Source organism: Labrus bergylta, chromosome 6, assembly GCF_963930695.1.
Source record: "Labrus bergylta chromosome 6, fLabBer1.1, whole genome shotgun sequence".
Lineage (NCBI taxonomy): Eukaryota > Metazoa > Chordata > Actinopteri > Labriformes > Labridae > Labrus > Labrus bergylta.
This window is the reverse complement of record NC_089200.1, coordinates 27270731-27342819: the sequence shown is the minus strand read 5'-3', so window position 1 is coordinate 27342819 and position 72089 is coordinate 27270731. Positions and strand designations below refer to the sequence as shown.

The window sequence follows — 72089 nt, the reverse complement described above, 5'->3', positions numbered from 1 at the left end:
ACAGGACAGACTGATATGGTGTTGCTGCGGATGTAGCCACAGGCCCTTAGGCTAACATTTAGCCAACAGGGCTGTCAGGCTGTTTTCCTTTTTTATGGTCAGATGTTTTATTGAATTGCATTTAGAACTTCAAATTAAAACGACCTTAATACTGAGAAATTGAATATGAGAAAACAAATGTAATTTAAAGGAAAACTTCACCCGTACATAAAGTGGCAGTATGAATATCCAAATACAATAAAATATATTTAAGGCAGACAAAGTTTGAAACTTGACTGTTGTCAAGCGACTCAAACATGCTCCTCACAGAGTCACCGTGATTGGCTTGTCACGTGCAAACTATCCCTAAGTGGTTGTTTTATTCTGAATAATTTAACATGCTATACCTTTTAGGCTTTTTTCCAGGATGACAATAATTTCCTTCTAAGAGCCATCACGCTAGAAAGCCTGTTAGATAGGATGCGGAGTGCGCTGCGCTCGCCATGGTAGGACGCAGAGCAGCAGGATAAATAAAGCAATGTCGCACGTTGCTAGGTGACCGAAACAATAGTCAGGAAAATATGGCAAGGGTGACCTTGCGTTGCACTCAGTTAGGCGAGTCAGATATGCTAGTGCTGCGCAACACATACAGTAATAGGTTTTGAGAGCGGCGCATCATATCTGATTGGCCCTTAAGTATTTTGTTCAAATCATGCCATGATAAACACTCACTGACACTTTGTGAGAGTGTTATGAGAGTCCAATAAATCAATATGGTTCTGGACATTGTAGAAACTTCAGCAAAAAAGAAAAATAACTAACCATTACAACAAAATCGGGATTTGAGAAAATGTATTTGAAATGAACTTTAAACTCATGTTCCTTTTGTTATCACTTAGGGGCGGGGTTTATTGTATTTTTATTATTATATTATTATTTATTATACCACATCCAGTCAGCAGGGGGAGCTCTAAATATTTTGGCTCCACTCCCAGGCGGCTGTTGCTCTGTCCATCTTACTACACAGTCTGTGGTGTAGAGCGTTTCATGAACAACCTTTTCTAGTAAACCTGAAGCTGTCATTAAATTTAGCTTTCTGTTTTTGTTTAATTATAAACTGTTAAAGTTTCAAACAAAGCTACTGTTCAATCATGCCTTCAGCGTTAACATACAGTAATAACTCCAGTCCTCTCGTTCGTCTGACTACAAGAAGAAATATGTGTCATCTTTAACATTAGTGTGTGTATAAGTGTGTGTTTGAATGTGTGGAGTGGAGTTGATTTGCACAGCCTAAACTTGAGGCCTGAGCTTTATTTAGACACGTGTGTGCTTACAAAAATACCAATTTATTCTTCTACAGCAAAGTCTGTTTCACACCATCGTCATCTTAGACCCGAAATGAATGTCAGAATGGAGGAAAAAAAGAGAGGTGCTAATCTCAATGAAGAGAAGGGTAAAAAAGGAGATTGATATTAATATCAAATCAGGGCATGTGTGGGAGAGGCAGCGTAGCGCGAAATGCTCAATCTAAACCTCGGGGACGTCCGTCGAGGAAGCACTAAATGTGGACTGACCTCCTTAACCCATCCACTGGGATCCTTTTTGCTGTAATAAATAATAGAGGATTGGTTGGGTCAAGCAAAGCACCAGTGGGTGCCCTCTCCTCCCACACGAAAGGGTCCGTTTGCTGATCACCCCTGAAGACACAATGCACAATGTGTCCCAGAAGCCTCAATCAATTATTGATGCTTGATGAGAGAGCAGCCAAGACAATCTTTTAACTTCTAACTTCTTGGTGATATGAGAGTGAGATTGAATGGTCCTGGAGTACACGGCACACCCTCCAGGTTAATTGTGGTTAAGCATCATTTGTGTGCACGCAGCGTGATTGCTGCCCAGCACAGCTGAGATGAGACTGACCCCGAAATGGGCGCTTTGAAATTGGTTCTGAGCACAGATTTTGTCAAGAGTCCTATTAAATTGTGAATTTATTTGAGTGTGTGCATGCTGGTGCTAAAATACTTCAGCCTTCTTGAAAGTTTCTCCCTTCCACCTCCTTTTTTTCTTTCTTTTTTTAAACGTCCCCTCCTGCTCTCTCCAGCCGCCATGTTCACTACTTCATCCCCCGAAACCAGCCGCTGCCTGATACAGATGCTGAACAAACACACACGGATCAAAAACAACTCCTGTGTAGTCTCACATTTCAGCCTAAATGCATGTAGTGTCCTAAACAGAGATTATCTGGGCAGCTGATCTTGATTATCTTCCCCTTTTCGCTCCCAGGTGGCGGAGCGAGGTCCACATGTTTGCACAGGCTCAGCAGCGGTCCCTCGGGGGCAATGCTACTGCTGCTAAACTCTCTGATGCTCCTGATTGCACATCACTCTGTGTGTGTGTGTGTTTATCTATGCATACAACACAAGGACACACACACACACACGCACTGAGGGCACAGTTGATAGACTACAGTATATCACACCTTATTATGCCACAAAAAGATTGAGATAGCACCTGGTTCGTACGATGCTAATCTCCTTCGTGGAAACTCAGTTTTACCTGAAACTCAGCAGATAATCAAACATGAGGTTCCTTAATCGGACTCATAGACATAATAGTAGTAATAATAACACTAATAGATATAATAATATGATAAAGTAATGAACAATAAAATTGCATTAGAGGCTTTGTGCTGTGAAAGCTGACTGATTTGCCATCACTTGGATCCATGACAGTTGTTTATTGATGCCTTGGGGCCAGGCGACAAAATGATGAATAGAGAGGAAGTAATCAGAAGCACTCTTGAGATGCACTGCAGATACGCTCTCTCCACAGGGTCTACTACAGTGCAATACAACAATTAGACTGCCGGCTGACTTTATTATTAGTATTATTCCCTTTAAAATGTGAAAATAATTAAAATTGACCTGATTTTGTCTGCTTTGTTCCTCTGATTGAATTTTAAATGAAAAATGTAAAAAAAAAAAAAAAAAAAAAAGAAACGCCATGTGCAGAACACTGAAAACTATTCTAAAAAAAATCCAAATATTTCCATCTAGTTCATTGCTGTTTGTGCTGTTTCCTATTTTACCATCTTTTATCTGGAGGTCTCACACAGTGGTGGTGAATGTGGGGATATTGGTGCCCAAGGTTAAACACATTACGTCTGTGTTCAGCCGGCAGTTTTCTCAGCTTTACACAATTAAAGAGAATTAAAGTCTGTTTTTTCCCCCAAACATAATTACTGGGTATGAAATGAGTCATAGCCGAGTGTTAGAGACTCAACAATGGTGGAAGGAAAAACTTGTTCATCCGATTGTGACTGCCAGAACATTGCCCCGTGGAGACAGGAAGGGAAACAAACACACACACACACATGCAGAAAAATTTTCATTCTTGCATTCTTTTATTTAGATACAGATGTATTCACTCCTGTGTCAGTCACTCTTTAAAATGCTCATCTTTACTTCCTTTTTCTTTTCTTTTTTTTACAGGAAAGCTGTATTTACGGTTTGGGGGGTTGTGAATGCCAAAGATTCTGTCTTATTGTGACAAAGTGGCAGTCTAACCCCCCCTCCAAACAACTCCTTCTTTTCTCGGGTAAATAGAAACACAAGGACACAAAAAGTGTTTGTGTATGTGTGTGTGTGTGTGTGTGTGAGGGGGGTTGCAGTGAGAGGTTGCCTGCCCTGTGGGGGGATTTGAAAATATTTTGCAATCAGGAATGAATCAAACAGATAATAAGTGTTTAAGAATCTGTGAACCCTATGGAGCGTGTTCCCTTCCCTTTTATCTGATGCAACTATCGGTTGTCTTGTCTTTATCAGCTTACAGTATGGGATGCCACACAGCAGCAGCAGCAGCAGCAGCAGAAAGAGTAGAAAGAGATCACGGTGGAGGGGGAAAATGCTTGGCTGCAGTGCCCTCTTGTGGCGGACGGTGGTGCTTGTGGTGTACAAACTTGGGAGAAGTCCACAAAGAAGACAGGCTGAGCAAAAAGCCTCCTGAGCAAAGGTTTGAATCCTTGCAATAGTGCTTTAAAACACGCCATTATTCCTGCTTTTGTGCAGAAAGATACATTTTAGTTTACTCTTCACTGACCCTTCAACAGAGATCCTCAGTGATGCTTACATGTCAAAAAGTGGCAAAACTCCCAAGAGACGATTGTTCTGGTCAAGTTTAAAAGTGTCAAACTCTTCCAGCCAAAGCCCTGTGCCTTGTTTGCACTCTTTTGTCCGCTGGCGGCCCAAATGAGCCTTTCTCCCTGCCATGGGGATGAGAAGACAGGAGATAGGATTATGCGATGACTTGTATTCGCCGATGATGAACAAGCCCTCGTTAGCGAGCACTTTAATGTGTGGACAGATAGCGCGCTCATTAGCTCTAGTAATGACCACTTCACAGTGTACTGCTGCTCTAATTGCATGTTTTGTTCTCGCTGAGGCTCCGGCGCTGCAGACTGGAAGACATCTCTCTCCTTCCCTCTTCCAAGAAAACTGGGCGATATCTCTCCAAAACTTCCTCTTGTCTTTTCTCTTCCTTTAGCCTCAGCCATCTATCACGGTTTGAGGACGCAGCATATTTGTGGTCACCGTGCTGTCTGAATGACGCATGGCGGATTGGAAGCTCTGACAATCATGTCGACTAAATGGAACAGATGAGACTGGATGAGAAGCCGGGTATTGTCCCTGTAGCTAGGGCAACAGAGGTTCCAACTCAATTGTACTTCTGTCGATTAATTCAGTTATGCAGCAGTAATAATTTTTGAAGATATTGAACGATACCACGCAGAGAAATATGGAAAACTTAAGATCTCACCTTTTGATGCAGGAAAAAAATACGAGTAGCTTCCAGCATCAAAAGCCCTAATCACATCATATTTTCAGAACATAAAAGACTCCCTCCTTTCCCATTTTATTCCCCCTGCTGTAGTGATATGTCATGTCAATCGTTATATTATGCACAAGTGCTGTCTTTTTTATTGTGGATTCCAGATCGGGTGGGACATTTGATATGGAAGCTCAGAGGGTTCTGATGCCCTTCTATTTTCCTTGATTTCGTTACCAGTGGGACATTTTTGCCTGCACATTCTTTCATGTCCTTCCCTCCTCTGAAAGTAAGTTGTTTATTCTCCGTGATGACTATCTCCGGCTCAAAAAATATCTTCTGAAAAGACTTCTGAACAAATCTGTCCAGGCTTGGTCCCTTTTTAAATCTAAAGCTTGGGTAGAAGCCTACAATGGCTTAGAGTCCTTGGAGGAGGCAGCTTTCTTTTACTCTCTTTCTCCGTTCCCCAGTCATCTTTGTGATACTTGTGAACACACAGCTTTATGACAAGGAGCTAACTTAAATCAATTTAAAACAGCTTTTGAAATGCCTTTCGATATGCCATTGTGTTTACTTGAAAAAGAATGAAAAGAAAATCTGAATTGTAACATCTGTCATACTGGGTGCCCCCCCTTCCGCGCAGCTTTCGTCACACGCACAATGAGGTATTGATCGATTCAAGTCCATTTAGGTTTTGAAATAAATATAAGGAAGAGAAAAAAAACGAAAGAAAAAAAAAACGTATAATCTATCCGGGCTAGAAAGCAGAGAAAGCAAGGAGAAAGAATCGGAGGGCCTGCAGGCAAACAAACGCATTAAAGACATCCAGAGCACTGAGGCAGCCAAGCTATGCTAAGCCAGCAGGATGATTCATTTAAGCACATCTCCCGTCTCTGTAAGCGCCACAGTCATTGTTGCTCGCCTGTGTACACTGCAGTGAACAGCAGCTTTAAGTGGAAGGAGAACTGCGGTGGTCATTCTTTGGAACAACAGTAAAAACTATCAAAGTTTTGAGTATAAAGAGCCTCTCGCTCGGTCAGTTCATCTGGTTGCTGTATTTCAGACCTAGGCTCGAGTGCTTTCTGCTCCCTGAGAGGATCAAGTGCTACTCAAAATCATAGGAGGTACTGACCATCGAAAAAGACCTCAGCTTCATGTTCCACATTATATCTCGTAGACCATCAGCCTGGCGCACAATGCCACTCAAGACCCCTTCAAGTGACATCTTAGTACGAACAGAGCTGGAGAATTGTGCTGAAATACCTCTTTGCAGAAGCCAACCTGAGCTACAAGCAAATCCTTTTAATCCAGTACAGTATACTTAAGGACTGACCATTGGTAAACCCTCGAGAAGAGAGAAGTATTAATAAGCTGTCACAAGGCTTACTCATTCTGTGATTTCCACAGACACTTAACTGCCATGGTGAGAGGCAGGGGAGGGCCCGGGGATGAGTGCTCACCCCTGATCTTTACCCCTCTTAAAGCAGTAGGGAAAATGGAGGCAGGCAGGGGATTATGGAGTGCAGTAATTGTGGAGAGGTGTTGGAGTCAGGATGCAGCGTTTCTGCTGGATTAAGACAAGAAGACAGGCTAATCTTGGATTGGGAGAGGAGACACAAGGGTCGGAGTTGTTCTGGAGCCCTGAGGCCGTTTGGAAAGCTTAAATGGCAAAAAAAAAAAAAGGACTGCTTATCCATACCTCTCTTGTGCTGCGAGACGGCCCTCTTCAAAATCATCTCTTAGCGTTTGAAACGCTCCCATATGTTGTCATTTAGTGTGATAGAAGCAGACTTGCACTGAAGTCTAATTTTCTTGCTTCTAATGCAGAAGGAAAGGATGAGATTTGGGAGAATGGTCACTTTCTTTTCCTGCGTGTTGCGCTTCTGCTGACATTCAGCAGCCCTTGATGCTTATTAGCAATAATAATAATGATGGAAAACGCTGGCAAATTGCATTTTTCCCACTTTATTTCCCCCCTTTTGCCTTCCTCTCGACGCCTTTGTGCCGGCACGGTCCCCGGTGCTTCCTCACTCCAGTTTGTTGTTGTGCTTCCATTGTCTCCCTGAGGGGAGGTGACCCCGTGTCTGTTGGTTGTATCAGCAGCCCTGCATTGTACTCAGGGGGGGATTTAGACTCTCAAAGCATCTTCCCGCTGCAGCTTTCCCAGCAAACACCCAAAGTGGTATCTTGCCTTTTCTCTCGCTCAGACATTAATCTTGCTCTACCCTTCTACATCAAAAATGCTTGTATTGTCAGGGAGCGCTAATGTTTGCCTCCTATTCACTATATATACACATATATGTATTTTTGTGTCTGAGGGAATCAGTCGAATGCATTGTTCCCAAATCATTGTAATATCTATTTAGAGTGGCAACAGCACTGGCTGCCGATGCTCAGTATTCATGGAGCATAAACCAGCCTTAAGACTTAGAAAAGCTGAAAGGGCTTATCCCTATATTCTTAAACTCCCCTCTTTTATGTTGGTCTTAGGCATTAAGGATAGGATTGTGAATAGCAATTGTTCAACTGCTGCACTGAGAGTGAGTGTGTATACGTGGGTGGGGGTGTTTTATTCGCTGGCAAAATCCGTTCCCTTTCTCCCATTTTTTTTCAACTGTAAATATTAACTGTGTTCTTAACTCTTAACGGTGTATGGGACACAGTAATGTGCTTTTAAGGATATATTATGTGAAAGATTTTCCACTGCATACACTGCTGCTTGAAATAAGAAAAGGCTATTTTATGGAGCCTGAAAACAAATTTGCTACGGCAGAAGAAAAAGACGCAGAAGAAGAAAAAAATAGATAGAAGTTTGCGGTATCAAGTCGTCAGCAAACAATGAGAGCGAGATCTCCAGGGGGCTGGGCGAATCTTTTTAAAAAATGATTGCATCCTGCTTTTATTTCTTTTCTTCTTCCACTTTTTTGTTCCCTCGCTATGTTTCAAATCCGTGCTCGCTCTTTCTTCACAAAGTGTGTAGTGCTAATGCATTTCAAAAGCCCTTTTTCAAAGCACAATAGAATATCACCATAGAAGTTTAGTGGTTCCGCTGAAGAAAGTGGCTCAGTCATTGAGAGCTGTTCTCCATTGTGCCGGAGCCTAAGACATTCTCGCTGAAAAGTCACCATCATTTTTCAGTTTTCATAGCTCTGCGGCTGGAGTTAAAAGGTTGTCGAAAAAGCTTACATATTGCTGTGTTGCCTTATAGTCGGTTATAATAATTGCTGTAGTGAATCTTATTCTTTGGGGCATTACTACGCAGCAGAGTTAGATCTGCTAGAAGAGGCGACCAAGCACAGATTTCAAGTTAAGTTTTACACAAGCCTGAATCAGTGTCCAGGAGGCCGAGTTAAAAGATAGCTTGATTTGATCTATTTTAGCCTAGCCTGGCTAAATATACATTTAAATGTAAGAGAGACACCATGGGAGCCATTACTTGTAATGTAATGTGCAGCCAAGTGTGTATAATCAAAATAGAGAGTAGCACTTAGGGGATTGTGACAGCTGCAGCCGCTTCTGTTGATATCAAACAAGACCTTCTGAAACCTTAAGGATGACTTAGCATGGAGCAAATTGCTCCTAATTGTCAGGAGGATAAATTGTGACTGAGAGCGTTTGTAATTCTGTCAGCTACCATTCACCCCCTCATCTCCATTCATCTTGGCCCCGGCGCTTTAATTGAGAGGGTCTGGACTGTGTGAGTGAATCGGTAATAGAAAGAAGGACCCTGTGTGGATATTTTAATCAGCGTTGACTTCTGTACCGGGGCAGAAATGAGACAGTGCAGCGTGGAGCGGTGGGGCCATTCATCTCCAGAGCCTCAGGTGGAGATGGAGGAGTGGCTCCTCCACCAGATGTGACAGTCGCTCAGGGGGGGTTCATGGATCAGCACGCACTATACTGATGGTTATTGGGATTTATGCTTCCCATCAGAAACAATAAAGTGACCACTCTAATTCAGCAGATTCAGCACTGAGAGCAGTGTCGGGTCCTCATGGTGAGAACCAAAAGGTTACTGTTCAATGATACTTCAGCTGCTCAAGCAGTGGAAACATTTAACCCCCTTTAGTCTCACCTGAGCATTTACATTTTATATTCTTATACTTATGGACCCCTAGTATTCAAAGGGAATATTGTTTTATTTACTTCACTTGTTTATTTTCCAGAGTTTAGTTCCTTTGTTCAAGATTTCAAGCTCAAGTCAAATGGTCAGTGTTTGCTAAAATAAGAAGTTATAATCCAGCTATAAGATATATATTATTACAACATTTAAAACATCTTCTATGACAGAGTACTTTAAGAGCTTTTTAACACACTAAACACTGAAAATGTCTGGTTAGCACCAGGTACTGTAGGTTTTACCACTTTGTAACATCACTTATAAGAGATGATGGATCTGCTGATAGTTCAAATATCTTGATATATTAGCTAGACTGTAATCTGTCAGCGTTAGTGGGTAATGATATGTTAATAAACATTACATTACCAAGACCTTTCATCAATTCATCTACTTTAGCAAACAATATAACTTTAGCACACACTAGCACAAGAGGAGCTGAATATAGGTGAGGCCCTTGGGAGCTTAGAAATCAGATGAGGGCATCCTCAGAGGTGGGGAAGGTCTAATTCATTTGACTCAGTCACAATCCATTCACGATGTGTCTGTATACATGTAGTTATTTCATCTTAATTGGTGAAGTCAAGACCACACTAACTGAGACCAAGACATACAGGAGACCAGATTGCTCCGAGACCTAGACAAGACCAAGACCTTTAGGGACTGAGACCGAGTTAAGACCAAGACCAAGGCAGGGCGAGACCGAGATGAGACCAAGACCATAAATATCACAAAAAAAGAATAATCTTGTGTGCAGTGGATGTGTCACTCACTTAGACCATAACAGTGGGAAGGTTGCGTCCGTAACCGAGGGATACCAGTCTGAGACCGAGGCAAGACGGAGTAAAAATGCTTTTGATTCCTAGACGAGACCATGACCTTCAAAAAGTGGTCCTGAGATCGTGACCAATTTTCGACTACTACAACACTAATTGCGTCACTTGTAAAACTAAATAAAATGTAACAAAAAATGTTAAATCTAATTTTTAAGTTAATACAAAAAACTGTTTTTTTTTCCAAAATGTGAAATAACACTGCTGAGTTGATATCAAACCAAAAACCAAAAAGTCATTGTTCCAGCCAAACAGGGGACAAGCCTCCAACACACATCATGTGCTGTTTGAACATTTCATCAAATGGGAATTAAGTGTTAATCAGTGAACTTTAAAGTCGCATGTATGCAGGTTTTTTACTTTTGAACACACCAAGGCTAACCATTCACTGCTCCTTGTCTACAGGCTTAGCTCAGTATCTCTCTTTATTCATTTATGTCAAATGGACAGACATGAGAGTGAGTAGGAATTTGCACCACTGTATATGCTAAAGATATGCTAGAAATATAGTTTGCAGTGTTTCTTTGACTTTTTACTGCTCTGGCTGCTTCTAGCACCTGAGTACTTCTTCCATCACTGTCTCCAGCTCAGTACTGGTTAAGTGGTTCTGATAACTTGATGTGTAATGCTTATCACTCACTCCACGTCTGCAATATTATAACACATGACAGCTGAAGCTTTTGTCCATTATAAAAACACATATCCTAGCGGTTCATAAATAGGCCGACGGGACTGCTTTTAAAATTGGACAAGAGGGAACTGATCAGAATGGATGTCTATTTATTTAGCTGGGGGATATTTGGTGTGGCCCTCCCATGTTTTACTTCTACATATTCTAATTTGTCCTTGTCATGTTTATCATTAATCTTTGGCCCTGCTTTGCTTGCGACACGGTGATTTGTTGAGACGTCTCCGGGGAGAACTTAAAACATTCTCCAATATGATAATGGCATTATGGCGGCCTCAGTGAAAATGTGTCATATAAATTAAACATTATCAGTGACTACATGCGTCATATGTTGATATGACAGGCCTCATTTCACCATGAAACACTTGGATGTGTCGCGTTTAATGCATTTCTATGATCCCGAGGCTCCAGTTAGGTCACCTATCAAAGCGTGCTCTTTGATTACAAATCATAAAAGCAGCTCATATTTATTCAATGTAGAATGTAAAGGACTCTGTTTAAGCAAATGACAAAGCAAAAAAAAAAAGAATCATATACTGACAGGGTTTTTTTATCTAGCAGTATTCAGGTTGTCTCGTGCATAACAAGTGACACACAATCATTATTTTAGCATTATGGGGACATATTGACAAAAATGATGCATGAGGTTTTTGAGGTTGTTTGGAACATTAACACGATCCTGTTTGAGGTGATATTAGCTTCCTTTCATTAATTATCCATTTGATGGATGCATTCACTGTTTTAAAAAGACAGAACTCATGAATCAAGCGTTACAGTACAGCACTTTTGATATTATTAGGCATTATTCACTACTGTCCCTCTGTGCCTTACTCTTTGTGAACACATATCAATCACATGTATTGTTAGCTATTGATTATTTTAACCAGGCGGAATCACAAGATTAAGAATAAATTATTCATCATGAGAGGGTTTCAGGTGTTTGCTGGTAATGCAGATTTTTTTTTCTTTATACCTTTGCATTAGGAAGCATACTGGCTGATCAGTGGACTTCTAGGCCCTCATTTTGGTGCAGTCAGGAAGAAAAAGGAGAAGTAAAGACGTGCTGCTGGCAGAGATGAATTAGAGCTGTGGAAAAGCACTCTGATTCTTGCAGGTGACATTTTTCCGCCCTGCCTCTCTGTTCCCTCTCTCTTCCATTTTCTCTCCACCGAAAAAAAAGGGAACAGAGGGTAAAAAGGCTTTCTTTGTGCAAAATGGAACAAAGTATAAAACATTTTCAAAGAAAGTATGAAATCCTCCAACTTCAGAAAGCCATTTAAGTCATCCGTCCGAGTGACGTAAGGGAAAATAATATTCTTGACCCTTTTGTCTGCACACTTTGAGAAGTTTGTTATAATGGCAAGCCCTGTAATAATTCACTGTACCTCATGTATATTAAGTAGAAACTCACTGGCTTTTATGATAAATTGCCAGGGTAACGCCAGGACACCTCTTTTGCATTTCAATGCGAGAGAGTGTCAGATTCTTATTTCATTACCAGGCGACACATTAGCTGATGGATTTTAATTTTCTTTTTTTTTTTCCTCCTGCAAGCAAGAATCCACAGAGACCTGACCGAAACAGAAAGGGTGTGAATGTGAGGGTATGTGAAAAATGAAATAAATAAATACAAATCAGTGTCAAGGAACCTTTATTGCATTTTTGAGGCCATCACTAAAAAGAAAAAAAAAGAGCAAAGTCAGTTTATGTTCCTTTTAGGCACCTTTGTGGATTGCCTGTCCACAGTGTGAGACGATGTATCCCCAATATCAGCAGCGGAGCTCTCTTGCTGAGTGGACAGAAAATCAAGGTTTAATTCATATTGTGATAAAAATCTGGATGTGGTTGAATCTGAGACATGCTGAGCAGGGGCAATGTGGAGCAGACGTGAGAGCGTAGCCTTTTCAGAGCGTCACACAGCGGGGTGCAGAGCTGCTCCTCAGCCCTCTCCGCCTTCACTGTACAGCTAAAAAAAAAAAAAATAGTCTGTGGAGGGATTCTTTCTGCTCAGCTTCAGGGAGAGGAGCACAAAACACAGGTGCCAAAAGCAATTATCAAATAACCTAAGCCTTTCTTGCTGCTGTTTAATCTGTTTGTAGCGAATCCAGCTAATAATACATTAGGGTATTAATGTGGCCTCTACAGAGGTAATAATTACAGTAAGAGGAGTTTTCAATGAAAGAAAGAGAAAGAACAAAACTAGGTCAGTGGGAAAACTCTGCTGAAACATTACTGCTCCTTTATGTGTTGACCCCGCTGGTGTTTAGTCGAGTGTTACTGGCAGAGGAAAGTAAATGAGAACTGAATACAACTCTGTTCATGTAAACGTGTACGCTCAAGCACAGAGCCTCACCTTTAATAACTGAGTTTGTCACTACTGTGATGTATAGTGATCCTCACACTATTCATAACTTGAGCTCTAAGCACACACAAGCTGCAGCTACAGTATAACTTATACTTTGTATTAATGCATATGTATGGAGAAACGTGTGTGTGGAGTAATAGTCCTGCTCCTTACAATAAGGGGACAACAACAGGAATAAACGCTTATATTTTAAACAAATGGCCCCACAGGCCACCCAGCCTTTTAAATGAACAAATGTTGACTTGTACTTTAACAATGATCATGAACACCTACACCATTTAATGATGTTGATACAGATGATCACTATCGTGACTATGTTCTTGATGTTGATTAGAATATTCATGATGATGATATCAAGTGGCAGCTGTTGATGTTGATAAAATATAATTAAAATGAAATCTACTTATATAAACCCTGTGCAATGCCTCTGCGCACTGGCAGGTCTCTACCAGCACATGTAATGTTAGTCAAGTTAACTTTGACAGTACAAAGAAATGAAAGTCAATATTGAATCAATAATGAAATACATTGTTATAATAGTTTTTGGAAACATACCGTACTGTACAACCTTCTAAGATCTAAGATCTAAGATTCTAAACACTGTGTGATAAGTAAGTGTCTGACTGATTAACATCCTGTCACATCAGGTAAGAGATGTAAGGATCGGGTTAAGCTGTTGCGTGAACTAGTCAGGGACACAGAAAGGAAGAGGGAAAGATCACAAGGTTTGTTTTCCACATGTTCAATTATGGCTGTACATACTCAACTATTTCATTACTGGAGCAGTTCAATAACCAGACCATCTGCCTCTGTCATCAGTTAGATGTTTTAGGAATTTTTGCACCAAGAGTGGTACGACATCACTTAACATCACTGTGACAGACTGATGGAGAGCACGCCATGACGCATGACAGCTGTGATATAATCATGGTTATTCTACCTCTATTGATTTCTTTACTTCAGCAGCTCGAGTTCTGGCCCGAGCTGGACCCTCTTCATTGGCTTCCCGTCCAGGTTACAGCAGACTTTAAGGTGCTGCTGCTAACTTAACTGGCTGAGCACCAACATACCCGACAGTTCTGCTGAACCTGTACGTGTCTGCGCCTGCTCTGAGTTCCCAGGGGACGTGTCTTCTGGAGGTCCTAAAGGTCAAAAAGACCTTTAGGACCTCCATCCATGCTCCAACATCATGGAACCGTTTACCTCTGGACAATAGGCAGATAAGTTCTCTATTTAAAGCAAATCTTTAGACCCACTTGTTTACTGCTGCTTATGAGACATGAGATGTTTGAATATTTTCTGTTTAGAGTATTAGTGTGTCTTTAATTGTTTAAAAACATTATGAGCCAGGTAGAGCACTTTGATTGAAAGCACTATAAATCAATTTGTTATTATAATAATTATTATTATTTAACTCTCCCTGAGTTAAAACTTTAGTGTTGTTTAATTTAAAAATTAAACAACACTAGAAATGGATACACTAAAAATGGATACAGTATGAACATGTTTTCGTTGCTTTACCGTCAGTCTGAAATAAATTATCTTAACCCTTCGATGCTTTCTGCAAATATTAAACAATAGAATTGAATGTAATAAAAAAACACTTTATTGTCTACTTTAGTCGGGGGTTCAATCCCCAGCTCCTGAAGCAACATGTGTGATGTGTCTTTGGGCAAGATGCTCCCACTACTTCGTCTGCAGCGTGTGAATGTGTGTGAATGGATTAGTTAGTTCTGATGGACACTTTACATATAAACCTCTACCATCAGTGTGTGAATGTGTAGGTGTGACCTGTGGCGTGTAAGCGCTTTGAGTAGTCAGAAGACTAGAAAAGTGCTCTACAAGCTTATGTCCATTCATCATTTACTTTTGCATTCAAATGCAGAATGTGTCTTTCACTGATGTGTGCAAAGATATGCCATTAAAAATCAAAGGTAACACATTTAAAACAACACTTAAAACACAACATGTAGACACAATAGAGCAACATTACATTGAATTTAGGAATCGGGAGAAATGTTGTTTATAATAAAATTGTGTTAGTTTTCCTTAAACACAAACATGTAAATTGAAACAATGTTTGCAGTAATCTCTGAATTTGTTCCATAGTTTTATCCTTTAATCTCAACAGGCTGTTATTTAGCAAGCTAATGCTACTTTTGTCAGTAAGCTAATTTGGAAACTACACTTCCTGGGTTGGTATTCAGAAACTGTTTGATAGTATTCGCAGAAACTTGTTTCCATTTATTGATGTGTCGACTTGAACTGTTCATGTTATAACTCAGCTCAGTTTGAAACCTGCATATGGAGTGTAGCCTAAACCAGTTCTGTATGTTGAGCATGTCGTTGAACTCAGAGGAGCAGAGCTGCAGCCTTTCTGCCTCCCACATGTGACTGTACTCACACTCAATGACAACAGGAACCTCCCTCCTTTCACTCCCAGTCCTCCGTCTGTGGAGCGTGCTCTACCATCCATTGTCAGCGCATTAACCGTAGGCTAGCATAAAAGTAATTGGAAAGTGATGCAAGCCAAAGCTTCAATTAATGCACCACCAAAGTCCCCGTTCTGTGTAATCGGCAATAATGGTTTCATGTTTGGGAGGGCGTTTGGTCACTCGCATTCAGCACTCACCTCCTGACAGAGACTGTTAAACCCTGCTCAAAATCCCCACTCCACAGTAATCTTCATTTCAGTCATTTTCCTTCTTTTTCCATCTCTGATGACAGCTCCAGTGTCTTCGCATTGCTTGCAGTCAGATCGTGCGCCCGAGTGAACAGGAGGTGTAATTGACTACTGACAACTCAGCGACAGGATTCTTAATTATTACTCTAGGGTATGGTAGCTGGCTGGCCGGGGTTCAGCTCTCTTATTGAGTATGCTAACAGAGTCATTTTCCTCTTCTCTGTGAATATTGAAATGCAGTTTTGTTCGCTGCATTTCCATGTCAGAGCCCGAGACTTTGAATCTAGGGGATGATTGCAAATGAAATGCATGCGCTGTTTGTTTAATGCTGCACAGATTTTACACAAGTGGACTGCAGGCTTTAGAAACAACTATATCGATTACTGACCCTACCAGCGCTGTAACAAGCCAGTGTCATAATAAGATATTACAGATGTCCTTTGTGAGAACTTTTAATCAAATATGCCAGTTTGATTAGTCATTATTACAAAAAAACAAACAATTTAGGCTCCAAACTTGACACTACACAGTTCCTTTTGTTTCCTTTTCCTTTGTGTGTCAACACTTCATTCTGCCCTTACACTGATAAGACGCACACTGCTGCTACTAGTACTGCACTAGAGCGTAATTCCTCTGGTCTTTGCCTGTTAGTGCCTGCACTGGGCCTGCTCAGTGTGATAGAGCAGAGGGAAGCGGGTGAGCATCGCTTTGTGCTGCAGTCTGTATCTTTTGTGCGGGTGGATATGGAAGAGGGCGTGAAACAATTGGACAAAATGGCCCTAATGTGCTTAAAGAATCTTCTGTCTTTAATCAAAGCTCACACACATGCACCACAAAGGCAGACAGAGCAAACCCAATTCTCCGCTGCTTCTGCAGAGTGACTGTTCCTCTCCTGGCTTCTGCTCTGCTCCTCTTTGTGCTGGAAATCAGGATCAGGTTGGCTTTGTGGGTTTTTTTTTGCCCAACTGTCATTCTTTCAGATTCATTGCCTCATCTCTTAAGGAAGGGATAACAGGGATTTGGCTTTGAGACAAGTCCACAAAGTGTAACTTTGTGTTTGTGTTGTCATGATTGTGTCCAATTGTTTGATTTCTTCATCCACTCAGACGTCAAAATTGTTGAGCCACATTTCTCACATGTTCATCGTGTCCAAAATAAGTAGGAGGGATGAAATAAAAAACACAGTCGTAATTATAACTAAATTGATCATAAGCTAAACGTCTCTTACAAACAGTGATTGTCCTGTCAGCTAAGCGATTTTGACTCGATGTGGAAGGACTCTGAAGTTAAGGATTTCTGTTAAAACAGCTGCATGAGACCAAAGTAAGGGAACTCGGAAAGTTACAATTAAAAGGAGATGTTTTGATAATAGCATTTTCAAGCCTAAAATAGAAGAGTAATAGACTGAGGACTGGATAAAAAACTGTCTGCTTTGTCGTAAGCTGAGATCATTAGCATGTCCAGTAAGCACAAACAATAAGGAGCAGTTACAAGATCCAGTTTACACATATACATGGTCAACTCAACTCGTACATCAGCTGAGTAGAATGGAAAACACACATGAAAACAATAAATGTAAGCTAACATTAGCTGTACTGCCATCATTATAGGGTTTGTGGAAGTTTGCATTTGGGGCGGCTGTGGCTCAGTGATAGTCAGTCGCTATTTTAATGTTTGAACCCAGCTCCTCCAGTCCACATGTCATAGTTCCCTTGGGCAAAACACTGAAACCCAAACTGCTCCCGACGGCTTAGACAGCCATGTTGAAGACAGCACTTTCAACCATCTCCTGGAGCTAGCTTAATGACCTAGTTAGCCAAACGGTTAAAATCTGTGAGCAAGCGTTCATTTGACTCGAGTGAAGAGGCCTGTGTTTTCAATCTGTCTGAAACCAAGCATGCATTGTTTAAATAAATACATTGATAGGCCTGATATTAGCAGTGTAAAGTGCAAACCAGAAGAGAAACAAGCAGGCTTAGCTAAAGGTAACCAAGGGGAACAGGACTCAGTAAAAGGTCAATTGTGACTTTAAAATGTCTTCAGTCTTTGTTGATGATCATGCGGCACAGTTCATGTGGTTCCAGTGATTACCAGACGGCCTTCTGACTCCACATTTGACTCCTGGTACTGCCTTCACTGCTCAGTTAAGAGATCAAGAGAGTGATGAGAAATGGCAGCTCATCTCACCTGTAATTTGATGATGAAATAGATGGAAATGAAAGGGACAAAAAGGAGGGCATACCTGGGAGCGTCAAAAGCACGACGGCTGCTTCATGACCGCTCCTCTTGCCCTTAGTGTAACATTCAGGGGAAGAGTGTCCCTTTGTTATCGCCCCCCTCTCCCTGGCAATTATCACAAACTCCACTTCCCCTGCCCTCCGGAGCCCAGAGAACTGAGCGGCCGGAGTGGGAGAATAGCTACATTTATAATTTTTTTTCTTCTCTTTCCATAGATTAATTTTCTAGGAAGCCCTGTCACTGCTGTACAGGAAAGCGGAGAGAGAGGAATGGAGTGTAAAAAAGAGGGGGGGGGGTGGAGGGAGAGGGGGGGAGGGGTTGAGAGATTGGGGCTACAGTGCACAAGCCTTCTCGCTTTTTCGTTTTCGCTTTTTTTTTTCCTTGACAGATCATTTTCCATGCAGGGGTATCAGGGGGTCTGGCCGATAATTGGCATGCAGATTGCAGCTGATGGCGTCCCGCAACAGAAGAAAAGAACTGGCTAGTTAGAATAATGAGCCAGCCTGCCTGATGGATGGGCGAGGGAGGAGGTCATACAAAATGTTTCAGACACAATTCCTAACCCCCCCCCTCCTCCTCCTAACTGCACCGCGTACCTGCACCTCCCTTTTTTATTTTTCTATTTTTCACAAAGCCCTGATATTTCATTATTTCCTCCTCTTTCTATCATTCTAGGGCAATGAAAGCGTCCCATCTTCCTCTTTCTTCCCCTCTCCTTTTTATTATATTTCCCCGTCCTTGCCCCAGCTGTGAACACTTTCCTCTTCGCCCTGTGCAGAGTTGTCCGTGTGCGAGGTAAAGCGCGCTGTGACAGTACAGTTTTGGGCACACAGAGCCTCTAAAAATGTCACAACTCATTAGGAGCCTGACACCCTTAAGAGACTCGAGTGTTTTAATTACAGTAAAAGAGTTAATTACTGGCCTCTCAATGGATTTCTGCTTCTCAGCCTCCGCTTTAGCAAAGAAAGCCCAAGTTTCACATACAGCACGTAGGCCTGAATATAATTGCTCACAAATGTAATGAATGTTCTTTATTGTTAAAAACTTTTAATAGGGTTTGCAGGTGGCATGGGCATATCTGACACTTTTACTTTGTTGTTTTTTCATCTACATTTAAAGGCTTCATTTGGATTCAAGTTTCAGGAGAAAAACCGCTGAAGCTCCAAAGTGCAAAATGATCAAATATTTAAAAAACAAAATAGTTTCTGTCATTAAAAATACCTTTGAATTAATCAAATCGAGTCTGCTATTATCCAGATATGAGGTTACATACAATAGCTTGTTTCACAGGCCGTCCCTTTCAAAGCATTTTTTTTTATACCTCTCCACCACCCTCAAGGTTGCATTTTATTGTGACTTCCTCTAATCCCTGCAGCTTTACAGATAATTAACCCGAACCGCCATTTTACCCGGCACGTCAGCGCACAGTTGATCTGCCTCTCAGGTCAGGTAGCTGAGTAAACAGAAGAATTATAATAACCTGTAAGTGTTATTAAGTCGCTCGTTGTGCGTGAGAGGATCAAGCTCTTTTACTTGTTTTGTTTGTTTTGTTTGTTTAGTTGTCATTTTGTTTTTTCTTAGCATTGATGCAAGTGTAGTGAAAGTGAAAATATAAAGTCAAAGTCAGTGTACAAACACGAGAAGATTACAGGTTTTTAATACCTTACAAGTTCAAAACTAAAACCATGTTCATGATATGAAAGTCTCAATGAATGCCACACACCTAGAATTTGATCATGATAAATAAGTACTTTTATTATGTTGCTTTTTAACTTCTATTCTACAACATACCATTTTTTATTTTATTTGATTAAAAATAGAGACAGTGCACATTAAGGAACATACAGATGTATATATGCCAGATTGTAGCCTTAGGCTAATTATCTGTAGTCCCTTGGCAGGTTGATGGTTCACACGTTTAGAAAATGTACACAGAACCACAATGACAAGCAAAAAACAAACAACATAAAGTGTACATTAGTTTACTAGACACTTAAATACAAGCATAAAAAGTGGCTGTAGTGCTGTTCAAAACAAACCAGGATGAAGTGCTGCGGGAGGTAAAGTGCTGCAGTATTAAAGTGTCACAGTGCTGGAGTATTGCACATGATTATGAGGTGCTGGTGTAAATTGTACATTTGCCCTGGAGCCTGTAACCTTAAAGTGCTGGTGTGATTGCACATAGCGAGTTTGCATATACAGACATGTGTGCCCATACGATAAATGAATACTACTCTTCAAAGCTAAAACAGTTTGCAGATTAAGATGAATGCACATTTACCTTAAGGGAATTTGAATGACTCAATTTACTGATTTACTGTGGCTGACTCTGCAGGGCTGTCACTTCTGTAACTAAAGAGACTTTTTCAAACATCGTTCATTATTAATCGTAAACCTTCCTGTTACTTTATCACTGCAAAGGAAATAGTATATCATAAGATTATTCATTAACTCCCATTACCCAATTACTAATTTAAGAATCTCCAAATAGCTAAATAATCAACACATGTGATGGCAGACCTCCAAAAGGACTATTTTAACTATCTGGACTTTAGATTGTGTGCACTTTGTCTTTAGTTAATGTAGCTCATGTTGACTCATGAGCACTTCATTATATACAATGATACATAATATAATTCATTAAAATTGAATGATTTTAAAAGTAGAGTTTCTTCATAAAGATCTCCAAACGTAGATCGTAGGTACAACACCCTGTCGGCACGCTAACTGTATAGACTGCTGTTGATTGTGGTGGGAATATAAAAAATAAGAGTCAAGTATCAAGTCAAGTTTATCTGTATAGCCCGTTGAAAACCAAAGTGCTTTACAGACAAGGCACAATATATCACAGACACACATGATAGCATTGAATACAGAAGAAGAGAGAAAATATGACATTATTCAATGAAAACTTTTTTGTATGTCAATTATGATTTATTCAATACTTTCAGTTTGAGTCAACACAACAAGAACACCTGAATACAGCAGCTCAGTGTTGAGGTCTGACCACAGACACACACACACACACACACACACACACACACACACACACACACACACACACACACACACACACACACACACACACACACACACACACACACACAGAGACACAGACACACAACACACAAAAAAAAAAACAACAAGTAACCATTATATTCAAAAACCTTTAATTGTAATTTGGGCGGCAGTAGATCAGACTGTAGGGAGGATTGCCGGTTCAAGTCCCGGTGTGGATAAAAATATGGAAGCACTGCCGGAGCACTGCGGAGGTTCCCTTGAGCAAGGCGCCAAACCCCCCAACCACTCTGATGTGCTCCCTGCGTAGCAGCATGTAGTTCCACTCTGACATCTCTCCACTAATGCAGAATGGAGGATGGAGTATTGAATGGGGACACAGCTACCGATTGGTTCTTCCATATTGATTCTTACAGGTTTCTCTGGCACAATGAGGCTACGTTTGACAGTTTCTAAGGTTAAAACTGAAGCATTAAAAACACTATCATGAGCCACAAGGGTTTCATTTTCTCATGAACATCACTAGTCCATTGATCGGACGTTATTCCTGATGAATCTTTAAAAGGAAATCAAAAAGTTTCACTCCTGGAGAGAGCGATACATCTGGTGGATGTTTGACCAAGTTGTGTGGCTGCAGCAGCAGCAGCAGCTCTCCCTGCAGCTCTGTGAGCTTAATCTCACTTGCACCCTCATCAACACAACACAGAAGGGAACAAATTTACTGTTTCATCCTCATTCTTCCACGCACGCTGAGGAGCTGTATACAGTACACAGCAGATCAAAGCCTTAATTGAAAAATAATTATAGGTACTTAATCATAGAAAGCACTGGGCTAATTGAAGTGAAAACAAGGAGGCAAACGCGGACCCTCAGAATCGTGGCAGAAAGAGGATATTGTAAAAGCTTCTTCTTCAATCCCCATTGTCTTCCAGATTAAATAGGAGAGGGCTATTAGCAGAGTTAATTGGCTCTCTAATTTAGATCTCGCCCCACTGAAAGCATAACGGATGCGTGCCTGTCGACCAATGATGTGTGCACTCTGTCACACTGTCCTGCTGGACTGTGATTGGTTAATTGCTCAGGGATTTTTGAAGTTTTCTCTCATTCTTCAAATGTTGCAGATTTGTCGGGGGGGGGGGGGGGTTCATCTCCCTGGCTGCCCAGGTGGTGTTCATTGTTTGGAGGTTTGAAGTGGGTGAAAGTTGGAACTCATTTGAATCATTTTCCAAAACTGCATGCTGCATTCTGCCTTTTGGCTCCAAAATGACTGCTTCATTTCTTTATTTCACCACCACATTTTTTAAGAATTATAATTCAGTCTGATTTCTTTTAAGTGCAGCCATATGCAGAAAAGGAAATATAGTCTGAAATCCTGATTGTCCTCCTCCTGACCTGCTCACATTCTGCAGAAGTTGCTGATGCCCTCAGAGAAACAGCACATCACTCCAGGCCTTGCACGTGAAAGGACACCTTATCACACTCCCTGCAAGTTTGCTCCCTGCTGCGACTGCCGCCTGTGTTCTCTGCACCCGCTCTGCCCTCTAGTGGCCAGCAGGATGCAGTACACTGATTACTGAATACAGATCCATTTAGAAACCCAAAAGGTGAAAGAGAAAGTAAATAGGCCATTTTTCTACCATTTTCCGGGGCAGCCTTTCATCATTTCTGCACATGCTCTTTCTAGTGTTTTCTTATTGTAGCCTGACTGCTAATGGAGCTCTTGACTGGAGTTCAAAATTGAAGTAGGGGTGGAAATTTTCTTTCAAGGTCTATCACGCAAAGTTTTTTTCTTTTTTTACCAAAGTCAGACAAAATGACAGCTGATTATGTTTCATACTCACCTGCATGACATACCCTTTGTTGTATTTCTCTATAGGAGGACCCAATCAATGTTTTAACCCTTCATATATCAATTTACAGACAAGCTAGCAGGAAAGTTTTATGTGTTTGGTATCTATAAACAGCTTTTACACATTTTATTTCAATTAAAAATGAATTATTGTGACATAATATGCTTGTCAGACTGTAAAATATGACCAGCACATTGAACATCTTGGCCTGGATCTCCTTTATAACTTTGTCAGACCTTGTTACACCAAACCCCTGACATAGTTCCGATCTGACCTGTGGCAGTGGCTCCTTTCCTGTATGTTGTACCCTATCCTCACTCTGTCCAAATTTCCAACTCTATCCACTGCCCTGTCTCGATAGTAAAGGCATAACAAGCCGAAAGATGAATAAGGAAAAAATGCAGTAGGGGATATTCTTGTTTAAAAACTCTACTTATACTTGTACAAGAGACAATCAATAAAGAGATAAAAGGTACAGCTTTGTCCAAAGTCGGTGACAAAATAGACACAAACAGGAAGTTCCTGGCAATAGCTTTAATGCATATTTTATATGTGGTGTTAACAGGTTGATTGGAAGGAAGTACAAACAACTTAATGGTATAGGTAGAAAGACTGGTCCACTTTGCTGACTCTATACACACTTATATTAAATACTTACATTATTTAGCTAACCTAAAGATGAGATTAGATAAGATGTACTAAATATAAGGAAGTCTTTATTGACCTGCCAACTGGCAGGCTGGTACGTAAAAAGGGGTTTAATACAACTAAGCATTAATCTCATTGTAACAGCATTTATATAAGCTAAAACAGAAAAAACAATAACAACATCTTAACTTTGTAAAAATCCTATGTGCAGCTACTTTGCAAACATATGTGAATGAAGAGTCATCTCTTTATGTGTGCAGCTCATAACAACAGTGGCTCCTGCATGTCCACAACACACATTCATTCTTTTTACAAACATTCATAACCCCTTATACTATTTTTGTAATAAACTCCCCTCCCATCTCATCCCACCTGACCAAACCCATCCTCACACATGAACTTCTTCTATAGTAAAACAACCAGGGTGTTTGCTGAACAGTAAAACTGCTCAAATATGAATTATGTATGATGCAGAATCCCCCACCCCCACCCAAGTCCCCCTTAAAAAAATACATTGAATTAAATACGACTAAAATTTAATTCACAAGTACTGGACTTACACTTTGAAAGACAAAAGTTAGTCGTTACATGAGACCAATAATGATCCCAGGGGGAAAAGTTCAGAAAACCTGATTCACAGATGGGAATCCACCAAACCCACAAGGACTCGCTGCCCCATGCCAAGGGAGTCTCATATGGGGTCTGGCTGTATATATATTCATTAGGAGAGAATCTAAAAGATCTGTTAGATCATTAAGTTGTTATTGGCAAACATTTAACTGTATGTTATCACATTTTAATCAATTTTATGAATGATGTGAAAATAAGACTGTCATGCCAAACCACACTTTGTTGCCACTAATGGATGGAAATTCTCGTTGCCACCAACTACAGCAACAAGGACAAAAAGTTGAGAAAATGAAGATCAACACTTGATTTGATAAGTCCTGCTGCTTGTTGAAGCAAACATGATGATAAGCCGGAGTTCAGACATCCATAACCATGACCCCATTACATGAGGGCTAACTAAGTTTTAAGTGTTAAATCTGACTGAATTATTTAGATTGTATGATTCATGTTGTCTGCATAAAGGAGCCATTTTTAATATCAGCTGCAACAGCCATGTACATGTGCAACCTGCAGAGCAACCTTTTACATTTATAGCAAACGTTTGAACCTATTCCGGGTTACAGGGGAAGTTTGAAGGGATGGCAGACGATACAACACAGTGTCTTCCTTATTTTAACATTTAAGGACTGCTTGGTAAGAGATTTTTTCCCCATAGAGAGAAAAAGACGACTACTTCCCCCCATGTTGGATTAAGGAGAACATTTTCCAAAGGACCTTGGAGCGTACTTTAGAATATTTGGGAGGTTTTTGGGAAGATTTCCTCCCTTTCCTCCTGTGCGTAAAAATGCAGTCGACTGCAGAAAAGATGGTGTCTCTCTGGAATCAAATGGAAATTTGATGAGACATCCAGAGCTTAGCTGAGCCAGCACAAGCTTTAGCCGAGTGTCACACAATGTAAAGTACATTTCCACACTCTGTACTTAACAGCTGAATGTAGTGTAGAGCATATTGTACATAAGGTCTTAAAGGATTAAGTCTGGAATAATACAGGTACAATATCTCAGACCATTGAGAGATGATTTAGGTCCACATTTTTTATGACATGGTGACTTGATGTAAGAGCTTTTTCTCTCACTGCCGTCGCTAGAAGAAAAATATCTACAATTTAGATTCTTTTAAACTGAACTCTTGATTCTTTATTTACTGTCATTTTAAACTGATTCAATGAGAGTAGCGCCTCTTTTAAATGATATTCTTTATACACCTTTAATGCTATCCAAATGTCATTGACTTGTGTGTAAGAATTGTTGTTCTTATTCATTATGTTTAAAACATATTGACAGTGTGTCTTTCTGTATATGTGTGTACATGTGTGTTTCTGTATGTGTCCCTTTTTGTCTCCCTTCAGTTTCGTTTTATGACTTTGTAAAGCACCTTGAACTGTTGTCATCTGAATCAGTGCCAGACTAAATACTAAGGTTAAAGGTTATTTTAAATAAAGACAATGCTTCTCACAACATTTTTAAAAAAGAGCAACAGACCTGCTGGAGCTGATGAAAGAATCTTTATTTATATGTAGCGTCACATTTACAGCTGTTGAAAATGTTTTTACTGTCATTATCATTTGTTCTGTATGTTACTTCAGTTATTGTTGCTATTTTTTATAATTATAATTCATCTTAAATGTATTATACTGCAAATTGAAAGAGCTGATAATATTAGCAGTAATAGTGTTTCATTTGTTCCTTATTAAAGTGCTATTTTGCTATTTTTCTTTTTTTCTTCTTTAAAGTTTGTCATTCAGTCCTCAGACATCATTTGTTATTATTTATTTATTAATATATAAAAACATATATTTTAATTTGTTAGTCTCAGAAGGGAATGTCAGGTTAGACTCTGTTCTGTGGAGAGATGTACTTCTCACACTTTGGGACGGATATACACACATAACGCACAAACAGGAACTACGTGCTTTAATAGAGAGATGTCAGAAGGGAGGGGGCTGCACAATGAGGGCGCCCTGAGCGTTGGTAGGTTTGGTACCTTGCTTAAGGGAACCTCTGCAGTACTTATAAAGTGAACTGGCACCTCTCCACCAACAAGAACATTTTCTAAACTCTGTACCGGGACTTGAATCTAACTCACGTCCCTAAACGAACAGTTGCCTATTTTAACCTCACTCAATCAGTGTGCTTCTTATTTTGTAATTATATATTATTATTCAGAGATCATGGATGCTGTTATAATTGCAGTGCACACACAGACACACCCCTCTCCCAAACCCACTCACCAACCACACTGGATCAACCCCTTACCACAGACCAATCTAAAATATAATATGAATAAAACAATACTGTGGAGGGAGGAGCAGGACGATAACAGCACAACACAATTATAACAAAAACAATGATAACAACAACAACAACAACTCTGTGGGCTACATTTGGGGGGGATTTACATTTGCACACCTTTACCTGACTGGATGCTGAAAGTGGAAAGTCCCCTCCTGAGGGTTTGGTGTCTGCTGTTCTCATCCCATTATCATCCTCAGCTCCTGTCTCCTCCTTACCTTCATATCACCAGCGAAGGAGTTGGGGTCCTAATACTCATACCACAGCCCCTTACCCTTATCACAGAACCTTAACATTACTTAGGGTCTTTCAATGGTCCAACTTTGTCCTCCAGCTCTTCTTCAGGCCGTCGGGCTTCGGTGATTGTAACATCGCTGAAACCATCGACTGCCTGATCTCTGTTTGTCCTGAAGTGTTTGAAAAGTGGAAACATAAAGGACAAAACTAAAGCCACAATTTCATTGTTAGTTCTTAACACGCGGCCTGCAGAAATGGCCCCTGAGAGGCCCAGTGAAGGGGCCCGTCCAGAATATGATTTAAATCACCGTATGCACATTCGATCAGTACTGTTAGCACTAGCCTCCTGGCTAACATTAGCTCCCTCTGCCTGGCTCCCATCAGCAGAACCGACTGAAACAAGTTTGTTAACAAGTTCTTGTTGGGGTCAAATTACTGATCCAGCTCCCTCCTGATTGTGACGTAACGGGCATAACAGTTAAGTTCACTTGGCCACGCTTACGTCGGTAACTTTATTAAAAAAGATCTTGTTTCATTTTAAGAAGAAGCAACAATACATACAATGCTTTATGAGATAATGCTGAGTATTTAGGTGTCAAATAAAATTCTGTCATTGTTGCTCTAAATTCAGATGGACCACAAGTTTTGTTTGCCAACCTCCATGGGCCCTGTGCCTCTGCCCCAGAAAGCTTTTCCCTTTATTCCCCCTGTGGGCGGCCTTGGTTTTTAACGCTGTTTCTCAGGTGTTTGTGGCGTTGCTGGAGTGTCAACATTTACTCACCTGATTGTAGAACGTTTTTGGTTGACAACTTATGCTGATGAGAGTTTGGAGGATATGTTGGTGGACTCACAGGCTCTCTAGCTTCAAGATAAATTAAAACAAAGATGATGTTTTTATCTTTCTTTATGTGTTTCTGTGTTCATTGTCTTCTCTCATGTACACTTTTGGCCATGCTCTCTTTGTAAGCTGTTTTCGTCGATGATGTGTCTGGCCTGCAGGGGGATGACATCAGACGGAAAATAACGTTAGTCTGTAACATTTTCTGACCTTTAACAGGATGGTTGGTATTTTAAATAGACTCTCTCTTCTGTAAAGTCACAAAGATTAGAAAGCTTCTACATAAAACAGATCTCTACAGAAATGCCTAGTAAGCAAACAGAACATGCAAAATATGAGCGCAGATTGTATTTTCTCTGCTGTGAAGTGAATGCACTTAAAGACAGAAATGATGCCTTCTGACTGGACATGTTTGTTATTATGTTTGATAGAAAGAAAAAAAACTTGGTTCCCTTTCAAATTTAAGGAGACACACTCAGCAAAATGTAAATGTATCTCTTATGGAAGTTTTTTTCCTGGATATTTAATGCAGAGTTGCAAATGCTTTCAGGGCTTTTTGCAGACCATTACACAAGGATCTGTATATTCTTCACCTGGTCAACAGAATTGTGAAATGTTCTTTAAAAGATATTGTTTGGACATTTGTTATGTTGTCGATTGGTGGAAAGATTAACTGTGAAGGCAGAGCTCAAGTCTTTAAGTTATCAACAAGGAAGCATCTTAAGAGAGTTCAGACGTGGTGCTTTTTAGACTCCTTTGACCAGAGGTGTAGTGATGCCTGAAGAAGTGGGTGTACTCTTAATTTTGACATGTGTAAGACTACTCTTGCATATTTAATTCACTTAAAAAAGGGCCTTTTGTATTTACACGTAAACACTCAACTAATGAGGGAGTAGGGATTGTTATTAAATGAACATAAATCACAAAAGAAGAGCAGGTTTTATCATTTTAAGTGACAAACAGACTACAGGCTGACACAACTACATAGTCCCTTCACCATCCTCTGGAAAACAGATTGCAGCATACTACTGAATATTATGAATCAGAGGAGATTGAGAAGTGAGTATATCCTATGGAGACTGTAAAATAAGTGGGTGTACTCTGTATACCTGCTTATACCCTGCACTACACCACTGCCTTTGACATTCAATGAAGTTGTTGATTTCAGGTGGGACAAAGTGAATTACAGGTCAGACACCGTCCAGCCTACAATGAGTCCTACAGAGCCCAGAGGGTTGATGGAAGTCAGTCTAACCAAACATCTGACTTTGTGAAGAATCACGTCAGTTTTCTAGAAACCTCTTGATTCAGAGCTCTTTTAATCCATGAGGTTTTCTATTGTTGTTTTGCCTGTAAATCATTGGTAGAGGTGAGAGAGTATTTTGTCTAATTCATAATTTCAAAATAAAGATATAATCTCTCTCTATATATACATTGACATCATATTACTGCAAGTCACTATCTGTAAATCTTAGTTACTAATCACATATTTTCCTGGGAGCTCTTGAGCTCTCATCTCTCGGGATCATTGGTGGATGGCTTGACTGGACGCCCATTTTTCAAGCCCGGCGCAGTTTCGGCAGATGGCTGTTCAACATGAGTCTGGTTTTGCTGAAGATTTCTGCCTGTTGAAGACAGTTTTTCTTGCCACTGTACTTTTAGTGCTGCTGATGGATTAATGTTGGGTCTTGTAATATAACAATGAGTAAGGTCTGTTGTTCTGCGAGTTCAGAGTCAGGCGATCAATAATGCAAGTGATAAATAAATGGAGACTTATGCATCCCTATAATTATTCTCACACCATGTGAAGTTTTCTCCTTCTCACATTGATTTGAACCGAGTAACTTCTCAGTGTAAGTGTTGGGTTCTCACCGTCTCCAACAGGCAAACGTTTTACTCGGAGAATAAGAATGGAAATGGTCAACATATCCTATCTGGCAACTGATAAAATATCTGCTTTAAATTCACAAGAAGTAACTCTGTGTAGCTTTGACTTCATGGTGTTTTCCTAAAAGACTTAACACTGATGAGGTTCGCTTTGTTTCATGTCCTGTTATTGAATATTCTAACAGACTGGTAAGGTTTTTCTTTGCTTTTTACATTTCACAAAGTGAAGACAGATGCTCTTTTACTGAATGCACTTCGAATTGTACTGAACTGTAATATCATGAAACAGACAAACACCCAGTCATATGTTTGAAGAAAGCTGTGGGTGCTGGATTTAAAAAATATTGACCCAGGTCTGTTCTGATATTTTACTTTATCAAAGAAGTGAAGATGAATGAGAATTAGAAATTATGACACACTTTTCATAGACAGGTCTAGACTCTTTGGCACTTGTAAAAAATAACTAAAACAATCCTGTAAAGACACACCATGAAAGACTGTTTCAGAGTGTGATTTAAAAATGTACCCACAAAGGAAACTCAAGGCTCTTTTGATAAAGAAAAAGCATTTCATACATGGAGGAAACAAAATCACATCCACTGCTCAACAGAGGAGTGAATCAGATGTGCTCGTCGTACCCTGAAATAAAAGAGAAGATCAAAACATCTGAAACAAATAAGCGTGCTGATTGTTGTTTTGTTGTTTATCCCATTAGTGTTATCAAGAGAAAAAGACGTGGTCATCAGTGTAACCATGGTAGTTACCTGTTATCTGCAGGCCTCCAGCACCAAGTGTTAAATAGAATAATTGTCACATTGTTTCAGGGTAATTGAACATAGTAACGGTTCTCCTCAGATAGATGCTGCGTCTTTGATACAAGCCTTGGTTATTGGTTGGATGCTCTGGAAGTGTCTTTCTTTCTGAGGCAGCACATTCATTGTGTTAACCCTTTGTGATCAAATATCTTTATTCCCCGGGAAAAGACTTCAAGACGTTTGGAAAATGTGCATAAATTCCCATTTGATGATAAAACAGTTAATTGTGAAGTGGTTGGTAACATTTATGCAACAGTAATAGTCAAGTATTGTTAAAATGAAATTGTAGGTTCTGGCCCTGCATTAAAAAAAATTGAGAAGGGTCATGTTTAAACTTTTTTAATCTAACATCTGATTCATTGTCTCTGTCATGTCATGGAGGCCTGCAGTGAACACACGCTACAGTCTCCTACCTGGCTCTTTAACTGATAGTTCAGGACAGAGCAGGAACTGTGAGACTCTTCTGAACAATATTGTCAACTACAAATACGTCTTTAGATACCTGCCCATCATTTCTTTCATTTGTCTATCAATAATAGACCGTATAAAATATGGGCATAGTCCCTGTGACTGAAGCCATTCTGCAAATGCTGTCTCAACTAAACTTTTGGTCAACCTAGTAACAAGCAGGTAGACGGTGCTCTTTATCCTCCTTTCAAACAGCTACAGATAAGTCAGATCAGTCATTATGAACAACTCCTATCCTTCACAAAATCAAAACAGATGAGTTATGACAAACATACATCAATAAGCTGTTCAGATCAAAATCGTATTTTTGTACCAGGCTGTAAACATGATTATATCTGCTGTCAAAATGAACATTTTAATACTGGGTGTATATGGGACTTATGGGTCTTTTGGACCCAGCCTCAAGTGGACACTCTCTCTTTTTGCACTTTCACGTTGGCTTCATTTTTGAACACCATAGGATGCTGCTTGATATCAAATTGAAAAGTTATTGTAGAGTCCAGGCCTGTGTTATGTTACTTATTGTTCAGAGGATTTTGATTTTAAATAGCGTGTTTAGCATCTTCATCATGCAAATAATTTAACAAAGATTTAACCTGCTGGACCTGCTCTTTCTGTCAAGTGTCCTGAGTTAATGATTTTTAAAAGGAATTTGCAATGTACAAATGAAGATTGATGGATGATTAGATAAATGTGCATGTACATATTTATTTGGTAAGGGCTGAGGGTTAACAAAAGTAGAAACTAACTATGTTAAGATAACTTGTTTAGGAAATGAATGTTCACACTAACAGTATCTATTGACACAACAAAGTATTAGAACTGTTACGTCTTCATTCTTGGAACTCTGGCTCCATCTAGTGGCCAAGAACTGCATACATTTCATGCATGACTCTGTAAGAAGAGATCCCCAACACCTTTCTTTCTTTACTGATCACCCACTTAATGTTTGTGTTGATCTGATCCATGCACTACAAAATGCTCAAACATAAACCCATCTTTTATTCCAATAAAACACATTGATGTTATTTTTCTTTTATATTTACCTGATTAAAAAAGGGAAGAGGGAAATATCATCACCACTAACTACATTATCAAAACATTAATAGAAGCGCAACAGACAAACGCTGGTAAGATTTGGTTATATTACAGATATTACTTTAGATTTCTTTTTTTCATTATTCCTGCTGCCTACACAATACCAAGTAATTCCAAAGTATTTCTTTCACAATTAGTAAATTAGTGTCTGAAATATGTAAAGAAAAAAAAAAGAAAAAAAAAAAGAGTAATAACAATGCATCCCAGGTGAAATGATGACCCAGGTACAGACAGGGCAGAAATAGATGCATATACTGTAGGTACCTCTAGTAGGCATAACATATCACTGTCAGCAAAACAACCCGACACAAGAACAGTTTTTTCCCCCAGGCTGTCACTCTGATGAACGCTAAACAGTCACAGAGTGCCAGAACTGTAACCACCGTGAAATACAGGTAACCCTGAATCCAACACACACTGCACATAAGATCATTTAAACTCATTTTAGGGTCAATAATTTGATAATGTACAGACTGTGTTTTTATTTGAATCCTCCACTGATATCAATCTGTGCACACTCTTAATGTAAATTCTTTAAAAACTCTCTACCTCATGTAAATCAATCCATCTGTGACATAGTTACATATTTTATTATCATGTTATCTCAGCATGTTTGCAGTACTCTGAATTCAGTGGTGTATATACATTTTGTTATATTGTCTTGTACATATACGTCTTTGCTCATTTTGTGTTTTATTGTTAATATTACATGTAATACTTTTGTACATAGAGTTGAGCTAATACTGTTTGTGGAAGATTAAATAATAAAACTTGTGTTTTATATTGTTTACCATGCACCGACCCTCCTACTTTCAAATCACTTATCAAAACTCACCTCTTTTAATGCATGATTGTGAAGTATTTTCTGTTTTCTGTAGTTTACCTTTATTGTTGTTTTCTTTATGATTTGTGTGTAATGTCTGTTAGTCTGTCCTTAATGTGCTGTTCTTTCTGTTTTTAACTATTGTAAAGTGTCTTCGAGTTTTTAAAAGCGCTTATAAAAAAATGTATTATTATTATTATTATTATTATTGTTATTATTATTATTATTATTATTATTATTATTATTATTATTATTTCTGTTCATCTCTTTTCAACCAACCAGTGCAACAGTACATAGTAGATTCCAGCAGGTGGCGCAAGCACCTTTAACATTAGGTTGTGATCCCCTCAGTCAACAACACGAAGAAGACACACTCCAGTCAGCAGAGGCTACAAGCTGCAACAAGCTGCTGCAGGCTGCTGCTAAACAACTCTGTAGTTAAGAGTCGCCTTTGAAGATCTCCTCTCCTCCATCCTCTCGGTTGTTTTAAACTAGATGGACCTTCGGGGACTCCGCAGACTGCCGGCGGAGTTAAAAGCAACCGAGCCTGAATTAGAAATGCGAAGAAACACCCGCTTTTAATGAAGAAGGAGACGTGGCTTTAAATGAGAGTTAGCGAAGAGGCTAGCTAGTTTGTTTGGCTGTCAGAGTAGGATGATTGTTGTGATGGCAAGTATCAACTTGTAGCGTTAAACTAGTCACGACTGCGACAATTATTTTAATTTGTTTGTAGTGGCTGAACATCTGTTGTTTCCATAGCGACAGTAACTAAGCTCCTTAGCTGGATTAGCAACTAGCAGCTGATCTCTTTAGTGGTATTAGCGGTATGGTTCATCCGGTTGTTTGATGGGGCTTTTACGGACCATGATGCCGCCCAAGATCCAGCTCTTGGCTGTTTTGGCGTTTGGAGTGGCCATGCTCTTCATCGAGAACCAGATCCAGAAACTGGAGGAGTCAAGAGCCAAACTGGGTAAGACAAAACTACACTGGTTAACCTTGTAAGGTTAGATATTCATATAGTAAATTATCTGAGAAAACAGTATATTACATTTACATTACAGCACAGTGAGGTGTGACCAAACTCATATTTGACATGCTTTTTTTACTAGAAGATTTTTGTGCCAACATTTTGCTTCATAGAGAAACTCTTATCTGCACTGAACATTTTGCCATTTAACAACATGAACCATTTTTTGTTGTGGTTTTTCTGGAATAAGAAATCTCAGCTGTCTCGACATGTCTTGTGGTGGATCATTTTTAAAGGAAATGAAAGCACCCAAAGGAGAAATCAGGGTCAAAATAATGTTGATCATGCAGCTAAGCTGTATAAGAATGTCAGAGAGCAAAACTTGTAGAAGTAAGGTATAAATGTTTGGCTTCTTTTTGTCTAAATTGTTTTTACTCGTGATACGACTCGATTTGCAATAACAAGGATAAAATCATGAAACAGAGATTCTATGATAGTTGGTTTATTACAAGACAATTACAAAGTGATACATCATCATTACATCAGATTAACCCAAAGACTATTTACCCTAAGAAGGTTAAGTGCTTTTAAGTGATTTCCTATCACAGAAATCTGACATTATCCCGCTGTCAACATCTTTGGCCGATTCACCTGGACTGATTTAGCCACCATTCATTCATGTTTTTATCTTTTATTTAAAAAAAAGCCCTTTTAGGGACAAGTGTTGCAAATTAGTACCCCATGTCCATGTATATTGTATCTGTCCCTATCAAATAAACCATAAATAAATCAATGATATCATAAGCACCACCTAGAGGAGTCATGAAGAAGTGACGTGCTGATTAAAATTGTTGTTTACATCTGATTAGAGCCAAATAAAGAGTCAAGACGAATATCTGTTTCTGTATTGATATTTGGTCCCACTCATATTTAGAACATCTAATAAGTCATTTTGGACAGGTATGACTGCGGCTTTCATCTTCTCTGGATTAGTTAGATTACAACGATCCTGTCAAAGATTTGATATGATGATTCATTACAATAGTTTGCATCTTCAACTTTCTAGATCTGCACGTGTCTAAAGTCTGTTAGGTTCTATAAAAAATGTGTTTTGTTCCGTCTCTTTATGTGTCACATGTTTTGTACCATCTGAGCTCCAGACTGCACTGTTTCTGTCATGAAACAAATCTGAATTATTTCAAATATTCCAACATTCTGGTTGTGATTTAACATTAAGGAGATGGTGGTGGGTCCTGAGACTAGTCCAGAGGAGAACCACTGTTTAGAAAGTGCTCTGTCAACATAAATGTAATGTAAAACAAAAATAAATCAATTATAAACGTCCACAGCTGGAAAATCTAACAACGTCAGTGTGCAATAATTGATTATGTTCCGTCACTGCATGGATGCAGAATCGTCCACGTCTGAGAAACGATCACGTTCAACACCTTAGGTATAACTGTTTTGCAGCTTTAGTTGTTGTGTCGAAATTAAAAACAAAACAACAACTTTTCTTCTTCGTTTGGAATCCTAGAAGTGGACACCTTGTTTTTAACAGACCTAACGTGTTAAAGAAATACCTGATGTCAAAAATCACACACATTAAACTCAGGTGTATCCCTTACATTCATCCAAGTTCTTCTCACCTGACGGGTCGGGACACAAAATGGGTCGTGAAAGTGTGCCTGGGAAAAAGTGCCACTAAAGATTGTTTAATAATCACTTTTAATGTTCTTTTTTGTTTAATCTCGTTGTTCTGTCATATGTTTTGTACCGTCGGAGGACCAAACTGCACAATTTTTTCATTATTAAACAAATCTCATTGGTTTAAAAAATAACTGAAATTTGGGTCGTAAATTCTTATGAAGGAGTTGGTGGTGGGTCCTGAGGCTAGACCAGTTGAGAACCACTGGTCTAAATAACCTTCCTGGGTATTTTGCTTCTCCTTTTAATTTCATCTCATAGTTTGACTGCTGGTTACTTCCCATGTCCCTTCAAATCTGTGGTACAAGCAGGTTTAACAGACTGAGGTGGATTAGAGCCATAATCAGAGCATGAGAACGCTGGAGCACAACCATTGACCGACTTTGATATGGCTGGCAGGGACCCATTGGATGAATACTGTCTCTTCTAATTTAATCTTTTTAGAAATCAGCCAATGTTGCTGTGATGCACAATATGTCAGTTCTATATTGGCTGGTAGGAGACAGGAGACTTCACATATAGAGTATTTTACCTTCAGAGAATACATGTTTACAACAATGAGACAGTAAACATTAACTGACTGCCTGCACGTGTAAGGGAAATTACAAAGGGACCATCGATCTGCCTTTACATGCAGAGACAGAGTGACAAACATCCTGCAGACACATGTCCTCTCTCTCTCTCTCTCTCTCTCTCTCTCTCTCTCTCAGGCGTCAGACGCTGCTGGGCTGCAGCAGGATGTCTGCATTATATTGAGTGACACACAGCTGCTCCTACAGATCCTCACAAGGCCATTCCTGTAATTGGCTTTAATTAACATTGCAGCAGAGACATGAAGTGGGAGAAAGACGTTTAATTATGCCTCCTGTCAATGTTATCATCAAAGGCTTAATTACTAGTTTCAGTGTTACTGTCTTTTGTTGTTTTTCTTAATTAAAGCATGCTTACAGGCCTCACTGGCCTTAATTTTCAAACCACTGGTTAATTTATACAACAGATGTACCTTTTTGCTCCGTGTTCATTATTGTGTTAGTGTCCTCACAGCTGCTTTGCTGGCTGCAATATGAGAAGACAACAAGCATCAACTAACTTTAAGATCATTCAAAGCAGTTGGATGTCAGCCAGTCCTCAATTAGATACATTCAGGATTATATTGATTGACTTTGGAACTGCTTTCCACCAACAACCAGTAATTAAAATGAACAACTTTTGACTTTCCTTTTAAAGATAAATATCTGTCTGATCAGTGACTGTAAATATCATGGTTCCCCACCTAAAAGTCGATGATTTATTCAGTCAAGAAGACCACAAGTTGACAGATATTTGTCAGTCAAATCTCTGCTCCTTTGTTTCATTTAGCTGAGTCCTTTTTCACAGAGCAGCAGCATGAAGGCTTTAACTTTACACACTCGTCTTCACTTTGACTCTTCAGGGTTTATTGTTCAGGAGTGTTTTTGTTCACTGGAACAGAGAGGTCTCCTCTCCAAAACAACCAAACCTGTTGATCAAACCTGGGAAAACATTGGATGACGCAGTTTAATGTGAACAATCACTGATTCTCTTACACTTGTCAGTCGTCACGTCAGGTGGGGTCTGTGAGGTGATTTGAAGCTTGTTTACTTGAAGATGCCGTTCTTGTTTTCAGTCTCGGACTCCTTTGGTGTTCATTTCAAAAAGATTTTACTTTGAGCCAAGTTATTCACAGAGGTCTCATCCTCTTCAAAACAAACGGATCCACTTAATAAAGTCAGATTTCACATTAACATTAAAGGAGCTATATGTAACACTGACACCTAGCATTAAAAATGGGTACTACAGTCTAAATTCAAAACATTGAAGAGAGCTGTCTCTCCTGCCCCCTCCTCTCTAGAGTTGATGTGCACGCAGGTTGCCATGTTGCTGACACTGAAGCTTCAGTGTTTAGCCAGCTCTGCATCGGCTGTCTGGGGGCGCCTTGAAACTGCCTACCTTCATAACAAAAATAGAGCATTCAGGACCAGAATCTAAACTTAGAAGGAGGACATACTGGCTGCTACGTTGTTCTCAGAGAAGCCAGCCCTTCAACATAGCATGTTACCTTACTGTCTGACGATACAGTAAGATTTAATTCAGTAGATATGTTGTTATTGGTCCTCTCACTGTGATGTCTTACAGTTAAAACATGAGACTCATGTAGGCTGAAGTTGGAGTTCAGCGTGGCGCTAAATTAAAAAAGAGGGATACAAAGTTGAAACAGAGCATCAACACTTGATTTTTTTATTCAATAGTGAAACATCTCATAAATATTCTACTTTTTTTGGCCGTTCAGAACACACCATTGCCCGACACCAGGTGGCTGAAGTGGAGCAGCGTCACAGTGAAGATTCGGGCCGGGAATCGTCACCGCTGTCAGAAAGAGACGACATGGTCATCATCTACAACAGAGTACCTAAGACGGCCAGCACATCGTTCACCAACATCGCCTATGACCTGTGTGGGAAAAACCGCTTCCATGTCCTGCACATCAACACGACCAAAAACAATCCTGTCATGTCTTTGCAGGACCAGGTAAGACCCTGGACCATGACTTAATTTATTTTTCCTTGCACATTTCCAAAGCTGCTACAGAGAAACTCAACTCTACCTCAACCATGGGCTCAGCTCTGTCACCGTGCTTATAATAGAGCGCTCAATACAACAAAGAAACAAAGATAGAAGAGTCCTTTGTTGGCATAACAGTGACTGGGCTTATGACAGGCTTGTGGGTGCTTTGATGAAAAAACAATCAAAATATGGAATTAAAAATAGGCTATTGTTGTGGCCAAAGCTTTGTAACGCGAAACATCTTCACATGGTTCTGCCTTTAAGACTCTGCAAGATATAAATATAAATATAATTAAGGGCTTTGAGCACGGCTCTGTTAACAGGCCTCACATCTGTGCTGTGTTGAACTTCACCAGCAGTGTTTGTTAGTGAAGGCTCCGACTGTAAACTCTGTTTCTGTGATCTTCTCAAAAGCATCTGCTAATAGTTCAGATCTGTGAGTGACTTATGAAGGAGAATATGCAGAATGAAAGGATACAGTTTTAATAGTTGTGCTTTTTCTCTTCATTTCTATCAGGCTACACATTGTTTTAAAGATGGTTTCTAAGCAAACCAATAATATTTGCTGTGTTGATGCTTTTTAAGAGGTTTTGGTGTACATGATATTTTCCAGAGTAATAAAATCCAATAGAACAGAAAACACTTTGTCTTTGAAAATACATGCCTTTAATAAAACAATTTTAAACGCTTAAAGAACACAACATGATCTTGATCAAAACAGACACAATAGAGCTTCATCAAAGGAGAGCACTTGGTTATCAATGGTGAACATCAGAAAAACAATATGAAATACTGAGCTGTGTGAGGTCATCGAAAATGTTCCCACTTAGTCGTTGGACTGCTTTCAGTGACGACATGACAGTCAGGTTTGTTCCAGCCTGTGGTGCTTCTGCTTTCTTTAACCACTTTGGAAAGATTGGTCTTGTTTTTTACTCTCAGACGCTCATACAATGAATCAGTGTTAAAAGTTTAGTGCAGTCAGAAATACAGCCATCATTCCAACTGTGTAATCTGTAATAAAATAATGGATACTGGGTTCTACTAATGTCCTTAACCTTTCAAATAATGTGTCTTATTTTGAAAATCACACTAGTGAAGACGTCTTGGCTGCAGTCTGTATAAGTCAGTGTGATATCAGATATTGTATTGAATGTCTGATAAATCATAAGACTTCAATGTGAATAATTTTTTTTTAAAAAGATTCAAGCAGAGACATGCCGTCGACTCCCATCATTCAGTTGCACTTATATGATGACACTGTAGACAGTTGCCAGAGATAAAAGTTGTTGATTGAGGTTGCAGAGTGAGTTAGCAGTTTGTGTTTTAGCATTAGCATTAACTACCAGCCTGTCCTCCTGTGCCAACCCTGCCTGTGTACTTTTTGTACATGACAAACTAATGCTAACAAGTCAGTCACACAGGGATGGCAGATAAAAGTTTCTGTCTTCAGTCTCGTCTGCAACACTGAAACATAGTAAAATTCCGGTTAAGTAACAATGCACTCTTACATCTGTTCTCCATGTGCATTATTACAGGAATGGGGAACTACGTACTGACGGCACATGTTCATCTAATTGTCATATTTATTTACAGATTCAGCATAAAATTGCAAAATATATATGCACAAGATAGGATGTTGGTGTTGGAAGTAGTCTTGTGTCTGTAGATCAATAAGTACTGTCCACTTGCATGTCAGCTACATTGCTGTATTCATGGAAACAGTCTGTGTGCGGACCAATAGAGGCGGAAAGCATCAGCTGTAATGCATCCCGGAACCCATCAGCAGGCAGCTAACCATTTAGCATTCATTAATGTCTACAAACAGAAATCTGTACTGATATGTGTAATGCCTAAGAGCATCTATGCTCTTCGACTTTTTTTTTTCAACACTAACACTTCACCCTGTTCTCTCTCCTCTAGTCTGTCTACAAACCCCCCATTTATGAGAAAAGACAATCCTCTCCACTTTTCAGAAAATGTGTGTTCAAACAGACAGTTGGAGAGTTTCCCTTCATGACATCACAAAGGGCCGTAACCCCTCCCCCAGGTGGGTGACACTCCCACAGCTAGGTGTTTGTTCTCCCCTCTGAGTCGGCCTACTCACCGTAAACAATAGGACATGGTGCAAGAAAGCCAGAGCCACCGAAGCCCTTCCAGAGAGGGGGCGTGGTCAGACACCGCTCATTTGCATTTAAAGCTACAGACACAGAAACAGCCTGTTCTGAGCAGGCCTGAAATAAAGGGGTTTATAGACATGATCAAATACAGGATCAGAGTGGATTTATAACAAGAAACTTCACAGACACGTTTTAGGGAGATCTGAGACTTATTTAAACTGGTTGTAAAGAAAAAAAAATATGTCACCTTTGAGGACTGCTTCTGAGTGATGAATGTCCATGTACTTTACAGCTGTATGTAGGAAGGATGTCAAAACACACATGGGTACTGTTTGCTCGTATCCAGTTTAACAAAAGTTGTTATGACAACCTTATTAAAAAAGTTGTTTATATATATATATATATATATATATAAAATCAGCAGGAATAAAACACATATCTGTCTCTTCAGCATTCTGAAGTGTCATGATGAAATATAAGGGTAGGAGAGATCTGTCTACTAAAATCAGAATAAGCTGCTTAAGCCTCAATTGGTTGTGGAAACCATAACAGGAGAATAGGATTTGAGCTGTGGTTAGCTATAAGTTTAGTCTTTCTTTCATATACATAGACTCTGTGTGCATGTCTGAAGAGCTCCAGAGAATATGGGGGGCATCAGCAGTCATTACAGCCTGTTCCACTGGCTGCTTTTGTATTTCTATCAGTGCAGCTCAGGACACATAGTGTGTGTGAATGCCTCAAAGCTAAACTGGTGTTATTTCTGGCTGTTGGTGCCAAGGTAATATCCTGTCTGCCTCCTCACAACGGGCTGCCCCCTCCATCCTGCACACAGGGTGAAAGCATCAGTCTGCTGGCACATTTCACTACAGGAACATTCAGAGTTGTATCCAGTAATAGCATTTAGCCTCGCCAAAGCTGGTCACTGTGATTGAGTTTGTCATGTTATTACTCCCTCAGACCACAGAGTGTGTGTCAAAGATAACATAATAAATCATATCATAAATGGAGACGATGTGCTGCTGTGGTTATTTAGAACCAAAAAGGACAGCAGGTGGAGATGACATCAGCTGATGTTAAGTCATTAACATGTTCATTAAAGTTTGAAGTCAGAGTTATAGCAGTGAAGCATTTAAATAATCTGAGCAGTGTGATTTGTGTTTTATGCTTTTCCACTAAGGGTGAAGTTTCCACAGCAGAGAAGTTTGTGAAACACTTTTATTGCTTCAGATCTTCATAACTTCATCTTACCTGTCACTATAATCAGGATGAACGCTCCTCTCAGGCTTTTCTGAGCTGCTTTCCAATGTTTGCTGGCTGCAGAATTTGCCTTCAGGCTTCAAACAGTCAACCTTAACTTTTTGATGGACAGCGTTGATGCAGTTTAGAAAGGAAGGCTGCAGGCTCTACCAGGAGGATTTTTTTTTACCTCATCTGAATGTTTGTTGGGGATTAAAAACTAACGTATGCTTTTAATGCGGCGTTGTTTCTACAAACAGAGTAATAACTCTGCATGATATAAAGCAGTAATTACACTGCCGTGTAGTTAACATGCATTTAAAACACCCTCTATCAGTGTGAGTGTAAATTCAACACTTTTACACTCTACTTGTCAACTGCAAGATGAATCGAAACATTGCTGCAGAAATAAAAATGACCAGCAGGGGACCCCGTGCACAGCCAACCCACTGTAACTTTATAGTGCGTGAACAACGCGTTTCACCTGTAGTTCATGCTGGGCTAGCCTGAGGAAGCTACAGGCGAGATGCATTGTTCACTCACTATAAAGTTACAGTAAAGTCATTTTCTGTGTGCAGAGGATTATTTATTTATTTTTCATTGCTGCAGAAAGTTTGAATGTTGTTGGTAAAATGGGAAAGAAAATGTTGAATAAGTAGAGTCTGATGGAAGGTTTGTAAGGACATATTGATATACTTCAATGTTCCTCTATAAATGTTTTGACTCTCTATAGAGAGTCTCAAAAATGATCAAGTTTAAAATTGAAGTTCACAGGCAAAGATTTGTGTTAAATAATAAAGACAAGATAACTATACTAACTCAAAGATGTGTTAGTAAAAGTCCTGTAGTGTACTATCTCGCTCTTGTTAATAGTATGTTAGATGTTGTGAATGATATTAATTTTAAAAAACTAATAAAAACAGGTCTTATTCATTAAATATAAAACTGAGTCATTGAAGTAAAAATAACTAAAACTATGAAATGACCTGAGCCGGTATTGAGTATGCAGGTACAAGTGTTTTTCCACTTTCTTCTGCTTCCTGCTGCTCTATATCTAACATCATAATCTTTGTCTACAGGTTCGCTTTGTCAGGAACGTCACGTCGTGGAGAGCGATGAAGCCCGGCTTCTACCACGGGCACGTAGCCTATCTGGACTTCTCCAAGTAAAGCCCTTCATTTACCTTTAATTCATATCCAGATTATTTACAGTTAGCAGATAAGATGAGGTCATGTATTGATTTCTTATCTAACCTGACACTTTTATTCCTCTGCTCATGATTGTAATGGTCTAAGTGTTTGTTAGCGTAGCCTCCTGATGCTGCTATACATTCACTGATGGAAAGGCTGATTCTTAAGTAGGACAGACTCTATCAGTGAGGTTCAGAGGGGCGGCTTTAAGGTCTGACGTCTGCTGGACTTGGAAAAAAGTCCTCAGGTGTCTGCTTAATGGGAACCAAGTCTTCAGAAAATATATAATAAGCTTTCTTTGTTCTTTAGATACAGTGCGAAGAGTAAGCCGATGTACATCAATGTAGTGCGGGACCCGATAGAGCGCCTGGTGTCCTACTACTACTTCTTACGTTTCGGAGACGACTATAGACCCGGACTACGACGTAGAAAACAAGGGGACAAAAAGGTTTTTATTTTACAGCTTCACTCTGATAAGGTTGTTGATCCACATGCTGAATACATGATAGTGACGCTTCTGTTGTCTTCCAGACATTTGATGAGTGTGTGTCATCAGGAGGGTCCGACTGTGCTGCGGAGAAACTCTGGATGCAGATCCCCTTCTTCTGTGGTCATCATTCAGAGTGCTGGTGAGTCAAAACCTGCCTCATCACGAGGAGCTCACAATCTGTGCAGATGTTTGTAGTTTTAGGATAACAGAGATTCTGTCATCATTTAAACAAATAACTGTGTAAACTGCAGTGAGTAAAACATTCAAGTATCACTGAATTATGTTTGGTGTAACATGAAAACTAAGGAACAGTTTGGTTTATTTTCACTGTAACTTTGCTGCCGCTCTCAGTAAAGGAAACAAATCTTGAACAGCATTGATGCATCATCACTTTTGAAATTGGTTTGGTGAACTTGCTGGCAAACAGTATTTTACACATCTAGCAGTTTCACAGCAGTGTAATCAATCATTTAAAATGTGTGTCACTGGTTTTTGTCTATCAGCTTTTAAAGGAAATATCTCACTTTGTTGCTGCGTAAAGCGTGCAAATAATGTAAATATGTTTTTTTTTTCATTCCATTATTAGGGGTTTTAGGCAAATTTGACAGGAACAGCAAAGGGTTAAGGCAGGCTTTCCCAACCTTGGGGCCCTGACCCCATGTAGGGTCGCATGGAATTCAAACAGAGTCACCTGAAATTTGTATTTATTGATCAATAAAACATATAATGTGTCTAAAAATATGGACTCACAGGCACACACAAACAGAGCCACATCCGAGAGAAATACTTTACATGGAAGCACGTTGTACACAGAACCGTAAAAAACACAATGACAAGTGCGTATTGAACCAGGGATACCGTACCGAACAGTTCAATATTGTAATGAGAATTTTTGCATTCCTACTACCTACTTACTTAATGACTCACTTACTTGGACAAAAATTGCTGGCCAGAAATAAAAAGAGTATCAGTTGAACCTCCAGTAAAAATCTCTATGAAGAAGTTTATTCTTAGTTGATTACTTCAAGGGATCCTCTTTATAATGTGTCACATGTTTTTTACTCTGCTAACTACATCTAACTAGTTATATAACTAATTTAAACAGCTGTAGGCAAATGAAAATAAAATGATCACAACACAGGAGGCTTCCTGTCTGAAATGCACATGGATGTGTACGTTTCTTTTTAAATGTTCAGTCTTTTAGCACATAATTATTCTCTTTTAACTCCAGGACAGAGGCCAAGAATAATTTCCCTTTGGGGACAATCAATCAATCAATCAATCAATCAATCAATCAATCAATCAATCAATCAATCAATCAAACTTTATTTGTATAGCACTTTTCATACAACAGATGTATCCCAAAGTGCTTTACATCAACATTTAATCAAACAGCAACAACATGACTCCCTCCCCCACCCCTATCCCACAATCCAAAAACTAAGGTAAAAATAACTAGATAAGAACAGTTACTGAGGAAACGCTATCATTTATTCTAAATGAGGAAACACAGGAGGTTCAAAATGTAATAAAACTAGATGAAATGAGATTCAGTTTTTATCTTATGTTATACTGAGCATCATTGAGCGTTCAAAAATCAGAGGGAAGTCCCCCATATCTACATTATGCAGACACACTATACACATAATTATCGATCTGATTGGTTCCATGTGTGGCTTTGTGCAGGAATGCAGGCAGCAGGTGGGCTCTGGAGCAAGCCAAGTTCAACCTGGTGAACGAGTACCTGCTGGTTGGAGTGACCGAGGAGTTGGAGGACTTCATCATGATCCTGGAGGCTGCACTGCCACGCTTCTTTAAGGGGGCCACAGACCTCTACAGAACAGGTACTAACACAAACCTCATAGCCTCACATCAAACCTCTACGCCTCCAACTTTTCTGTTAAATGTTCTTTCTGCTTGTGGCGTCTGTTGGCAGGAAAATGATAATATTTCTAGTGGATTATGTACGTTACCAAGCTCGTCTAGACTGACAGACTCATTAAACTCTCTTGATGTTCCTCCAGGAAAGAAGTCACATCTGCGAAAGACCACCGAAAAGAAGCCCCCAACCAAAGAGACAATCTCCAAGCTGCAGCAGTCCAACATCTGGAAAATGGAAAATGAGTTTTATGAGTTTGCACTCGAACAGTTTCAGTTTGTGCGAGCCCACGCTGTCAGGGAGAAGGATGGAGAGCTTTTTGTCCTGGCTCAGAGCTTCTTCTACGAGAAGATTTACCCCAAAGTGAGCTAAAAGTGCAGCTGGGCTGACGCGGGCTGCACAGGGACTTTATGAGGACTCTTTTAGAAGTCGTATACACTGGGAGGAGAGGACACAAGAGTTCACCAAGCGATGCCAGTGAACGTGTTTTCTGGGATTCAAAGTTAGAGCCTGTCACAGACAATCACTCTCAGACTGTACAGTGGAATTTTTTTTTTTTTTATGGGGAATGTGTCTAATTTTTGTAATGCTGGTGCAGCTGCTGAGAAGACTTAATGTGGATAGACTGTCAATCTGAACACAGGGAAAGGATTCAAGCCGAGGGCGAGAGGTTGAGAAAGTTCCTGAATGTGTCTACAAACCCAAACAGAAGCAGCCTTCAGTTTATCACGCTCTGTGTTTCTTTCTTTTCTTTTTGGCAGACCATTAAAAGCAATTACTTTATCCAAGTTTATCAAGTTTAAAACCATATGTCACATTTTTCTGTCCTCTGGCAGGTTTGAATATGAAACAAGCTCAGAAAGCTCCATGTTATCTTTTTTTACGGTTTTGCACACTACATTTTAAATGCACAATGTCTTGTTCACAAGTGACAGAAGATAAAACTGTTGAACAAAGCTGCGTTTGTCTGTTCTGCTCTGCTGTGAACGTATTCTAGGACCAAACATCCAGACTGGATGACTGCATTTTTTTTATTCCTCTGAGATGTTCTCAATGTTCGGCATCATATCAGTATTTTATCACAGAGGCTGTGTTGTGCATCATTTATATGTCAGGTAGGCTTCAGTGTTCGTCTGTGAGAGGAGCACAGCTGCAGCAGGAGGAGGAGGCTCTAATCAGAAGAGGAGGGAGTTTTAGGAGTACAGGGTTTAGCACAGCTTTCACTTGGTCACAAACTGAGAGTGCCTTAATCATAATCTACAAGACATTTCATTTCAGTTAAGTGACCCCTCATCCATATTTTATTTTCTTGTGTGTGTATTCTTACAAACTTCAATTTCTGTTTTTCATCTGTTCACACTTAATCCTTTAAAACAAAACATTGAGACATAAACAGATTTCTTGCCTCATTTGATGCTTCCTGTTATTTCTGCTCAGAACTGTTGATTTAAGCTCCTGATTGTTTTTGTGTTGTATAAGTCCTGGAGACGCTGATGAACAAGAAGAGTCTTAGAACCTCTATGTATCATACATTGCTGTACTACTGTAGTGTTTTTTAAATTTTTTATTTAGTATATTAGCTTATTTGAATCAGGGACACTGTACAAAATAACATCTGTCTCAGAAGAGAAAATGTGCTTTGTAGCAGATTTAGCTAACTAGCTCATTTCCATCTGTTGTCCCTGGGCAGATGATGACCAAAGTAAAATACAGATCAATCAGTCATCTATACACACGCACAAAGACACAGATTTCGTAAGAGAGAAGAAAAACACAGAACAATATAAATATATTAATATGCCATGTACACGTTTCCTGAGTTGTAGAAATGCTGTCGAGATGACACATGCACGCTGACCTTCAAATCCATTTTTATGGCGAAAGTGTGGAAGTCTGTGCTAAACCAAAAATTATTTGCACAGACTTCCTGAGGGGTAAAAGGGGTTCTCCCCTTGTTGGTATTGCACTTTAATACATTTCTGGGACCTGCAAGAAAACCTGCTCGTTTTCTGGGACACAAATTCAACAAGCAAAACTCAAGTACAAAACTTGAGCTTACATTTGTAGTCCTTAGTGCTGAACAAGCACACTGATCCTTCACAAAGATGATCAAACTCCTAAACCTCTGGCTCTTAATGGAATCTCTTTTTAGCTTGTAAAATTAATCATGTCCAAATCCAATGTTAAAGCATTATCTTAAAACACCAATGGCTTTTACAGCCGCTCAGTTGAGTCGGGTCAGTCGTCTCACAACTGGAAGGTCGGGGGTTTGATTCCCAGCTCCTGCAGCAACATCCACTCTGTCATCTGTGTGTAATGGCAGAGGCTGCTTTGAGTAGTCAGAAGATGTGGAAAGTGCTACACAAGCTCAAGTCCATTTACCATTAATAATAGAAGCTCTCCCAATGAGACTGATATCTTTATATTCAAATAAATCAAGAATTATAAAGATATGTTCCCTTAAAACATGGTCAGTTAGAAACCTTTAAATTGTAATGATATGGCTCGCAGTGCTGCTGACAGATCCCCTTTCATTATTGTTCTATTATTTGGTGACTGATTGTATAGTAGCAGTTGGATTGATCACACCACCAGTATTCTGTTTGTGTGCTCTAAACATACAAACAGTTGATGCTTAGCAAATGTGATATTAAATATGTAAAATAAGCTAAGTGCAGTTGAGGTTGATATGATTGTCATTACTTTGCACTTTTTTGTGATGAAGATATTGGACAAATTTAACTTTTGACCGGTTGATGGCGCTGAAGGGAAAGTAAACAGACGATGTTTTACTGACGAATTAATATATTTAGTTATTTTGCTATTGCATCAGAGCACTGTGAAGTCTAAGGCAAATTTTCCACTGGGACAATAAAGTTAATTTTAAATTTAAAGGGATCTATAAAGTAATTACACTTTATGCTGACGGGGATTGAATATTCGTAGCGAATTCCATGGCAATCAACCCAAGAGTTACGAAAACATCTGACATGAAAACCATGAATGTTAACGTTAGGATGTCAACAGGTGAAAACTGGAGCTCAACAAAAACAGGATACGTTCCCTGGGTACCATGAAGGACTGTTTTCATCGCTCCAGTCTCATCTAAAACTATTACATTGACTTTTTCATGGATGGATTCATATATCTAATTCTTTTAGTTTAAGTGCATCTGATGCAATGTATATAGGACTTCTAGCCATATCTACTTTGCAGTCTTTGTCCATTGTAAGGCTTTAAGGGAATAATATACACGATACAACAACACTGTAAAATAGACATAAAAACTGACAGTAATGCAGACATAAGATAAGCAGCAACATACAAACAAACAAACAAACACTAAATAGACACGCAGATTCATGACAATGACTAAGAATTAAGAACAATAACTGAACAAACAACTATGAACAAAGAAAATGAAAAGTGCTTTAATGAAACCTGTAATTTAGTGTTCACATATTTGCCTTTCTTTAGGCCATTGTTTCACTTTGGAGTTAATCTTTCCAGGGCATGAAAAAAATCAAACATTTTAGTCCATTAAGTGTGTTCAATAATCAAAACATCCTAAACTGCAACTCCATTCATCTGTAAACAAACAACCCAAAAAATCCATTCACCATCTTCATATGTGGGAGTATTCGGGACCAAACAAATTGCATGTTTGGTCCCATAAAGTAAAACACAAACATATTCAGCTTACAATAAAAATTAAATGAAAGGGAAAAAAATCCTTAAGTAAAAGAAAAAACCTTGAACCGAGCACAAAGACATGAAGAAGGATTATAAAATCACATCATATTCATTGACTAAACAATTAAGTGGTTGCAATGGAAGCTTTTCCTTCAAATATGTCGTGTGAGAGCACAAATTAAAAGAACCCGATCACGCTTCATGGTCTGTTTTCATAAGCTGCAGTGCTTCCTGTTCCTCATTAATAGTCATTGATGTGATGATAATTGGGACTACCACTTTAAATGTAGTTTGAGACTAAACTTTATTGATTTGGGGTTCTTTTACTGAAGCGTTTGAAATCAGTTTGGACCGTTTTTATAGTTGATTATGTAACAATGGGAGATTTAATTTCATACAGAACATGAGAGAAATCCCTTCTCCCATATGTGGACAGTCAGGCTGCTTTTTGCACCCTTTTTGGCTCTCTTGCAGTGATTTGCATGAGCCCAGTCACTCTTGACTCAATTTCTCGTCTTTTGGCTCCATAATTACAGAATAATTGCCTCGCTATATCTTACTCAACAGGGAGTACTTAACCACTGAAACCGTGAAATAACAGACTGGGAAGGGATGATCTGCTGAAGTCAGCGCTATTACCGACTCTTGCCTCAACTCTGATGGGAGAACAGACAGGCGGGAGGGAGAGTGTCTGCAGGGAGAAGCACTCGCACGCTCCACCAGTCCACAGCCTGTTCTTGTGTCTACACAGAGATGAGCACAAAGGCCCCAACCCATATTTGACGCTATGTGGCCATGGACACAAGGAAAGGCTGCCCGTCTCAGAAAATAGAACTCAATTAACAGTTTAGCTGCAGGCATATTGGAACATTGTTTCATTAACGAGATGAATACAGTCTGATAATTACTTCATCTCAATTAGAAAAAAGAAGCTGCACTCTATATTGATTGTGGCTGATGAGCTTGAAGGTTAATTAGGAACACAATATTTTAAGTCTACCCTGCTTTGTTGTTGTGGGAACCGCTTGTTGGTGAGTTTGTTTGCTCTCGTGCACAATTTAAGAACTGTGCAAGTCTTCCCTCTTGTTGTTATCTACTCAACAAAATGTGTCTTTTGTTTCAGTATAATTACATGCTTCTCTGTCCAACCTCGGCCTCAGTCTGTTTGTTCAAGTGCTCAGTTTTTGCCTCCATCTCTGTCCCTCTGTTCCGCTCTGAGCCACTAGAGGGAGCCGTGGTCCTTCAGAGAGCCTCCACAGAACAGCATGGGAACATGGACTGGCTGAAACCGTTCACCAAGCCCCCATTAATGCACCTGTGCAAAGCCAAATGGAACAAACTAATAGTGCATTACCATTAACAATACAAATTACACCATTAGGCACACTTGGCTCTCAAGCCTTGTGATAGCTATAAATAGTTTCACTTGGTCTTGGACAATTTGTGCTGTACTTGCATAATGACAGCACTCAAATTAATTCAGGGTGTGCAAATGGAGTACCTTTATCGCTGCACGTTGTGAACGGGGACATTTTGGGCTTTTTTAATGATGTGCCTCTTCCTGTAGAGCCACCTTTGCAAGAGGAATTGATCGGCAGGGCCAGCAGCCCTAACACGAGTAAAATGTCTCCATTACAAGCCATCAGAGCATTTGATCCTGTTATTGCTGAAGCTGTGCACAGAGTAATGACCTCTTTTTGTCAATGAAACTTGGCTGGACTACTAGAAATGGCTCCCTGGATTGGTTTTGGAACCTTTTTCAGCAGACCATAGGAGACCCAGCACAGTTTTTGCTGCTTGCTGACCTCAAAGTGGTTTCACTACTGCTCCATAAAACAAACAGAGCAGAGCAGAGGCAGCTTGACTGCCCCTCACTGGGACTGTGGACAGGACCTTAAAGCTCTTGGCCAAAGGGGACCATTATGTGTACTACTTTTCGCTGTGTTTTATGTAAATGCTCCAAGCTGAAATGGAAGGTAAAATTAAGCCAGCATGTCAGAGGCACCGGGCCAAGAGAATTTTGAGTGTTCCTGATTTTCCTGTTTAACTGAAGCCTGATGCAGATGATGGATTGCAGTTGATGGGGGGAGAAAACGATGGAAGCCATCACCTTCATAAAGCTCTGCCAGAGTCATCCATTAATGATTTCTTGCCTTCGAGCCTGCAACACATTGACATTTGACGATATGAAAGGATAGTAAAACAAGGCTTAGAGTCTACAGCCGTGCTAGAGGCTCTGTGAGGACCCTCTTTCTGTCTCCAATGTTTTAGCAAAATATTTGAGTCAGAGCTCAGATCCATTTCTCTAAAAGATAAATATGTGGTGATACTTTAAAAAGCCAGAAGGTTGTTTAAAATACTTAACACTGTTCTCAAGGTATTTCAGGAATCCTCCAAAACTCTTCCCTCCTGGATGAAAACACAAAACATAAAAGAAAACGTCTTATCCTAAAATTCCTCACCTAAACAAAGATGGTAGCTAATGGTTACCTGGGCAGAAATCTTTTATCATGATTAGGAATGTCCTTCAGAAAAGCGTTAAGGGTTCTTGAACATCCTTTACAGTTTTTTCAAAACATCTGTAGGTCCTTTTCTTCCAGAAAAAAAAGGTTTGTTAATGACTCATTTAGTATATTTGAGAATAACAAGGTGAGACGGGGGTGTAAGTGCTTCAGCTGAGTGTTTACATCAGTAATCTAACATCACCGCAATGAATGTATGAGCATGTTTACCATATTGACCATCTGAGCTAGTTTAGTAAATAATCAGAACGCTAACGTTTTATTCATTAATACAGAACATATAGTGCGGCTCAGGCCGATGGGGATGTTACTCGTTTGAAAGAGACTTGAAGTATAAAGGGGATTAAAATCTAAGGTATTTGGTTTATATATAAAAAGGAACGCCAATGTTATACATTTCATCCTGAGGGGGGGCATGAAAGTCCGTCCCAAATCTCATGGCAATCATGAGTTTAACTGAAAACCACAAATGTGAACATATGTTTGTCAAGATATTGTTGGTGGGAGACGTTACCTGTGGGGACCATGAATGTCTATGAAATTGATTTGTTTCTTTCACTGGGTAAGAATAAACTGTGAGGTGACAATTTTATGTTTGATCATCACAGTTTTTAGGACAACCATGAATGCCTACAAATTGTAATCAAACGTTTTATGTTGAGCTACTTGTTGATCACTTGTACAAGGGAAAAACTGTGAGTGGGTGACATGTTGTGAAAATTCAGGCGGGAACAACAGTCTTTAGAATCATTCTCTTGAGGCCCAGAGATAAACAATTAAATTCCAATCTGTTTGGTGGATGTTTAGATATTTCTCAAAGTAAGGAAAAACTGAGCGGGTGGATGTGGGGATCTCTCTCCTGAGTAGTTTTTCCAGTGGTAACCATGAATGCTGCACACATTTCATTACCTTTGGCCTTTAGTACAGCTGAAGGGAGATAGGAATTGTTTGGGGGGGAAAGAGTTGATGTGCAGCGAAGAGCCAAGATCGGATTTAAACCCAAGACCACTGTGACGATGCCTCCTTACATGGGGAACATGACAAAACTGCAAGGCCATCCAGCCCCCCGCTTGTGTCACTTTTTTTAAAAGATCAGTAGATTACCATTGTCCAAAGGAATCATCCTCTGGGGAGAAGGAATTTTGACAAAGTTTTCAATCTGGTAGATGTTTGGATAATTCTCCGCACTGGAACATTAATGATCGTACAAATTATTATGTTAGTCAATAAGTGACTTTTCAACCTTTAAATAGTAGTTTCAAAAGTTGATATAATAACACAATAACTGTCAACAGGGAAAAGGCGTCTCTCCCATGTTCATATAACGTTTCGATCAACTATTTACTGCAGTAAGTAACCTGGGCTGTGGGCTGAGGTCATCTCACAGGTGTATACGGCTTTACATTCACACAGCAGCCTTCAGTTACAAAAAGAAGCCAGTCAGCACATCTCAGTACTGTTTGTTGCAATGGCTGAGGCTAAAAGGAAGAGGACAGTGACGGATGAAGCTAAGAAGAGAAACAGAGGGAGAGAGAGCGAGTAGTAGAATGCACATAGGCTGTATCGTTATTGGTGTTATCGTTGTCTCATGTTTCGCAGCTTTAGCGGGTGCAGAAAGTCATCTAACCCCAGATAAGTCAAATAATTGTATCTTTGCTAGTTGATCTCCTAGTTAACTTTATAAGTTTGGAACCTTACGAAATAACTCAACAAGGATAATAAGTTACCCTCTGTAACCATTTAGCAACAGCCCTAGATGTCATGGTAACAGTTAAATACACATACAGTACATGTACTCCACATGCGAACAGTAAAGAACAGGCTGAGGATGCTTGCAGAATCACATTTGTGCAAAATACAGCAATATTACTGTACCAGTCAACATGGTTCTTTGGTTTCTCTCGTCTTTGCCAACAGTGCAGTTTCACACAGAGACCTTAGGTGGGCCCAAAAGCGCACCAAACCAAATTCCCACATATTGTTTTTAAAGTTATAGAAAACTCTACAGTACTGACGAAGACATCAGGATCCAACCTCTGAGAAACATCATTGTCATATTCAATAGTTGAGAAGACACCCAAGAAAAGGGTATAAGAAGCAGAACATCGCCAAAGTTACTTCAACTAAATGTCTGGGGATCTTAAATGTCTGTTCCAAATAAATCCCAATCCATCCTCTAGTTGTGGAATAAAGTCAGTTTCGACTAAATTAGTGGACTGATGACAAACAGATAGTCATTGCTATCCCAATGGCAACGTTATGCTAGCTCCATTATCAACAGAAACCACAGACACAATTTTCCTCAGCAGTAATCCATACATACTGTACATACATACTACTGGTGGACCAGTGCTCCTCACTTTTTATAGGTCCACTCTTATCAATTAAAAGGAACATGCATGGGAAGATCACAGCATCACATCCATCATTAACTCGAGGAGAACATGATGTAATACATAATGGACAATGTGAGCCTGTGAGCACAACAGGGAGGTTGACCCTGTACAGGAAACTCTCTGATACTCTTAATTAGATTGCTGTATTGTAGTTTGACCTTGGTGGAAGACACTCTACACTACTCTGTCTCCCCCTCTCTCTCTATCTCTCTCTCTGTCTTTCTCTTGCTCTCAGTTGTGCTGGCAGGCTGAGAGCACATAGTGGTGCATGGGCATTTTCTCCTGGAGGGTAGGAGAGAAATGCAATCAGCAATTCAATCGTGGCCATTGTGTAGCAGTGCTGATGAGCTTTGCAGAGTAGATAATGGATTAAATTATTTATCCCCCCTCCTCCTCCTCCTCAGTGCTTATTGTTGCCTCCTCTTTGTGCTGCTACAGCGGTACACAGACGTAGGTTGAAGGCCTAGATCACTTGCTGCCTTTCATAGATCTAATTTTTCTAATTAGCGCTTGAATGCAGAACGTTCTCTCCCCCTTTTACCCCCTGCCTCCTCTGCAGCGCTCATTGTCAGAGACGTTCCATGAGGTGAGCATGTGAACCTATCAGCGTCCACTTCAATGACGGAGAATACCACTGAACCACCACTCTGCCGTCAGTTCTCCTCGCACTTCTCTTATTGAAACACTAAGTGATCTTGATAATAACCTAATCAAGGACAGTTTCTTCAAATGAATGCTATTAGACTGCCGCAGCTGTGCAGAGAAGCTGGCTGATCTGAGATCAGGAACACTCTGACCGAAATGTCACTCCTCTAAGTGTTTTCAATTATGTGGAGACCATATGGAGGAAATAGAAAAGCTGCTGGGTCCGGATTAACCACAAATTGAAACATGGACAATCTATACATGATATTGATTATGGAGGCCATCAGCCAGGCGCTCAATATGTGGTTTGACTGTGATGTTTGAGGCACTGCATTCATGTCGCTACAGCAGCTGCCAACATTATTACAAGAAGATCATCAGTGGTTCTTTAACTACAGTTTTGAGCGGCTGATGCTTCTTTCAGCTTACAGGGAAAGTCTCAGCTGTAAATGAGAAGTCAAATGATCAAAATTCTCTTTATAATTCATTTTGGCAGCACTCAACATTCAGGGTACAAATGATAAACTGAAGTAATGCTTGACTTTAAAATGACTCACAATCATTTAATGCATGCAATACAGCAGGATCGTATTTCTATCATTAATATGTCAATAAAATCACAGCTGATCATCAGTCGCAGAATATTACTTCACAGTTAATCGATAGAGATAGTTATCTGTAGAGATACTTTACAATGAAATGACTTTCAGTTACACTAATCAATTCATTAATTCATCACAAGTCCTGCATTAATCAAGCAAAACTGAAGTGTATTCATTGTACATCTATGTTTAAGTGTTTGCTCACTGATGTTTCTGTGGCCTGTTTTACAAAACGGTATCAGCATCAAAAACAGTAATAAACAGATGCACTGCACAGACGCAATTCAAATGATGCAAGTCTACTAAATACAATAAACTACAATTGACTGGCTATTGACTGAGTATAGCCTTACACAGTGTGTATGGTGTAACACTTTATATTCATTATTTTCATTCATTATATCCTTTATGTTTTGTATGTATGTGCATCACTTTGAGAAACTTTTTCTGTTTTAAATGTGCATAACAAAAACATGTTGACTGGGTTGGTTTGAACATTGAACAAATACTTTTATGTATTAATGTATTCTGTTATATTTGAGCCTCGTCATAAAACAGAGAGACGGTAACACTATTCTATAAAACAAGACAGCTCATCAGATGAGTCCAGTTATTTGTTTTCCTCTAACTAAAATAATACTTGATCATGTCAATCATTTATTCAAATCTAGTACACTCCCTCTTTTATCAGTTTACGTATTCATATTGATCTCAGTTGACATGCAAATGAGCAAATCTCTGTTGATTGTGTCGCAGAGCTTGTTCCCCTGCTATAGCAGCTAACACAGGGCCGTTTTAGAGCGTCGACACACGATGCAACGGTTGTGGTTAAATCCACACACACACACACACACACACACACACACACACACACAAAAAAAAGTGCCACCAGTGTCTGACATGCAGACTGTGAGTCTACAAACACCCCCCCATTATTCCTGTTGTGGCCGGTGCAGGCTTGCATGTACTGTAAGTTCCACAGCAATGTGGCCTGCTTGTGTTACATACTTTTGTGGGCCGCCTCCCTGACAACTGGCAACAAAGGACCCATTGAGCAGAGGCAGCGACGAGGGCTTTGATGGGTAATCTGCATGCGTTTGTAGAGGGAAACTGGAGCTGGGTTAAAGGAAACAGGTGCAACTAATTACAATATCCCCAGTCCTCTTTTCCTCTGGATTTCCTCCTGCTTTCTCCTCTTCCTCTTCATTTTCTTTATCATCCTTGTTTTCCTTATTGCACAATCTTTCATAAGGGTTCAATTCCCTAATGAGATTCTGTTATATACACACACACATGCTGCAATAACACAAACCATGCAGCTTGAATCACTTCTTCCTCACAGGTCAGACATCAAAGTGGAGAGGTGAAATCTACGAGGGAAGTCACAGGAAGACGTTTTAATTTAATACTTCACACTGCACGTGTTAAGGCTTTGTTCTTTGCACGTCCTCAACATGCGTTCCAACCTTTGAAAGACTGAGCGCAGGATGAAATATTCCTCCATATAATATGGTCTCTCTTTGTCAAAGTGTATTCTGTGTGCTTGCAGGCACACTCCACAGTGCAAAAATAATGGATATCTGAGAGGCTGCTAAAGCACCTGGTACAAGTATTACCTCTACAGTGGATGTGCTTTTCTAATATTTCAAGTATCAGGGTCTATTCCTGAGTTGAGCACGGTGCTCTAATACATGAGAGGTCGTTCTGTGGAGACACGCTTGATATAAATTTAAAACATGATCCATTGTCGGACCTTTTGCTTCCAAATGTCTCCTTTTTCCTCCATTTTCCTCTGAGCTTGATTTGAGCAGAGGCCACTGGCCAAATCCATACAGATAAATCATAGACATAAGCTGCTCAATACATAATACATTATGTGTTTGGCACCGCCTGTGCTATTTTAAAATCATAAGCAGATTTTTTTTAAGGAGTCATAGGCTGATCTTAAATTTGGCAATACGTACAGTAGGAGGGATTTCCATGTTGACGTTGAGCTTGACATGAAATTGACACAAATTGACCTTTCACCAGATTGCTTAGCAACAGTTTCTAAGTTTTAGATTTCCCCACATGCTAAAGCGTTGTCTTTGGTTCCGTAGTCAGAGCAATACCAGACGTTAAATACTGTTGTGCTCAAGTGTGAACTGCTGAATCTTCAGCTGTTTGGCTAACTAGCAATCACATACAGTAGTGTTACCAACACTGTGTTTGATTCTACTTTTAGGTTCTAATATATTATGTTTCAGATTGATGGATCGACTGCTGTTTAGGCTGTGTAGGAGACATTTCTGATATTGGTATGTGTAACACATTAGCCACTGCTAGCCTCCATAAATACTTCAGCTCTGATGTCATTTCAGGTGGCAAAACCTGCCAACTACTTCTGTATACAGTATATATACATACAGTATATGTATGTACTGTATATATTAAGACCCCCTGGGCCCTATTGTTAGAAAAATGCCAAGGAATTATCAATTAATCAATCTTAAGAAACTTCAGAAATGAGCAGGTAAAAGTCCATATTCCTTGTTATATTACAAAAGAGCAGGTCTCGGCCCATCTCATTGTTTCATTATCTACAAAAACCCACCGTCACAAGCACAGCATTTAGCAACATTCTGCAAAGTTACAGTGGCAAGAAAAAGTGTCCTTTTAAGAGGCAGAATCCTTGGGCAAAACCAGACTCATGATGAACAGCTATCTGCCGAAACTACACCAGGCTGTATGTGGTTCGTAATTTACATAGTACATGATGATTTACAGATAGATGCAGTAATATGAAATGTAAATGTAAACCTATCACTGTTATTATTGTGGCAACTGTGCAGTGCAAGAACCCAGGGATTGATGGCCATTGTAACTGTAAGAAAGGTTGAAAGGGTTTAAAAAATTGGGCTACATTTTTGTATCTTCTAATGTCCAACAAAGTGTCCAGTGTGATGTGTTGAAAACTAATAGAAAAAAGGAGACATTCACTTATATGTTTTTCAACACAAGTATATGCACTCATAACTTTAATTAAGCACATATTATGAAATCTAATAACCGGTATAAACATTGAGAGCAATATAAAAGAGTGAAATATTCATTAATACGACTCTTTCACGGCAGAAATTAGAAATAACACAGAGACATAATTTGACACTGTGGTGTAAGCTGAATCAGGCTGTTAATTGATGCCCTTAGATCTGCGTCATTTGTTCTTCTTTATCTCATATGTCTAGTCCTTGAGCTCTCCTTTATATCAAGGTTCGATCAAAGTATGCAGTCATTAATTTGCCGTTCTGTGACATGTGGTTTAATTTGCTGCAAACACAGTCAAAGACGTTTAATAAAGCGAGGTGCTGAACTTTTGCAGGTTCCCTTGTGCACGTTGAAGAGCTCATCCTTGGATTTTTTGATTGTATCTTGGCGGATACAGAAAGGTGACTCCCCAAAGAGAAAAGCTGTTATTTAATGATACAGATCCTTTCAGTTCACAACGAGTGAGTCACATTAAGACAATTCAAAAGCCTGCTATCTTTCAACAACACATTCCTAAGTCTATGTTTCATGCAGGGTGCAATATCTTTCCTCCAGTCCAGATTAGCTCCGTCTACGTGTGTGCAAGGGAGGAAAGGAAAACAATCTAACGAAAACATTATTAGTTCATTATGAATTAGAGAGCCACATCTGCAACTAATACATGGCCAGGTGGGATTTGTAAAGAGAGTACAGTGTAGAGTTTGTTCCACTAATGCATTATAAACACTGCGAGAACATGTGGCCTTTGAGGTTATGGTTACACTGAATATGAAGCCTGATGCTGCTCGGATATAATGTTTCTCACATGGGTCAACATTTTTCAATTAAACAATCTGGGATGAAACGAAGCGCTGCCCTTGTTTTTGCTCGCAGACAGCTTTTATTTCAGTGCATTCGTCTAGTTCTTGTGGAACTTCAGGACTGAATTCTTCCTCTTTCTGTGTGCTTTTTGTGGCAGACTCGGCCCATGTGTGAATGAATGGTGAATTAATCAAGCTCAGAGATAAAGAAAAAAGAATGACCACAGCTAAAAGACTCCTAATGAATGTTTTATCCTCCAAAAACAAGATGAAAAACATATCTGCAAAGCAATCAGGAGCCTATTCATTGTGACCAGAATTACGAGCGAGGAGTTTATTTAGGCTCAACATTCATCTAAATTCCATTTAGCTCTCGGTTGTCCTGTCAGCTCTGCGGCGAGAGAAGGTGGGTAAAAGGCCATTTTCCCAGGCTGCTCAACAAGATTTGGGCTTGAAAGAGAAGCACCGCAATGAGAGAAAAGGGACATCAAAATTGGCCTGTTGTCATCAGGCCCCGGTATGATCCTCATTTGCCTTTCTCCGGGCGATCCGTCAGCAAGCCTTGATCAAAAAGGGATACGTCTTCGAGCATTCCCCCCTCTCCAAGAGATGAGTGTCCCTCACTGTCCCACTGCAATCACTTCCTGTGAGCCAGGAAGCCGCAAACAAAGACCTGCCTCTTTCTCCCGAGCAGCGCGAGTGCAGAAAAAGAAATACAACACATATTTATGAGATTATCTGGCATCTCATGTTTCACTATAATGAAAGAAAGAATTGTTTCAGCCCTTTGCAGAGTTGAAACATGTGACACCATGAAATGGTTTGGTGCCGTTACTCTCTTGTCTGAGAGGAGGAGAGGAGTTTTTTTGGCACGGAGTGCACACGATGATGATACTCAGAAACTAGACAGTATGGATCAGTGTGGGAGAATGAAAATATGATGTTTAGAGAACTGAGAAGATACAATGCAGATGGTTTTGAATCCCACACATTAGAATAGTAATGGCATCATTCAGAAAAAATGTGAAACACACAAAGTGTATTTTGGAGGAGTAAAGTAAACTTTTACAAAAAAGCAGCAGAAGCCTCAAAATGAGAAAAGTAGGTTTGTATCTGTTGGACTCTCCACAGCAGCTGGAAAAAACTGTGAGCTGAAAAGGAATGAGTTATGCTTTCACCTCCAAAAACAACCACTTTGCTCTCATTTGTTCTGCTAATGCTGCTCAAAGGCACCAAAACTAGAGGCCCGCAGTTATGAGAGCAAGAAAAGAACATGCACACTTAGCAAAACCTTTCCGATGATGAATAAAGGTAAAACATAAACAGCCACAGGGACAGATTCTCTGCCTGTGTTTGCTCTGCTTGTCCGGGTCACACAGGACTCGTGTTCAGTTGGATAATCAGAGGAAAAATCTAGAAGTTCTCGGGGAAATGAAAAGACTGAACTACAGGAAATGTACCTGTTTGGACTCCAAAGTTCACATGTGGAGGTTTCTGGCATCTACTGTATGTTTGAATGCTGCCATAAGAGACTTGAAAAATGTCCTTGGCACTTAATTGTTGAATTTTCTGTTTTCTTTTTGCAAACTGTATAAGTGCTTTCACACTTGCAGAAAACTCCCCCGTCCCCCCTCTTGTCTGAAAGGGATAGTCTCCCGCTGTGAGTGGCTTATGTGTCAGTATGAGCTGACTGAAAGAGCGGCTCCCCACTTTCCACATGAGCTGTGTGATTGAATTCAAACTTACAGACATCAAAGACCCTAATCTCAACTTTAAACAGTTTTCATTTGTTTCAATATAAATTTGTGTCAGTACAAAGTTTGAATTATTTTAAGTGCTTTGAATTTATAGTAATACAGCACAAGACTTGTTACAATAGGTTCAATAAATAGTCAATGAGTATTGTCACCAGTATGGATTGATTGGTACCGACAGTTTTAGTTCAATCAGAACTCAGTGAGATTTTGTTGCTAAGGTGACCACGTTGCTTAAAATAGGTCAAGATGACCTGAAATGTGTGGGGTCAGACATCCTGACAGCTTGTTAAAAAAAGAGTCAATAGTTGATCAGATTGGCTATGACTTCATTTAGATGTAAAACTGATGTAGAGCGCATCTGTTTTGTTTTAAAAAGATCCTTCACTGCACATGAAAACCAAGAGCTTACACAACTACAGCAAGTATGGTTGGTCAATAAAATCAGGCGATTAAAAATAGAGCTTTTTGAAGCTCTGGGAACAAGTGTAATAATTGGCCTTGTTAACAGTTACAGTTTTCCTGCCAACAGTTTTACAAACATCTCTTTTATAATTTAAAAGTGTTTACCTTTGTGTTACTTTGAAAAGTTTTAATGAAGCTGATCCATTCGCCATCTGTCTGATTGTCAGGCCGCCCTGATTGGACATATTAAAGGAAAGTGTGTGCAGATAACATCCATTACTTTGGTGTGAATGACTGATTCCATTACTTAACAACACATTGCTTTAGCTGACAGTTAAAAGCCGTAAAAACTGACATTTACAGTGTTTGTACATTTTCTAGGGTCTCTGATGAAACTATTATGGTATTCCATCTGATTGACCTGATTTGTCTCAAGTTGTCTTGAAGTGTATTAAAGCCCAACACAGTTGCAGCAGGTGGCTGTTCAATGTGAATCTCGTTCTGATGGAGGTCTGAAGGGGCCCCAGGTCAGATTCAAACCTGGGCTGCCTGCTTAGTGGACTATGGCCTCTGTGGCTATAGTCCTCCACTGGCACGCACAGCAACCACTATGACTACCGGCGCCCTCGTGCCTTCCTGTTAAAAGGACGTTCTTCCTTGCTACTGTCACTTTGCTAAATGTTGCCAAGTGCTGTGTTCATGGATAGTTCGGTACTTCTGAAGTGGGTTTGTATGAGGTACTTGACAATAATTAGCCACAGGAGATGCCGGAAGCTGCATATCTTAAAATGTGTTAGATTATGTGGATCAAATGACCCTGATACCTTCTCCATAGCCTAGCTTCTGCACGTGCACTGCAGCCAGTCACTCTTTAAAGTGGCAACACTGACGGCATCTCCTTTGGCTAATGTACTAACAAGTACCCCATAAACCTCACTTCAAAAATACTGAACTATCCCTTTAATATTGGGTCTTTGTAAATTATGTAACGCCTGAACGATTGTTGACCTCAAATCCTTGTCAAATGGTTAATCCATCCAGGTGAACCAGTGGCCTACAGCTGCCCTTCTATTAACCACACAGCTCAAGCAGCAGGAAAGGTTGAGGTCACATTTGGCATTGACACTTCTCCTTAAAACATTTTTTTTCATCGTACAGGAACAGAAATAGAATGATAGATGTCCCAAAAGTTGCACTTTGGCACCTTCAAATGATATACCATGTGTTGTAAAAGCTGCACTTCTTAGCCCAGTCTTACCGCACTTTTTTCTCCGTCGCATGGTGCGCATTGTCTCGTTTTTCACCTCATCACCACTCTGTGTCTTCTTCTGTGCAGGGCTGCTCTCTCCTGCCCCTTCAGATTTTGTTCGACGTTTATGACTCGTCCCATGCTTCTGGGTTGAACCTGCTAATTAAAACTCTTCTCATGTGCAGATCAGCAAGCGTTTCTCAGAACTGCACATGTGGCATTAAGATGACAAACAAAGCAATCCAAGACGAATAAATATAAATGTAACCTTGCATCAAATTCTTATGTTTTCTTTGTAATACTTCTCATTTATGCTCACAAGGTAACAGTAACCTTCTGGAAGCTATAAGGTTGGTTAAGGGCTAGATGACCCTTTTCCTCTGTGTTTGCTGCTTCCTGGAGTCAAGAAGGTCAAATAACACCTTTATAGAACTAGATGCAGTAACTTAATTCATCAAAGATGACTGAAGAAGTCATATTGACTGTGTAGAAGAATGAGTTGTGTCTATAAAAAATGAAATAAAGCTGCAGTACATCTTTTCAAAGCATGCTTTGAGAGCAGAAGTGGGCTGACCTGAAGGTCGGCTTCATTTAGCGAGTTGAGGTAAGATGTTTATTTTCTATAATCAAAAGCTTTCACTCGGCGCTGTTCATTAAGAGCTCAAAGCAGAATTCCTTTTGTGACTCTGACGTGGCAAGCATGAGTTCTCCTCATGTCCGCTGGACATCAAAGGGTTACAGAGACTTACAGTACATACTGAGCGGTGTTTAAAATACATAAAGTTAAGAGTGAAGAGGGAATCATTTCATTTGTGAAGATACATACAACCTTTTCTGTTGCTCTGCACAAAGACACGTGTTATAGGCAAGTCAAATAGTTCAGCAACAGACTTCATGTTTAAGTGTCTCATCCCAGCTAAATGTGGGTCTTATTGTATCCAGTTTACTCGTTGCAAATTAGCATAGACTATAAACACTGTGGTACTTTCATTGGATTGCTGTTTTCAGTTTGTCTATGTATAACATATCTGTCCCTTTCAAATAAACCATAAACATTAAAAGTGTGGAAAGTCACAAAGTTATTATTATTATTATTATTATTATTATTATGATATTACTGACTGGGTGATCCACTGACCACAGAGGAGTACATTTGGTCATATCTCACAGGTGCTTTATTGTTTTTCTTTATGATTTTTTCCATCAGTTTTTTCCTGATGACTTCGTATTACTGTCTTTGGTTTCATTATGATCACTTTTGAAATTAACAAAGTATTAAACTCCTAAACACCAATCAAAAGCACACCATATAGATTTAATTTTCTCCTTACTGAAAGAATCACTCACTATCAGGGTGATACTCAATTGTTTAAAGTATTTATCTTGTTTATGTTATTGTTTACTTTACATCTGTTTCTGTGTGAAGTCACAACACAGAAGAGCATGTTTTTCTTCCACTCATGGATTTTGCTTAGAAGAATTCCTCTTGCCTCACTTATCCCCATCAGAAATCACACACGGAAAATAAATCGCTCTTTCACTGACTAATTGCACTTTCTGACACGTCGTCTCAGTTTTTCCTACAAATCCGACGGAGCGTTCATTTCTAATGTGACACCAAAAATAATAGTCCAAGGTTCCCCAGAGGATGTTTTTTTCCCGCTCCACCTGAGGAGAGAGGTGGGAGGTTGAATGTACACTGTTATCTGCCTTTCATCACAAGCAACCTAAGCGGCTATAAATGAGGCGGGGCAGCAGAGCTTTGCAATGGTAAATAGGGTGTCTGATTGAAAGATTGGCCCACCTGGCCGTGACTGTCAGAAGGCCCTCATCCAAACGCAGGCAACCACAAAGCTCAGCCGGTGTCCAGCAGCACCCACTTCCCACTCCGTGTCGCCCAAATAGCCGAGGACGGGACCCGTGTCTGAGGAGATTGCTTTCGCAGCGCAGTGACTGGACTCCGATAGAGGAACACTTATCTCTGGGTAATTACTCTGTGAGCAATGAATAAAATGAGAGACAGCTCCATAATCTAAGGTCTGGCAAGCTCAAAGATTACACAGCCACTCATATTATTCGCCAAGACTAATATGCAAAGATGATAAGCAAGTGAGGTTATCTGTGGCGTGCCCTGATATAGATGGGGAGTTGTTCACATTTATTTTACACTCAAATATATTTCATTTTAATTAGTGAAACGCACTTATTTGGAAAACTGCTCTATTACTGGATCAGTGGTGTTCCCTTGGAAACATAAAATGACTTGAGTGTGAATACCACATTTAATTGAACCTGTGAGCTCATTTTAATTGTAATGTCAAGTAATTTAGGCCTCACAAAAAGAGAATGCACGTCTGATTTCACTTCTCGGGAAGGTGAGATTGTTTTCGCAAAGTCATTCCACGCTTATGGATATTTTGAGGTCTCCATAGTCTCCCGTCTTTGTGGAGGGTATAAGACTCTACCACTCTATTGTTGGGCTTTGTAATTGGCTGTGTGTTCATGACAAAAGAGGCTCATGGAGGGACCCTGATGAGAAACTGCCTCAATCCAGCTCCTGTGTTTCTGGATGGGCTTAATTAGAATTGCTGCAAAGACTGGCAAAGACCCTGAGGGCCGGAGAGAGAGGGCCTATTTCATTTTCCTGTTGTCTTTTGTCGTCCTCACGTCGCCTTCTCTAATTATTTCGAAGCCAAGAAAAATCTGCTGGAAGGATTGGACAAGTGTCTGAAGAGGACAGTCTCTTGGATTTTACAGAATGTATCATAAAAACTGGGAGAGAACTGTTTGGTAAAAACAGTGATGCATTATTAACTAACAAGTACGTCTTCAACCATGAAGAAATGCAAGTCATAGTCCAACCAATAGAAGTTGTAGCTTTTGTAAGGGTGGGGGCTCAGGAGGAAGAACATGACACAGGAGTGGTGGCTGAATCAACAAAGTGTCTGATGCTATAATGACAACTTTTGCCTTTATATCGAAGTATATCAGTGTTATGTGCAGCTCCATATATTCACAGTATCAACAAAAGGGTGGAGAAGAACATACTGAGGAACAGAAAAAATAATTAAGCATTTTCATAATATTTACTGAGATCGCTGTATGCCTAGTCTATGTTCGTGCCTTGATCGTAGAATATGCTCCTGCCGTGTTCTCACCTCGACTTCACATGGTTAAATTTACTAGGGGACTGGCAGGAAATGAGCTGTTGGCATTCATACATGCAGCTGAGTTGTGTGCATGTGTGAAAGCACCATTACAGTGACAAAATGCAAAAGATTATCTTTTCCAGTTTTAAGATTGGTGTGTCGAGTCTAATCAAATATCTTAAAACGATATTTCATGTTAAACAAAAGATTGAACACCAACATCCTGTATAAAATGAATTTGTCATGATCTGTCCAACTGATAATCAGTCACTCACATTTAAAAACACAAACAACCCGCGATGCAACCAAATTCCACACTGATTTTTCCTGATGTATGTCAGTATATCAATATGTTTGTTTGAAATAGTCACGTGTCACAGACTATATCACGTTATTTTTCTGACAGAACCTGTGCTTCAGGTTAGTTGTCATAAAGAAGAGAAAGTCTGTATTTTCTTAAGAGCTCCAGGAGGCTTGCTAAAGTACCAGTGAATGAAAAGGCTACTGTAATAGCCTCTTTGGTATAAAAGAGTTGCTTGTTAGGTGTGCTAAGTGCTCAAATTATTTGTCTCATTCTGATGGAAATGCATATAGTGCAAACGTGTAAATGCATGTGCGGTACATGCAGGGGTCCCTGCTGAGGGGTTTAAATATACAGTCACTATGAGCTGAACTGACAAATGTAATGTTAGTTAATTGCTAAAATACGACCAATTACAGATTTTACAGAGATTGAGTTTCATGTTTGGTTCTATAACAAAGAGAGAGAGAGGACTAAGGAGTAGAAATGTAAAGCTCTACTTTATAAACCTTAATAAATAAAAGTCTTACTTTGATGTGTCTAGAGACCTGAATATCCAAAGGAAGAAATAAAAGGTCCAACAAAGCAGCTGAAAAACAAAGGTAGAAACAAGACACACCCACACAAGGATAACAAAACCAAAAAAAAAGATACAAAGACCGTGTCTGAAACCACAGACTGACGTACAACCTAGTACATACTCAAAAAGTACAGCACACAGCATACGTGTGACGTAGGCACCATACTAACAAACATCCTGTCCAACAACAGAACTACTATCAGTCACATTGTTGTCCCTGCTACATTGAATAAGTTAGCACCACACAAGCTTGACCATCAGGCCATATATAGAACTTCACAACAACGTACATACTTTCAGTACTCATACAGCTGCAAAGTTAGTTTAATATAATTTTTATCAAAGAAGATTATCAATGTATTGTGCGGCAGGTGAGTATAAAAAGTGAGCTCCTGTATCACACTTAAAAATTCTACCCAATCTTGAATTCATCCAGAGATTCCTGGAATACACAAAAATATATTTAAGTTTAAATCAACAAAAAATTGAAATTCAGAACGCACTTCATACTCAATTTTATCTCAAATTTATATTGAATATTATGGAAGTATGCAGTTTTGGACACCAAACAGGGGCATATTGCAAGCTTAAATTCTGGGGGGGGGGGGGCTAAGGGTCCTAGATGGGACAAGGGGTCCTTCTCAGAAAAACTAGGAAGAATGATGCCATTTTCTGCATTTTGAAACATTTATCATCAAAGGCAAAATGGGTATTTTATTTCTCAATCAGTCTGAAAGTCTGAGTTGGTTAAATCATGCAAAATACCTCAAATCCTAATTGCTTGATTTTCCGTAGCTTTTTCTATCAGATCTCTCTACCATACTTCAAATATTACTGATATTAAGATGTGAGAAAAATCCTCTCAGATCTCTGAGGGGTTCCAGTCCCCCCAGTTTGAATGAGCATGACGCCTCTGCAACCAAAGAGTCATTACACTGACAGCTAATTATAAATTATAATATAAGTATTAAATTAGCGATAATCTAGGGATAATTTAAGAAAACTTTTGATTCAAGTTAATTTTTGCTTTTGATTGGATATTGGGAGAATGTAAACATTACAAGTCCTACTTACTAATGATTATCTTCTTTAAAGATGCAACTGTAGTCTGTAACTTCTAACTTTAGACTACTGAGTGATGAAATATTTTTAGGAGGACTGAACACATTAAGTCATGGATTAAGAGGAAGCTGCTGCAGCCCAGTGCCTCTATTAACATGATTCTAGGCCTCTACAGTACTGTACATTCAGCTCTATACGTGAAACTCTATACTATTATCCAAGGTGAAAAGACGACAGGCAGACAGTCAGCACAAATCCGGTCACATACATGAAGCATCTGCATACATGAGGCGGGGGAAAATGCACCCCGGCATAAATAGTCCCTGACTGTGCAATCTGGATCTCAGATTCAAAGGGAAGGTGAGAAAGAGGCCGCAGAGCCATTACTGTGCACGACTCATTCAGTGAAACTGTTAGTTTGAGCAGTTAATCACTTGACATAAATAGCCTTAAGAGTAACAGTGTAGTAGCAGCGTTTAACATGTAAAGCCAATCACAGTCATTCCTACTGAACATACTGCCTGTGCTGTAGTAGAAAGCTATTTAGCCAGGATGTTGCGCTGTATGAGGGTGATAGGAGTAATCAAGGAGGGGAGGGGGCTTCTCCATAGGAAGTTCCTGCAAACAGAGTGCACCCACTTTTTAAACCCCATTTGTCTTGTTAATGCTCCCCTCTGATTACCTGATTGCACTGGATGACTGTGGAGAAATCTGATTGCGTAAAATTATATAGAGCAAACTTTTGATTGGGGAGGGATCTGGCGAGCTTGCTGCCACCATTGACAGGCTTTGTGAAATTTGGCCTCGCTGATTTGAAATCAGCTAAGTGTCACGTCTCGTAATTGTAATCAGAACTTAATTTTTTTTTTAACCCCTGTTCTCTTTCACGGCACAACTTTTCTCACGCAAACTTTTACAGCTTGAACAATAGTGCAGCTATGTTCAACGAACATGGACGACAAATACACTCATCGCAGTGATCTTTCACAGAGGCACACTCTGCTCATATGTGGGCCAATGACAATGCATCCTAAATATGTTCTGCATGCACATAGCTTCACCTTAAACATTGTGCATCATGGATTCGCAAGCTTCCTCTCTGCTGTTTAAATTAAGGAAATCAATTCTCATTTCATTTGCAATTTGCAACGTTCATATTTGCCCTTCTAAAATCTCCATCATATCTTGTTAAATGTCAAGAATTAAAATGAATGCCTTGCAAAGTAGATGTCATCTCCACTCCAGGCTCATTCTGTAGATAAACATTTTCCAAACCTCAAAGATAAAGTCATCATTTAATAAATCAACAGGCTTAATCTTGTGTCTCTGCAGAGTCATTCATTGAGAACTTGATACAACAAAGTTTGATCTACTGCAACTTAATTAACTCAATTATTTCATCCCTCACAAGTCAACCCTGAAGTCCAAAGAAACACACTTTCAGTTTAAATGGTTGGTTTTCAGGCTAAGCTATTAAATATTTCCATTTATTAGAAATTCAAGGTAAATTAGAGGCAGGTTGATTTTTATTCCAGATGTAATGCTGGTGACATTTCAATGATTGGAACACAATCATAGGCCTTCGGAAATCCATACTTCACAACGTTGCATACTCTTCATTAATTAACTTCCTATTGATCGCTGACCTCCCACTTCAACTTATTTCCATTTCACACTTCAGCTTACAATTCAGTCAACTTGTGTTCTGGGGAAATAGAGTGTAGGAGTGAGAGGAAGAGACATTTGGAAGAATAAATGTTGTGATCTATTAAAGCAGGAATCTATAAGAAGTAGGTTTTCAAATTTAAATTCAAAGGAAACTTTACAACTGAACATAACATGATGTTATGGTATGACTCTGCTAGCGTCCTCAGCCCCGTTGTTCACAAACTGTTTGAATGTGGAGTATCTGTATGTGTTTGTGCATTCAACAAATTCAACAAATAATATCTTCAGGGATGTACACCTTGCTTCTTCATTACTTTCTCTCTCTTTTTCTCTTCTTAGCTTCATCCATCACCCTCCTCTTCTTTTTAGCATTAGTCAACCATTGTATCAAAAAGTAAAGAGACGGGCTAGCTGACTTCTTTTTGTAACTGAGGGGTTGCTGTGTGAACTAGTGCTTTTAAAGAGGTCATATTATGCCTTTTTGGGGTTCGTATATTTAATCTATGTACCTACTAAATTATGTTCACAATAGCTCAAGTTCTAAAAAAAAGTGTCTGTTTTCATGTACTGCCGCTCCATGCACCGGCTCGCTTCTGACTCTCTCTCTAAGGCTCTGAAGTGCCCACGTTCAGAGTCACCACGTGTGCCAAGTCTGATCTGATTGGTTGGCCTGTCGGCTCTGCCGTAATTGGTCAGTCGCTCAGCACGGTTCTCGGAAATGTCCCGCCTCTTTTACCATATTGGGAATGCAGCCACTTTGGCTCCGAGGGGAGTAAAAACATTAGCACCTTAGCACTACTGTGCTACCGCAGGCTACGACATATCGTAGGCGTGCTACAGAAGTTAATGGGCCTGCAACATGAGCTGCAGGGCTTGCCACAACGAACCAATGGGCTTAGATCAGTGATATCACACTGACAAGACGTCACACTGGCAAAATGTTTTCGAGGGGGGCTAGAACCGAGCGTTACATGCAGCTAATGCTGCAGCTAATGGGAGGAGGTAGGAGAAGCCGCGTTTCCGCAGACTTTGAATTTTTGCACATAGATGTGCCTAAACATGCACAGGACACACTAAAGATCATATAAAACCAGAAAAAGCATAATATGACCCCTTTAAGCCATACACTGTAATTACGAGCGGACCGTTATCTGGACACGTTGTGGGAGAGACACTATACTCCAAGTTGAAATTGTACTTTTAAATAGACCTTTGAAACTACTACTTAATGGTGGAAAAGTTCTGTATTGATGCTTTAAAGCTCCAGAGAGATTGATTTTGATTTTGGCACCTCCTGTGGCAAAATAGCATCCCTGATCTTTTTGCTGATTTGTCCTCTTCATGTGTAGGTATAGGGTTACCTGATTAAACTTCTTCACCTTTTAACAGTCAATCATATTACTCACTTTGAATCTTTACTATGGAAAACGTTAACAAAGGCTGTTTCTGCGGCATGCTGTAACTCACTTCAGATGACACCTACCCCACGGCAGGGTTAGATTAATTAAAAAAGACTGTAAGAAATCCATCAATCTTGTAGCTGATGGTCTTGTTTGCTTGTGTAGGCATCAGTTTTCATGTCTGTTTCAACACCAGCTAAAAAAAAAACTCCCAGTAGATTCAAGAACATATCTAAAAACATAACACCTGTAACATACACGAGTACAGAAGTTTTGTCTTTTCAAAATGAGAGCTGCTTGTTGTTTTGTGGAAATTCTTGGAATGCCAAAAAGGCGGTAAAGCTGCTCGCTATGAGTCCCAAACTGCAGTACGGATACTGTGGCAGCATGTGCAATTTCCTGTATTAAGGATGGAGTTAGTTCAGGCTTACACAAAGTCGTGGCCTAAGAGCCTTTAATCTGGGTTTGTTCACACGTTAAAGTCAACATCTTTGTTGAGCAGACTGCGGCATAGTGGGAGGCTTTGTCCAGTGTGCCTTTTTATATACTGATAAAAAGTGTCTTAAAGTAAAGTTACAGCCAGAGGAAACACTCTTACATACTCAACAACTCAACATTTTGGACCATCTCCATGCGGCATTCTTCTTGGCTCCTGAGCCTCCAGCCACCTGCACAACTTGTAATAAAACTGTCACAAATGAATGAAAGTAGGGGGTAGGTGGTGTGTGTGTGTGGGGGGGGTTAACACAGATGTCCAAATAAAGTGTGAATGATTCATTTTGCCAAGATTAGTGACATTCTCCAGCAGAAACTTTCCCATGGCAAAGGAACTGGGCTGCTTTCATTACTGCTCAGCGGATTGTCATCATAAATTGATTTTCTCTCTGAAAGACAAATTAAATTGCATATGAAATACAACAGAAAGAACAAGAAAGTGTCTGTTTCTCCATTTTCTGCCACAGCTCCCTTCCCTGGCTTCTCTTTGTTGTCCCCCCTTTTTGTCAATTTCCCATGTCTCTCACATCTAAGTGATCCAGAGTGTTCAAACTTAAATTAAGATCTCTGGCAAGATAAACAGTTAAAACCAGTTCCCATAGTTACGGCTCACACAGCGTGGTGATTGCATTATAATCCGACAGCAATCAACTCTAAATGAAACAGGGATGATAAGGGTGCTATTTTGTGTGTGTGTGTGTGTGTGTGTTGAATGTAGCGTATTTCTTTCCTTTGTTCGACTTAGATTTTTATTACCTTCCAATCAGGTCAGCTCCAAAGCAGAGGCTTTTTGGACAAACACAGCCATGATGTGGTCAGAATGAAATTAAGGCTCCACAGCAAGGCCTCAGTGAAGATTCCTCTGCTGCTAGGGAGCTTTCAACATTTCCCTGATATCTCAGGAAAGGCTTGATTAGAGACTAAATATGAAGAGAGTTTGCCCTTCAACGTTAAGCAGTGTCTCATCATAAAATCCATCCAATTAAAAAATCAAAAAGTATGTCCAAATGACATCGATCTGGTTCCACTTACAGTACTGTTTAATAACTTGGTCTACATAATACAATTTGCCTTTCTTGTACAATTTTATTATTAAACTCATGAAAAGACGTGTGCTCAAAAAAAAGTGAATCAAAATTGCCATTTTTGGTAAGTCCATGGTAATAGATGGTGACATCATTCGACAGAATTTTTTTTTTTTTTTTTAACTGTATAGCTGTTTTTACATACATGCAATTTCTGGAGAATTTCTAGAGACTGCCCTTGAAATCCTCCTGATCTGGTTGTTCACACATGCACCTCACAATGGGAGACTATCCCTGTCAGATGGGAAAAGGGACCGGGGTCTATGAAGACGTAATGAGAGTATCCACCTTTATGTCAACCCTGTGTAGTTTGAGAGAATCAAATAATCAACAAAAGAGAGGAGAAGAACAGACTGGAGATCAGAAAACATAATGCAGCAGTTTTTCTTACGCGCTAGGAGACCACAATGGTCACGTGCATACTGTACAGTCCATGGTTGTGCACTGGCAACCAACCCTTCCCGCTCGCTCGAGGTGAATTCTCCAGATTATATCCTGCTGTGTTCTCTATCAACTGACACAGACTTCATGCTGAAAACATACTAGAGCTCTGGCAGGAGGAACTCCAGATAAAGTAAGAGTGAAAAGTTTGGCTCTTTCCATTCACACGTGCAGCTCACCTCAAAAAACTTCAGGAGCTTTTCAGGAGTTTATGTGCAAGTTTAAACAATGCTAACGTGAGAGTTTTTAAGGCATTACTATGTCGGTTTTATTTTCTTGTTTGTTTCTATCTCTCCTTCTCTCTGTCTCCTCCTCGATC

At 39.7% G+C, this 72089-nt stretch overlaps 1 protein-coding gene across 1 annotated transcript; it reads left to right on the top strand.

Annotated features, from left to right (window-relative positions):
- The first annotated feature begins 32695 nt into the window (after positions 1-32695).
- Positions 32696-45905, top strand: hs2st1b (heparan sulfate 2-O-sulfotransferase 1b). Its single transcript, XM_020633174.2, has 7 exons — positions 32696-33300; positions 37310-37548; positions 42017-42102; positions 42437-42575; positions 42659-42756; positions 44304-44461; positions 44642-45905. Exons 1-7 carry the CDS (start codon positions 33177-33179, stop codon positions 44866-44868), a joined length of 1071 nt encoding a protein of 356 aa, XP_020488830.1. The 5' UTR covers positions 32696-33176; the 3' UTR covers positions 44869-45905.
- The last annotated feature ends 26184 nt before the right edge of the window (positions 45906-72089 follow it).

Bases quoted from the DNA above. Each gene is read 5' to 3' on its own strand.
- hs2st1b (XM_020633174.2), top strand. From the start codon at position 33,177: ATGGGGCTTTTACGGACCATGATGCCGCCCAAGATCCAGCTCTTGGCT. The intron at 33,301-37,309 runs GTAAGACAAAAC...TTGGCCGTTCAG, and splicing joins GGAGTCAAGAGCCAAACTGG to AACACACCATTGCCCGACAC. The intron at 44,462-44,641 runs GTACTAACACAA...ATGTTCCTCCAG, and splicing joins CACAGACCTCTACAGAACAG to GAAAGAAGTCACATCTGCGA.